The sequence below is a fragment of the Sturnus vulgaris genome, chromosome 12 (assembly GCF_052056855.1).
Source record: "Sturnus vulgaris isolate bStuVul1 chromosome 12, bStuVul1.hap1, whole genome shotgun sequence".
Lineage (NCBI taxonomy): Eukaryota > Metazoa > Chordata > Aves > Passeriformes > Sturnidae > Sturnus > Sturnus vulgaris.
This window is the reverse complement of record NC_142254.1, coordinates 2119101-2189172: the sequence shown is the minus strand read 5'-3', so window position 1 is coordinate 2189172 and position 70072 is coordinate 2119101. Positions and strand designations below refer to the sequence as shown.

At 48.7% G+C, this 70072-nt stretch overlaps 3 protein-coding genes across 3 annotated transcripts in view; all 3 read right to left on the bottom strand.

Moving 5' to 3' along the window:
• The window catches only part of LOC148222326 (axonemal central pair apparatus protein HYDIN-like), an 8442-nt gene extending 1871 nt beyond the window's left edge, over positions 1 to 6571 (bottom strand). Inside the window, exons 1-4 of the mRNA XM_088172242.1 lie at positions 6497 to 6571; positions 6235 to 6354; positions 5013 to 5147; positions 3009 to 3208 (exon numbers count right to left, since the gene is read on the bottom strand). Coding sequence (XP_088028368.1) covers positions 3009 to 3208; positions 5013 to 5147; positions 6235 to 6354; positions 6497 to 6571 — 530 coding nt within the window. The remainder of the gene's footprint in view (positions 1 to 3008; positions 3209 to 5012; positions 5148 to 6234; positions 6355 to 6496) is intronic.
• A 26833-nt stretch (positions 6572 to 33404) lies between these two features.
• Positions 33405 to 52575, bottom strand: LOC148222325 (axonemal central pair apparatus protein HYDIN-like). Its single transcript, XM_088172240.1, has 12 exons — positions 52487 to 52575; positions 48785 to 48977; positions 47591 to 47690; positions 46248 to 46366; positions 44869 to 45092; positions 41769 to 41842; positions 40014 to 40246; positions 39106 to 39206; positions 37741 to 37876; positions 37133 to 37297; positions 36112 to 36264; positions 33405 to 33647 (listed from the first exon to the last, which is right to left on the bottom strand). Exons 1-12 carry the CDS (start codon positions 52573 to 52575, stop codon positions 33405 to 33407), a joined length of 1830 nt encoding a protein of 609 aa, XP_088028366.1.
• A 398-nt stretch (positions 52576 to 52973) lies between these two features.
• Positions 52974 to 60868, bottom strand: LOC148222324 (axonemal central pair apparatus protein HYDIN-like). Its single transcript, XM_088172239.1, has 6 exons — positions 60794 to 60868; positions 60532 to 60651; positions 58558 to 58692; positions 56554 to 56753; positions 54032 to 54156; positions 52974 to 53125 (listed from the first exon to the last, which is right to left on the bottom strand). Exons 1-6 carry the CDS (start codon positions 60866 to 60868, stop codon positions 52974 to 52976), a joined length of 807 nt encoding a protein of 268 aa, XP_088028365.1.
• Positions 60869 to 70072: the final 9204 nt, after the last annotated feature.

Here is a 70072-nt window from a genome sequence, read left to right as displayed (position 1 = left end):
GATAAAACGACCTCATCTCCCCCATACTCTGTATCCAGCCCTCTGCAAGGAGACTCAAGGGTCTGACTGGCAGCAATCCCATCAGAGAATGGTTTGTGAAAAGCACAGAGAGCTATCTTTATGCACAACTCGACACTGACTGTCTCAGGAATTTCCCTTTTCTTCTGCCTATAAACCCCATCTCAAGAGATGCAAATGTTAGGGCACTACCTGTCCTGTGAGATTATAGCCTAGGAATCAGGCAGGGAAGGAACTTCTCCTTGAAGACCAAGGAATAATTACTGTTGAATTTACAGTGTGGGTCTTTGGTTTCATTTACCTTGAAAACATCCTGATTTAGCGTAAAAAGGGCAAATTTTATCAGCATTTCAATTAAAGCTGGTCTAAGAAAAGGAGCAATCAAAACTCTGAAAGAGTGCAAATGCAAATAATACAGTGGCATGGGAACAACACCCAAAAGGAGGATGCCATTTACAGTCTGAAGGATCTCATCCCAGCTAAATGAAGCATCATTAGCAGGAGCACATCAAAGAAGCAGAACAGGAGGTTTCTGTGTATTTACCAGCAATGCAGTCTGGGACTCTGGGTTGCCATCCAGGCTGGTAACAGTTCGCTTGGCCCACCAGAGAAACTGTGCAATGTGTTGGAAATAATTATGTAAATGTGTTGGTGCACTTCGGATTTAGCAGGAGCAATTAGGATTGGTCACCAGGTAAAGAGCTCTTGAGCCTGACAAACACAAGACTCTGTGCTTTGATGCTCAGGGACAGCTCAGGTGAAATGTGCTTCTGCCCAGCAGCTGCTGGGTTTAGTGCTCTTCTACAGCCCCACTGAGGAAACAGAAGTTCCTGGCCTTGGTGATTTGCTGGTGATCAATCTGTCACTTAAGAGTGTGTTCTGGGAGTTTGGTGATGAATGCATCACATGCAAAAATAAAGAGAACATCTGGCAAGCTGAACTTTACTCATGCCAATAGTGACAGCTGATGAACTTGCTTCAGGTTCTGCTCATTAAGGACCTATGGCTGCAGTTATGGGCCTGACCTGTTCCCATTACCACTAGTGAGAACATTGCTATTGGCTGATGGAGAGGCCTTGGGCCAGCAATGTTTATGTGCTGGACGAGAGACTTTGGAGAGAGGGCAGGAAAGACAAAGCCCCAGCAGCCCCAGAGCCAGATTACTGTACATGCTCCTGCATTGCCCCCAGGGGTGATGCCAGGACTGCTGCAGGTCTCTGCTGGGGCTTGGTGTGGGCAAGGCACAGGATTTTTTTCTTATTCTTTTGCCAGAAATTTCACCAGAACAGACAAGCTGCCAGTTAAGGGAATCCCTGGTCACACTTTAGCACTACATGCCATGCCATGCCATGCCATGCCATGCCATGCCATGCCATGCCATGCCATGCCATGCCATGCCATGCCATGCCATGCCATGCCATGCCATCCCATCCCATCCCATCCCATCTCATCCCATTCCCACTCCTGTCCCATGTTACATACTCCTGCCCTTAAATGGCAGGATGGGAATAACAATCCTGGAGGTGACTTCAGGGGTTGTCTCAGAAAGAAAGTATCTTCTTACTTTCAAATTATCAGGAGAAGAGGATCCAGCCAAATTCAGGACTCAGTTGTCAGGACTGAAAAACTGAGTGCAAATCAGCCCCTGCAACTTCTACATCCCACCCCGGGCTGTACCCACCAGACTCCTCTATTACTGCTGTAGCAGCCATCTCTCACATAGACCTGTCTCCCCAAGACCCAAGCACACAAGCTCTACAGTTAAACTTCACTCCTCTGATTTTCAGCCGACATCACTAAGCTGTTCCCTGAGCCCACACATAGAAGGGCTGTGAAGGAGACATCCCTGACACTGTAATAACTAAATGAAAACCATTTGGTTGGGGCTGGCAGGCTAAATTTTGGCCTTTTATCTGTTAGTTGTGAGCTGTTCTTTAAGATAGTTCTCATCCTGTTAGATCTACCCTATGAATGAATCACTACTGCACCTGACAGTCAGAAAAGATAAGGTATGGAGATATGGAGGGAGTTTCAATAGGTTGAATGGGTTTTCTTCTCTTTTTAACTAGGACCATTTGCATGCTTGTTTTCTTGTATGGCATCTAAAGACAGGTCCAGATCTCCCAATGGCACCTTGCAATCCCCAGACACTGGTCTTGCTTTGAGCAGTATGTCTGCTCAGATGATTTCCAGAGGCTCCCCTCCAGACAAAGTTATTCTATACTTCTATCTTCTAAATCAGCCCAATTGCTTTTCACATATTCACTAAATGTCTCCTATTTCCTATACACCTGTGCATGTACCTATGGGCATGTGGTATATTGACAGGCATTAGAGGAGCTCGCCCTTTATGAAAGTTGCCAATGAAGAATTCAGGATCTCTTGGCAAACATTTAACACAAACCAAAATGAAAAAGCAGCAGAAACACAGGAACTTCGGAGTATTTAAAAAGAAATCTCAAAGAAAGGGGGAAAGACCTTATTCAGAGATTTAAATCATCCCTTTGAAATTTTCAACTGGCTTTCAAAGGTTTGTCATAGAACAGAAGAGGTGACTGATGCCCTCAGCTGACAAGGGAAATCAGATCAGCTTTAAGTACCAGGACCTGCACCGGCTGCCCAAACATAGCTCATGTTGGGCATGTGATGCAGGGACCACTGGAAAGCCACGTGCCTGTGGCCTCCCAGAGAATGGGTCCATTTGGCTGACAGTGGGGAGTAACCATTTCAGAAGCTGCTTGTGCCCAGGAAGGTGCAAGCCAGCTACTAACATGTTCCAGCAGCCTGCAGGAAATCTGGGACAGAGAAAGCTCAAAGGCTGCATCCTGCATAAAACACGGGAAGCAAGAGCAAATTGCCCCACATGTCCTGCCCATTTCCAGCCAGGGCTGCAGGGCAGCAGCTCCGATGCTCCGGTTCCTTTTGTTGCTCTTGACCAGCTCTGTTGTCTCCCAAAGGGGTTTTGCACAAGGACAGATGAGCTGCCTCACCTCTGGGTGCTTAGTTGGTAATCAGCTGCCAGGTTCCCGATGTTGTGAACCAGCAGAGTCTTCCGGGTGCTATACTTGACTGGGCACTCCGAGAAGTCCAGCTGGTCGGGGAAGTCCAGGATAGCTCGGGCACCAATGGCCCGAATTGGCACAACTATCCGTTCCCTTGCAGTGAGGCAGACGAGCTCATGGCAATAATTCTGCAGGAAAAGAAACTAGCTCAGCACAGGGCATTTAGTGCATCCCCATGGCAGAAAAAAAACCATTTCCTATAACCCTTCAAGGGCATCAATTCACCTATTCCACCCCAAAATGAAGACTAAGTTCTACTAATATGTCACATTTGAAAGGCACCAGTGCACTTTGCAAAACCTGTCTCGGTGGCATTAAGCTCTTGTGTCACTTGGGTCATACAAAGAACTGCCCTAGGCCACCACAATTTTTGCTCTAAATTTTAATGATGTTAAATAATTCCTAAGTCCCTTCTAAGGAACATGGAGCTAGGGAACACAGGACGTTCCTCTTTGGGCTTCTATTCCTGCTGTTTGAGAATAGGACAAAGTGTTAAACTGACTCTAAGCAGCAAAAGGAAGATGAGAAAACAGCTGCACCCAAAGCACCTCTGACCTGGTGTAAAAACATCACTTGGCTCAGAACTCCACTCTAACTTTGCCTCTCCAACCAAGTCAGGAGAAGAACAGTGCTAAGAGGTAGTGGGATGCTGTTGGAAAGAGCCTCTCTTTGTTTCCCTGCAAGGCTTCCTGCCTTCCATGATGCCAAGTCCTAAAGCCTTCTGCATGAAAAAGCCTCCAGATCACAGCACTGAGATCTGACTTGCCAGGGCCTCAGCACTGGTATTCAAACCTCCACATAAAAGCTCCTTTGGCACAGAATGGGTGCCAGTTGACAGAGGAACCACAGTGACAGACATGAACACAGAGCCACAGCAGTGTCACTGCCACAGGCTCTGGGCTCACAGGTCTGCCTGCAGGTTGTACCTGCCCTACACGAGCTCTTTCAAGCAGGTGGCCAAGTCCCCTGCAGCTCACCAACCTCCTGCTGGCTAAGGGCCCCTAGAGCTCAGTGTGCCTGTGCCAGGCTGGGCTCACGGGCACAGCACATCCTCTGCCCTGGCCTTGCAGCTGTGTCGTGGTCAGTTGGGCTCTGGGACAGCACAACTGCAAGGCTGGAGAACAGAGGCTGTGCAAAAGCACCGTCTTTGCTCCAGCCCAGGGTGAGGCAGGCAAGCAGTTGCCAGTCAGGAAGGAGGAAAGCTCTCTGACCTCTTTGTTCCTCTAGTGTTTTCCATAATAATTAAACCCTTTCCACTGTACCTAGAGATGGCCGAACATCCATCAACACCCCTTGTGGGACACATATTGAGAAAGTAAGAAAATTACAGCCTGAAAAATATTCCAGGCTGGAGCTTTTCAGCTCTGTTCTCAGCCAATGAGCTGGTCCAGCTCAAGGCTAGGGAGAATTTCTCCCAGGGTGATAATTTGGTCAAAATAAAAAGGAATTAAGAACAAGATAGAACACCTGTTGGGGTACGTGACCAGGCCCTAAGCATGGGGTGTCTTCTCTCTGAACCAATCACCTTTTCTCTACTCTTGGGGTTGCGAGTCATGCTATAAAACCAAGTGTGTTTCTGAATAAACTTGTCTCTTTCTTCCTGTCATGACAGACCACCATGTAGCTGTGCATCTTATTTGCGCCGCACTTAAAGGGTTAAAACCCCTTTCCACGGCTACACACCCCTCTGTCATTTTCATACTGTTCCCCGTCCATCTTCCCTCGGGAATGCTGAGCAATGTGCAAGGAGAGGAGGCAGAGCCTGTCAGGCCTGCGTGCAGTGCCTGACACCACATGCCAAGGTGTGAGTGGCTGCAGGCTGCCTGCCCACAGCCTGGAGCCAAGCCCACAGCATGGAATGGGCCGTTGCCAGAGTGCAGGGAAAACAATGGCTTTGGAGATAATTCTGAGGTTTGGCTCCTCCAGTCTCACCTTCATCTCGTCGGGGGTGAAGCGGATGCGCAAAGGGGAAGATGTGCCTGGTGGCACGATGTGGAACACATCATTGGGGCACATCAGCTCAAAATGAGGTGATCTCTCCATGGAGACCTTCACCAGCCGAGGAAACTGCAGGAAAGACATGAAACAATGATCATGCAACTTGTGGAAACAGGACGAGAGGAGAAATGTCCATGCCCTGGTGACCCCTTTTCCAAAGCTGTGGCGGTAAAGGCACATAATTCACAGGGGTCAACTTGAATCCCTTCTGTCTGCGCCCAGCATTTTGGCCAGGGGTAGTAGGGCAATGCCAGGTGGGAAGGAAGGGCCAAGCAGGTCAGCATCAGCAGGATGGAGACAGAGCACCTGAACCAAGTCATCTGCATATTCAACAAGGCCAAAAAAACCCGCTGGCATGTGCCCGCACACAGCCATACAGTCGAGGAACACAACTGGTGACATTGTTCAAGTTTTTTGCTCTCAACCCTCTTGGGAAACTGCAAAACAATCACCATTTCTTCAAGTGAAGCTGAAAACCTCCAGGCGCACATGGCTTTGGATGTGCTGTGGTTCTCCAAAGGGAAAGCAGAGCACCACATTGCGTTTGGAAAACCTGAGCAGAGCCAGATGAAGCTTAGCAAGGACCTAAAGTGGCACCTAAAGGCCTCCTGCTGCTTCTGCTGCATCAATCTGATTCCAGGGCTGTTTCAGAACACTTTTCCTGCACTGCCAATGCCATTAATGATAAGTGATTGCAGCATCAAGTGGAGAAGACTCAGCCTCTGAGCCTTGACGGTGAGCTGCACAAAGAGAGCCAAACAGGCTGAGAGAGACAGAGATTCCTACCAGGAGCCAAGATTAGCCATGGAGACACAGGATGTGGTATACACTCAAGGCAAAGCATGAGAGCAGGTACGAGCTGTACAGCCCTCAACATTCCTATCAGTCCAGAGCTTTCATGAGAAGGAAACTCCTTTGGGATAGATACCATCAATGCATTGCCAAAATCAGGCGAGAATTCCCTGCACAGGAAGATTTCCACCATCTTGCAGGACAAAGGCGCTGAGACATTTTCTTCTGGATGTGCTGCAGCAGATAACTTGCTTTACTGTACACTACGTGTACTGTACACTACTGTACACTATGTGTACTCCACTATGTGTTCACCACTCTCCTCTCTCAGCACAGTCTTAAAGCTCCATGTCCCAGCACTTACCTTGTCCTTATTTACGAGAGACAATACCATTTCAGAGACCTCATGAGTGACGAAGTTCTCAAATACCAGCTCTGGTGGGGAAACCTGGAACAAGCTCTGTTTCTGGAGAACTGATGGCAACTGGAGAGGCAAGAGAGAGCAGGGAGAGGTTCAGCTGCTGGGAAGAAGGTTGATGAAGGAGACTTTTACACTGAGCCCCAGTGAAGTACAGATTCTGGGCGAGCACGTCTGCCCAGGCCACACTGGGGAAACAGTAGCTCACCCACCTCAGCTCTGAGCTGATCATGAGCTGCTGGGCCACACAGAGCAGGCTCAAGCCAAGCTGCTCTTTTGGCATGTATTTCTGCAGGTTTCCTCTCCAGAATGGCAGGCAACACTTACCTTAAGCACATCTCTGTGCCCACGGAGTCACAGAGCTCTGGGACACTGACTGAGCACTCATGGAGTAAGTAAAACCCATGAATTTACATTCAGACTCCATGGGAAACAATTTTGGGATGTCCCTTACTCTAAGAAACTGAGGCCCACATAACTACAGATATCTTTTTTGATCTAGAACTTAGACATCAGTAAAAAGAGAACAGTACCAGAGGAGGTGTGGGAGATGAGGTGATATTTTGCTGAAGCCAAATGTTACTAAGTGAAGGAGTGAAAGTTGTTGGTTCTATGTGTTTGGATTTGTTCTGGTTGTTTTGTTGCATGTTGCTGAGCTGGGAGAGGGATGGGGTTGAAGACCTGACTAAAAAGATGCAGGATGAGAGGGGAGGGGGCAGGAAAGTTGGCGGTCGGGAGAGAATTTGAGTTCCCGAGTACCCATCCAATAGCAAAGGGGACAGGGACCACTCTAGCCAGGTATAAAGGGGATAGAAAGATTGGAGGGTGTGTTTGTTTGTCTGGGGTGGGAGCAAGAGATGCCTGGCTCAGCTGAATCATTACTAATAAACAGTTTTCTTTTGCTTCGATGATTTTGTCCCCTATACTTGTATTTAAACGTTAGTGCGTTTCTAACAGAGTTAAAGGCAAACATAAAGTAACACAGAAGTTGGGAAAAAGACAAATGAGGTGAATGCTGAATGAGGATAAGGTTCAGTTCTTTTAGCAGCAACTTGAGTAAGAGTAGAGTTGGTATCTCCTTTTTCCATGAGCTTTAAATGGGTGCTTTCTTGTAACCTAGTATTGCTGTCTTATTTGATACGATTGTAGAGGCACGTCTGGAAGGACACAACAGCAAATGCTTCTGGAGCAGACATTGCTTTGAGAAAACTCCCCTGCTTTGTCTGCTTTCTCCAGCCACACTGCTGTCAGTCCAGAGACACAAGCAGGTCTCCTGTGTGACCTCACGGGAGACTCAGTCTGCTGAAGGGAGTGGCTGCAGCACGCTTGTCCCTTAGTTGTGCCCCTCTCTGAGGTGTTCCTAAGGCCCCTCTCCAGGGCAATCCTTAACCAGTTTGTTACATGTCTCTTACTGCCAATTTCCTGCTCAACAGCCCACCTCGGTCACCTACCCATTTCGTCTGTGCTTTATACTGAGCCAGTCCTGCAAGAAAAGCAGCTTTAGACACACCTCTAAGTAGGCTCTGATCCAGATAAAGCACATCCATTCCCCTCTGCCCAGGGCAAATCCCCTGTACATCTGGCAGCCTGCAAAATCTAACATCCCATCAGAGTCCCTACACATTGTTCCAACCCAAGGCGTTAATGCAATTAGTTTTGTTAAATCTGAAGGAATTACTGCAGGTCCTCGGCCTTCAAAGGCCAATGCTGCCACTCTGGAGGGAATCCTATGACCCCAAGCTCTTGATGGTGACCACACCAAAGCAAGAGGTGGCTATTTCAGCAGGAGAATGGCAAATGGTAATTTTGTGCCTTTGTGTCCCCAGCCTTCCCCCTGTTGTTTTAGCAATGGCAGCTACACTCCAACAAATCCCAGCAGCTTCAGCAGAGGTTATTTGTGTTGGCTTAGTGCAGATCAGGACTCCAAGTCCACCACCACCAGCAGTTTGCAATGACAACAGGACCTAGACACTGAGGTATTTTGCTGGAGGCAAGCCTGTCAAAAGCACACGCCCTCTTCAAACTTCACATCAAACAGAAAAGAAAAGAACAGGAAAAGGCTACCTTTTGACTAGTTCCACTCATGGGTAGAAATGGGCCAATTCTGGGCAGAAAACTCGCCCCATTGCTGGCCTTCTTCTTCACATTGAGAAACTTCTCCCTCAGGAATCTGGAGGGAAGCAGCTGAAAGGCAAAAAAACCCAGCTAGAGCCTCAGAGATGCGCTTGTTCAGAAAGGCTTTACTGGAACAAGTGGCACTGGTGAATAATTTGTGATCACATCGTCTAGGACAGTTCCAGAAGCCCTGGAAGTTACCTGCTGAAATACTTAGCATCAGTAAACTAATAATACAGGGTGCAACACACATACTCCAACCACATGGCTCTGTGCCATTAGCTTCTGCGTGATTTGATGTGACATATTTGGGGATTTCTGCTCTTTGGGCATTTGTTTCCTCTTTAGTTTCATTGGATTGAGGCAGTGACCTTTTCAGAGAGTGGGGAGGAGCTAGCTCTCAGAACTCCCCTAACTCCATCCCTGCACAACACTCAAAACTCACAGCGAGGAGAGAGCACTGCTGAGAGAGTCCAAGAGATGCATGAAAGCAAAGTTGGCCCAAGAGTGAGGTGCACAGGAAGGTGTCCAAGTTTTAGTTCTCTCTGTTAATTAGCATTTGTGTTCTCCTTCTTGGCTCACAGACCCCTCCACAGAAGAAACCAAAGGGATCTCCTTGACAGAGCCTCAGCAGTGGGGCATCTTCAGTCAAGTGAGCTGCAGCCAGCCAGGGAACCTTTGTGGCCCTGACTCCACTGCTGTCTGCAGGGCTGGATCTGTGCCCCACACAGGAGATGAGAGAGAGCAGCTGGTTTGGAACCTCTTCTAGCTGGGACCAGCCTTGTCTCTCAAGTCTTTGGGCAGAGTTTGAGCTTCCCCCCCACGTCACACGCCCAAGGGCAGGTTGGTCAGAGCAGCACAGGTGAGTGTCCAGCCTGACAGGAGGAATTACTGTGACAAAGGGAAAGGGAGAGAAGCACATGCTGAGGGCTTCAGCTGTACATTGGTTTAACTTGGCTCCGGTGGCACAGCCAGGCAAGATGCTGGAGTGTCCCTGAAGCAGCACACGGTGTTCCCTAGTGCACCAGGACAGCCCCCACCCACAGGAGAACGGCACAAAGAGGTGGGGAGGGGTCTGCAGCTTCACAGTGCTGCTGGACAACAGGCAGGGCAGGGAGAGGAGGGACACGAGGGGAGTTTCCAGCCTTAACATGGCCCCAGTGGGTACTTACAGTAATAGATTTCAGTCTTTCCCTGGACAAAAGACGAGGTGTCGATGACTTCTCTGGGAATGCAGAAGCCATTTTGGTGGGAGGATGTCATAGATGAGTGACAATTCCTCAACAAAACTGGAAGGAGCAACAATGGAACTCTGAAAATCCAGGACCCAGTTCATGGCAGGGATTCATTCAAGGGATATACTGGTGCTAAAAATTTTATATTTGAAAGTAGCTAAGTGCTTGTTTGGCGTAAGCAGCCAGTGTCCTAAGGCGTCTAGTTGGACTTTCTTTGAACTATATGGCTACGTTTTGCAATTCCAAGATGGATCATACTGAAACCCGGAGCTAAAAATCTGAACATTAATAATAGTTATGTGATAATTGATAAAAGATTCGTGTTAATCACAAAAGCATTGGGGTTTGTATAAACCAGAATACTAAGCTCTGAAGTGAAGCATAGACAGTAGATAAAGGAAATTATATGATAAAATCATTCTGTTTAAAATCACCTTGTTATGGTGTATTATGTTATTTTATGTTACATTTTATTATGTTATATTATGTTTTCCAAATAAGTTGTATCGGCTACCAGGTTGCAAATTCAGACTTCCCAATAGACCTTCCTACCTTTGTCTGATCTATACAGCCTATCTACAAAGACCAGACTTCCAGAACTTCTCTGGTGGTTATCTACAAAGACCAGATGGCTATCTGTGACTGATTATCATCCAAAAGCTTTGTGAATTTGTGTAAGGATGTTTATTCAACCACCACTGCTTATGACAACAAAAATCCAAAAATTACTGATTACAATGAGAAACCCCAGTATAAAAAGAGGCTGCAAACCAAGGTTCAGTGGAGCATGGAGTGGGCGGTGACCCCTCACGTTACCCAGCGCTGCTTGCTCTTTCTATATCAAATAAAACAATCTAAATTTTGCTGAATATCGAGACTTTTCTCTCTCATTTATAACAGAACAGACAAAGCTGTAGTTTAAATATTACTTTAAAATAGCTCAAGTCGACCTCCTCTTCTTTAGGCTAAACAACCTCTACTCTCTCAGCTGCTCCTCACAAGACTTGAGAGACTGGAATGTTACAGCTAATGGCTTAAATATTGTTAGAAAGGACTTTCTGCCCATTGTGAAAAAACTGTATAATGAAGCTGTGACCACCAAAGCCCACCCCTCCCTGAAAATGCCTCCTGACTGGAAGTTTGGACTGTGAGTTAAGCCACCTAAGGGAACTTGAGACAAGATAAAGGGGACTCCGTTGTCCTATTCTCTCAGGTCTGGGGAGAAGTAAACAAGGCTGAGGGAGAAAAATGTATCCACAACAAAGCCAAACCCAGCAGCTGTCCTGAAAATCAGCCCTGTCTGGGTTCAGGCTGAGCAAATCATAGGCACAGACTCATCTGCTGAGGCCAGCTTTGCACACAAACCTCCCATCAACAGAGGGAGAAGGAGGAAATTTTGGGGGTATGGCATAACCTCTGGTAATAGGCAGTGGACACCCATCCTCCCTCCCACAAACTGGCTCAGCTCTAAAACTGCCCAGCCCAGAAGGCCCCATCCAGGGGATTCCCATGAGGGGCAGCTGAGGAGGTGTCATAACCCATCAAAGTGCCCCCAGACCCATGCCTGAGGCCTTGAACCAGATGACTGCATGGGATGCAAAGTAACACAACAGATCTGAAAATACAGAACCCAATTCATGGCAGACTCAAAGGATGTACTGGTGCTAAAGATTTTCTATTATTTGAAAGTAACAAGAGACAATCTTGTCCCACTGCAGGGAGGCAATGGTGATAATTTCTATTTAATCATCTCTGTCACTCTCTTTCTCCCTCCCCTTCCCAACCCCCCTTCTCCCACTCCTCCTTTTTCTATTTATTTTTCTCTCTCTCTTCCTCACATTTACTGTTACATAAAATCCTGGCTTTTGACTTTGGCAAATGGTCTCGTTTGCACCTTAATTCAGAGGCATCTCCCTAATAATTTTGGTAACCAGATCATAACAACCCGCTGAAACTTGAACAGAACTCATTCATCTTTAAGCAGGTAAGTAATCACTAGAGGGAAAAACGTATAGACGAATATATTTAGGAAATGTTGCTTTTCTTCAGTGAAAAAAAAGCCCCATCAGTAGACCATCTATTGTACATCCACTCAGCTGTACATGCCTCTGAACTGCTGCACCCGAAGACTGGCATTATTCACATCCTGTATTTCCCTCTGGCATTCTCTTTCAGAGCACAGATGTGACAAAACCAAAAAGTACAACGTTAGTCAACCTTTACCTTCAAACCTAATTCGGGATTTGCTTGCAGAGACCAATGCTCTGCGAGATCAGGATTCGCTCACAGAGAGCAATGCTCTGAGAACAATTCGCTTGGCGACTGGCGCAGTGTAGCCGTCCGCACACGCTCAGGCTGCCAACAGCGGGCCAGGAGCGCGTTCTGCGGGAGCTGAGGCCGCAAAGCCGTCACAGACGGTGGGGCCGCGTTCGCGGTTACCGGGCAACCACGGCACCCGACAGGCGGGCCGGGGCCGGGCCGGGGCCCGAGGGCGGTGGAGCTGGGCGGGCCTCGGTCCCTTCTTCGGTCCCGCCTCCGTCCGCTCCCGATCCTGCCTCGTTCCCCACTTCGGTCGCGCCTTGTTCTTCCTTCTATCCCTCCTCCTTCTCCCCTCAGTCCCCCCTCGATCCCTCCTCCTTCCCCCCTCAAGTCCCCCCTTCGATCTTACCACGTTCCCCCTCGATCCCCCCTCAGTCCCTCTCGATCCCTCTTTCTTCCCCCCTCAGTGCCCCCTCGATCCCGCCTCGTTCCCCCTTCAGTCCCCCCTCGATCGCTCCTCTTTCCCCCCTCAGTCCCCCTTCGATCCTGCCTCGTTCCCCCCTCGATCCCGCCTCAGTCCCCTCTCGATCCCTCTTCCTTCCCCCCTCAGTGCCCCCTCGATCCCACCTCGTTTCCCCCTTCAGTGCCCCCTCGATCGTGAAAGTGGGAATCAGCGAACTGCAGATCCTGAACTCCCTTAGACCTAATAAAATTTCCTTCAGATTTCCATACAAAGACTCGTCCTTTGTCTCTTTCGTCAGACAGTTTTTGTTTTTAGCAAGCGTGCTCCGGGCTCCGAAAGCACAGGTCGCTCCCAGAGAGACCCATTGAAGTGCACCGCTTCAAGGGGTGCCCAGACAAGTACAGGAAGAGTCTCTGTGAGCGACTCCTGGGACAAATTGGCTGCACCATTGTCCCAGGAAAGAAGACGCCTTTGGCTCAGCCACAACCCTAAAGCGAGACCGGACTTATATCAGGGCTCGCTGAAGGGAGAGTTGGCACCCTCCAAGCGGCATGAGGAACAGTTTTGGCTGACGACGCCCACGGGACATTTTTCAAGACCTGTACCCGGACCCGCCGGAGAGGGAGTTGGTGGGCAGGCGCCTGGGGTTCAGGATTGTTGGGATTGTTTTGTCCTGTGAGTGGGAATCCCTTTTGATCAGGGGCAGCCATGGGAAGTGCTCTGACCAGGGCTGACAAGGATGTATATGTTCGTGTTAGGCAAGTTCTGATGGGAAATACATTCGAAAGGGGAGAATAAAATTTTTTTTTCATTGGTTATTTAAAGAGTAGAGGAGGGGGAAATACAGGTAATATAAGCTCTGCTGTTGCCTGATACTGTAGCTTAAATTTAGGGAAATTAAGCCTTTGCGATTTTTATCCTCCCCTCTTTAGTCTTTCCTTTTCTTATATACCACAAGACACTAGGCTGTATGGTTTCCATCCTACATGCATATGATGCTTGTCTTACAGGCTTGCAAACCCCACTGCTATGTCATTGAAACAAGAAAAGGAGTGATTCCCGCTAGGGGCAAGACTCCTGTGACTATCACAGCAACCCTGGATGACACTGGGCTTCTTGCTGACACTGTCCAGCTGTTCACTGGGAACAGCCTTTGGACCACATTTGTGTTGGTGGCTGTGGGCACTGGCACCACAATTGTCATAGACAAACCATTCGTCCCAGAGCTCAGCTTGGGAAACCAATTCAGGCAGGAGATCGCCCCAGCTCTCCTCCTGTCTCAACAAGGAGCAGTTTTGCTGTAGTTCTTCAAGAAAAAATCTTCTTCAGTGTTCAAAGCCCTGACTCCTTCCCTGAAGGCAGAGATTCCTTTAGAAACCTGTGATGGCCACTTGAGAGTTGTTAGATACCCTCAAAAGCCACTGAAAGGGAAACCAGTTGCTAAATGGCCACTGAATTGTCTTGATTCCTAACACATTTATGTCCTGACTTGATCAAGGAATGCTCTCGCAGGCTTCCTCAGAACATGAGGTTCCCAAAATGGCGCCCGGATGAGGCGGTCCCTCGGTGTGGCTGAGGGACTGAGGGAAGATGGCATCACACCCTTCCCTTCCAAAATGGTGCCTCCCAGGCAAGCAGGGGCCCCGGGAGCAAAGAGACAGGAGGGTGACAACCCCCACCAGGAAGGCAGGAGCCCACAGAGCACTTCCAGAGGCAGATGGAAACTTGCTGGTTTGTGTGGGCTCAGCAGCGCCGCTGCCGCCACTTGCTCCTGCTGTTCGTGGGCTCTGCTGCTGCCCTGCTCTGCCCAGCACCTCGCTCGGCACAGTTTGCAAAGTTCACTTTGAAACAGTTTCTAATTGCAAATGGCTACAAGTGCAAAAGTTTCTACAAATGGCTACCAGTCAAAACCAAAGGTGCTGCGAACAGGAGAGGCCCTGCTCCCCTGCTTTCCTGTCCTGGAGCTGGCAGACGATTTTTACCAGCTTGCTGGGATCATCCAGAAAGTGCCTCCGAGCTGGCTTTTAGAAATGCCTGCAATCATACCCCCACACACAAGGTCCCAAAGTGCAGGATCTCAAAGATTGAGCAAAACTTTTGGGCACAGATAGATACAAAATACTGGAACAGTATGAATCACCCCAGAACAAACAGTTTGCAGGAAAACACCAAGTCCTGTTAGCCCGGGCAGGAAAATGCTGCATTACCATTATAAACATGTTTCTCTTTGCAATAATGACATCAGAAGGGCAGCTTATCAGACACTGTTTCTGATCCACATTAAGAGTTGGAAATTAAGACATTGTCCAAGCTATTACCACCTCAGATTGCTCATTGGGAGCAAGCTGATGACCAGGGAAATAGCTACTCCCATACTATTCTCCATCGTCTATTCTAGGCTCCTTCCCTGTATTCGTTGGTTCAAAGTAACAAACAGGGGCCACCATTTCCAACGGCTCTCCTGGAGTGTGGGACGTCACAGCCCATCTGAGGAGGAGGGCCAGAGAGTCTCAGCCCTCAGTAGCCCCAAGGCCGAAGATGATTGCCAGAGCCCCAAAAGTACCAACACCGTGTTTGGGCTGGAGCCACCGTCGATGGAGCTGCAGCCAGGCGAGTCTGTGGACATGGTGCTGCGAGGCTTCTCCCGCATCACACAGGTGAGGTTCCCACCAAGGGCTGAGCCTGGGGAACCATCAGATCCCCTCCCCTGCGCTTGTTCCACAGTGCCTTGACATTTGCCTGGGAAAATGACATGGGGCCTTCCAGAAACTGGTTTAAGGTCACACGTTTCTGTGGCAGCACCAATTGCTTTCCTTGCTGGCCACCATCAGACCAGCTAAGGCTTTATTGTGATTCCACAGCTACCAAAACCCAGTGCTGTTCCCAAAGTAGGGGCGGAAGGAAATACTGCTCTTTAGGGGCAAAAAGTGTTCCATGCTTAGGCAGCAAAGAAGGGCAGAGAAATGAGTTACACTTAGACTAGGAGCCCAAAAAGAAAGTGAATTAAACAAGTGCCAAGTGATTTATCTGGGGTAAGCACGGAGTAAAACACAAGCCATGTGAAGGGAGGGAGTTTCTCACAAGTGCCTTTTGTGGTTATTGGGGTGCTGTGTTACAGACAACTGAGTGTAGAATAAATAAGCTGCATCACAGGAAGAAAAGGGGGCAGTGACGGTAACTCTGAGGCAAGAATAGGGCTTGTGGTGGGAGGTGGGTGCTGAGCCAATGCAGGGAATTTGCTGGATGCCCTGCCACCACCCACCGGTGACAAGTGGCTCTTGCATGCAGGAGGTGCACGATTATGCGATGTGTGAAGCTGCCATTGGATCAGCCAGCAGGAGAGAGAAGATAATAGAAACAACTATTACCTGCAAGTTTGTTGACCCTTCTATAGAATTATCAGCCAGACAATTCTCTTTCCGGGTGGAGAAGGTAAGTCTCTGGATTGCATCCTGATATTTCACAGCATGGCTGAGGGTGGTGTGTGCTTGTGTTAAAGCCCCTCTTTAGCCTTCCTGAGGCACTTTGTGAAGTGAGTGAAGGTGCTTGTAGAGATGAGAATGGTATTTAACATCCCCAACATAAAATTGCAGTTACAGCTGCACTGCCAAGGGGGATCGTGGCCACTTCCAGAGAAAGGCCAGTTTCTCTGCTCACTGTAAAGGGAGGTTTATGAGGATCCTCCAGGGCACGATGATGTCTGTACACCGATGCTGTAGGGAAGTTGGAAAAAATGGAGATTCCTGTGAATTCCTCAGGCTGACAAGGAAAAAAACCCATCATCTCCTGTGTCTCTTTGCCTTTCTTTGCTGTTGGCATAGGTGCTTTATAGTATAGCTATATGGTATAGATCTGTGCATTTCCTGAAGCCTCACCTGTTTCAAAGGACCCCCAGACATCCTGCAGCTGCAGTGATGATAACACTGAGGCAGAGCAGGTGCCCTTTGGCTGCCTCCTCTCAGGGGCCTGTTCCCTCATGTGTACATGGGAGTGTTTCTCTGTCCCCCAGAGCATCCTGTGGGTTTCTAAACATGAAAAGCATCTGCTATAAAGAAAAATATCCTGGAAGGGTAGAAACAAATAGAAAGGGTAAATAGTGATGTATGCACTTCCGGGGGTGAAAAATGTGAGATTCAGCAGAAGCAGAAGGAGGTCTGTTGCTAGTTGAGGTTGTTTTTCCTTGTCTCCTGTTCCCATAGAAACCCAGTGATGTCCTGGCTCTGCAGTACAAGCCTTTGGCTTTAAAAAACACCTGCTCCCTGCCACTTGACCTTACACTGGACTTGAAGCAGCCCTTTCTGGTCTGTGATGTGGACCAGCAGCCCCTCCCAGATGGCCAGGTGAGCAGCCCTGGACTCCTCCAGTGGGGTCTGAAGAGGAGCAATGTGGTGGAGCCTTTCTGTGGGAAGGTTCTTGAGTCAAGAAATTTATTCTGTAGCATCAGTAGTGGCCTGGCCTGAGCTGCAGCAGCAAAGCTGCTGAAGGAATCAAAATCTTATCTGAATTGAGAAGATCCATCCTGGCTTTAAGGCACAAGGAAAAGGAGCAGGCAACTAGGTCTGGGCCAGCCGTGCAGTAAAGGTGTCTCCCGGAAAGCATCCCAGCTCTCCAGCAGCCACCCCCTTGTATTGCTGCTGAGCACAGGAACAAGGGCCTGAGGGAATCCTGGACTAGACTGTGGTGCCTGCAGTCAGACCCTTGCAGTGGAGAAATGATTGATGAACCGAGGAGCCCATGCTGGGGTCACACTTCAAGCATTTACTGTTTCAAGCTGTCAGACCTTGGGACATCATCCCACAGGTGATTAATTACTGTTCATCTCCTTGCAGCCTGTGACACTCGATGTAGGGCAGACCTGTCATCTCTACATCACATTTGACCCAGCTAATGAACTGGATTTTAATAGCTGGAGGGACAAGAAGGTTCTGAAGATAAACATGGCCAACGGCCATCCTTATGTGGAGCATATCAGCCTTCAGGGAGAAGTCCACTTCCCCAATCTCCAAATCCAGCAGCCTGGAGTTTGGCTGCATCCTGGCTGGCACTGAAGAAGTGCGTTCTCTGCAGATGACCAACTGCAGCTCACTGCCTGTCCAGTACCACTGGTCATTCCCTTTGCACAGCCAGGTGAACAGGTTGAGGTATGTGCACCTTTGCCCTCTCCTTGAAACTCTCCTTCCTGTTGTCCTGTTTGTACTTTGCAAAGAACAAAGCTGATTGTGCACTGTACTGTAACAGTGGATAACAACTGGACATAGCCAGTAGGATAACTGGCTTTTCAAACTTATTCTTAGTATTTATTGAGTTCTCATCCTTCTGTACACTTCAGCTTTGCTATAAACTTCTGATACATGTTTTCACAAGCTTCTAACAAGTTAGTCTGAATCTATAATTACTGAGACCAGATGAGTCAAAATGCCAAGAGGGATGACTCTTTCTCAAAGCCTGCAGTCACAGAATTGAGCAGTACATAAATCATTGTGTGCATCCCCATACACATAACAGTCCAGTTACTGACAATACTACTTACAAAGGGAGATTCAACATGTGCAATAAGTTTTAAAATTTTGCTACAATGTGCCTAAAAAAATAAGCTACAAATAACATCTTGAATGTGTTTAAATTCATGGATGGCATTACAATACCCTAACAACTTTTAAGGGTACCCAGTTGTCTTGGTTTGAAAGACAGGTGTCTGCCAAGAAAGGCAGGAGCCTCTTTCTAAAATGGAGAATGTAAATCCCCTCCCTCCAAATCATTATAATTTTGAAATTGAGGGGCTGTCAGGCAAAGATATGGGAATAACAGTTCTGTACTAGGAAACTTAAAATAGAAATACAGTATTACAAAGAACAAACCCAAAACCACTGACACAGGCAGAATACAACCTGACACCCCATCAGTCAGGTGTTGGTAGCAGTGCCATTAAATGGTGGCTGCAGTCCTCCTGCAGTGACAGATGTGGTTCAGTTGAAGCAGTGCTCCTGTAGAAGGGTGCAGTTTTCCTCCAAAGGTCCAGTGATGATGTGGAAAGGTCCGATTTTCCTCTGGAATCCAGTGGAAAAAGGCTGCCTTGGTGTTTCAGATCTCAGTTTTTATCTAGGTAGGAAAGGGGTGGCTCCTCTCCCTGGCTGGAGCATCTCCCATTGAGATGATGTAATTTTATCAGTCATTAAGTGGGAGTCAATAGGATGATGTAATTTTATCAGTCATTCAGAGGGACTCAATGGCCCATTAACAGACCATATCGTCCTGGAGGAAGGATGGGTTGTGGAGAAGATAAGGATGACTGCCCCACCTGGTTTTAACAGATGGCCCATTAGCAGAGAATATCTCCCACAGAGCTAAGAATCACTGCCCCACCTGCTTTCAACAGATGGTGATAGAATACATACTTTTGGTCACTTCCTGTATTGCAACCCTAGACACTGGTGCTGGTGCAGTAGTACAAGAGAGCTGTAAGTGTGTATTACTAGTTGGTATTCATATTAGGTAAAAATGGCTCAACTCAGCTCTACAAAGCAGGAAACAAGTCCTGGAGAGTTGAAATGAAGGAGTTGGGACATTGTAACCAGTCTGTTTTTTGTGAGAGATGCTCTTAAGTAGTAGTGGTAGTAATGTACTCATATCATGTAACTTTGCTCCTTGTGATCTATTATCCACCTCTGACCTTTTCTTTTCTTCATTTCTTCAGTTGAGTGCCAAAAGGATACACAGAAGTTCAATGCTACTACCAAAATAATATGTATTTTTTTCAAAGTAAAAAATACTCAGAGCTTTTATAAAACACAACAGAAGTGTTGGAATGGTGAAACAATAGAAGATATTGACCAATATTTTTACATTATACTACATCAGCCAAACAAATGGATAGTAGGGCTTGAGGAAAAAGGATGTAAATGACCTTTTGTTAAAAAGGCTTGTTTTGGTCTCTAAGTGATAACTGTCGTCATCATGATGTAAATACTTCACAATCTATTTCAATTTTCCTAAGTTGTAGTATTTCGTGACCAGCTACGATTTATTTCATTTCTGTTGTACCCATCACTGAATTATCTGAGCACAATCTCCGGACAAGACAAGTGGTAAAGTAGCAAAGGGCTGTATAACTGAGCAGCCAACAGGATAAGTCATATTGGCATATATTGGCTTTGCAAAATCCTCTGTGAGCGCTTTCGTTTCTTCTCCTCTTTGGTGTAAAATGCAACACATTTTCATTTCTTCTGATGACTCACCTCTGGAAGAAAAAGGCAGTAGCTGTTTTCGGCAGGGTAAGTTGCATTTACAAGTTGGCTGACGTCGTTGGCAGCAGAACTGCATTTTTTCTTATAAAAGCTGCTCATCAGCTTGAGTGGGGAGAAGGTGCAAAAAGGTGAGAGAGGCTGATGGAGCTCTGATGGTCTGAGGATCCAATGGTGCAAAGAGCTGGAAGGTGAAATACCATCTCTTGAGTTCAGGGTCATTAGGGAAAAGGAATGTGTGCCTGAGAGCTGGGGTCTGTCAGCCACATTCACCTAGTAAAAGGGTTTTCTCCTGCACCCGTGTGTGTGGCCAATGCCACGGGATGGCAGCTCTTCCTGCTGTGGGGACATTGCAGCCTCCAGCTGCAGAGTATGCAAGCTGAGCTGTGTTGAAATGTGTTCCCCAGGGCTCCGTTTTGGGGCTGCTCCTGGTTAACGTCTTAATCGATGATGCGGATGTGGAGTTTGAGAGCAGCCTCAGTAAATTTGCAGACTCCCCAGTTGGGGGGGAGTGTGGATCTGCTGGAGGACGGGAAGGTTCTGCAGTGGGACTTGGATAGACTCGATCCATGGGCCAAGGACAGCGGTGTGAGGTTCCACAAGGCCAAGTGCCACAGCCTGCAGGTGAGCAGTCACCTCAGCGTGAGCCCAGGTGTGCCCAGGTGGGCAAGAGGCCAATGGCACCTGGGCTGTATCAGCAGCAGTGTGGGCAGCAGGAGCAGGGCAGTGCCTGCCCCTCTGTGCTGGGCACTGCTGAGGCCACACCTCGAGTGCTGTGTCCAGCTCTGGGCCCCTCATTTGAAAAAGGACATGGAGGGGCTGGAGTGTGTCCAGAGAAGGGCAACAAGGCTCATGAGGGTTGGGAAAATGTCCCGTAAGGAGTAGCTGAGGGAGCTGGGTTTGTTCATTCTGGAGCAGAGGCTCAGGAGGGGCCTCAGGGCTCTCTCCAGCTCCCTGACAGGAGTGTGCAGTGAGGTGGGGTCGGTCTCTTCTGCTGGGCCTGCCGTGAGAACCAGAGGAACTGGCCTCACGCTGAGAGAGGAAAGTCAGGTTAGATTTTAGAAAAAAATTGTCCCAGTTCAGGCCTAGGAACAGGTTGGCCAGGGAGGTGGTGGAGTTGCCATCCCTGGAGGTGTTAAAGAGGCCTCTGGATCTGACACTGGGAAATGGTTTCTTGGTTTAGGGTTTGCAGTGGCAATGCTGGGCTGACGTTGAACTGGATGGTGTTAAAGATCGTTTCCAGCCCTGATGGTTCTACAATTGCAAGCGCTTCCCGTCGGGCTGAGGGGAAGGCTCAGCGCTGTCCCGAGTCCGAGGGCGGCCGCGCCCTGAGGGGTCGGGCCGGGCGCCGCCCTCAGCTCCGCGGGGCCGCCGCTGCCCCTCATCGCGGCGTTCCCGTCCCTGTCAGCCCGGCCATCCCATCGCTGTCAACCCGGCCATCCCGTCCCCCTCAGCCCGGCCATCCCGTCCCTCAGCAGTGCGGACCCGCCTCGCTTCGGGGTCTGCCCGGAGCCATCCGCACCGCCGGGTCAGCGGTACCTGAGCCGTGACCCATTTTCTCCCTCGGGAGTCGCCAGCCCTCCCACCGAAGAACGCAGCTGCTGTTTCATCTTTAGACGGTTGCCTTCCTCACACCCCTCCACCCCGCCTTTTCATTTTAAAATTTTGATATGTTCTTTCCTTTTTATATTTGGGCTGATGTGGAGTGCTTGCTAAGACTTCAAAGCGGAGCTCTGATAATGAGCTGTAAATCACACACGGCTGATCTGAGGGAGGAGGGTGGGGAGGAGCTGAAATAGGCCAGGACGCCCCCAAGTCCTCACGGCCTCAGCTGCTGCTGTGGGCTTTGGTTTCCACAGGACACCAACAATCCGCACTTGTCCCCTGTGGCCTTTGGTCCCTGCATTTCAAAGGATAAGTGCCGCCGAGGCTGCCTGGTCTACTGACCGTGCCAGCCATGTGCTGCAGTGCTGCTGTGACAATTGATAAAAGATTCGTGTTAATCACAAAAGCATTAGGGTTTGTATAAACCAGAATACTAAGCTCTAAAGTGAAGCATGGACACTAGATAAAGGAAATTATATGAATAAATAATTCTGTTTAAAATCACCTTGTTATGTTATATTATGTTGTATTATGTTACATTATATTATGTTATGTTATGTTTTTCAAATAAGTTGCATCAGCTACCAGCTTGCAAAATCGGTCTTCCCAAAATGCCCTCCCTGCCTTTGTCTGATCAATACTGCCTATCCCAAAAACCAGACTCCCAGAACTTCTCAGGTGGTTATCTACAAAGACCAGACTTCCAGAACTTCCCTGGTGGTCATCTACAAGGACCGGATGGCTATCTGTGACTGATTATCACCCAAAGGCTTTGTGAATTTGTGAACAACGAGAAACCCCAGTATAAGAAGAGGCTGCAAACCAAGGTTCGGTGGAGCGTGGAGTGGGCGGTGACCCCTCACGTTACCCAGCGCTGCTTGCTCTTTCTATATCAAATAAAACAATCTAAATTTTGCTGAAAATCGAGACATTCGTCTCTCATTTATAACACTGCTGAACACACACATTGACAGTCTGCACTTCTCCGGGAGTGGCTTTTGAGGTTTGAGGGCATGTGACTGGGTTCTTTTCCATAGCTGATGGAGAAGAGGTAATCTGTTTTATGCGCAACCTTTGCCAGGTGCTTGTTGAAGCAAATCTAGTTGCTTGTCTTTCCACCTTACCTTGTGATGCAACAACAGAGGTGAGCTATTTGCATCTAAGGAATGTAGGCTGGCTTATAAATACTATTTCATGTGCCTTCTGTAGGTTGCAAAAGTAAAAGACCCAGGTAAGGTCAAGATGTATCCTTGTATACATACAGTTTTAAACCCCTTGTGCTTCCTATATTGTATAATTGTCTAAAGATGTATTAAATGAAACTCTTCTGAAATGCAATTAGGTCCAGAGTGAAGCCATTTTTACAGCCTTCCTTTTTTGGGGGTGGTTTTTGTTGTTCCTTAGGCTGGTGGGGTGGTAGCAGTAGGACAAAGGGCTGAGGAAGGCTCGCAAGCTTCTGCCTGTTGTGGCAGGGTTGGATTGCAGGAAAATGAAATGCATGTCTGTTATCACTTCTGAAAGGCTAAAGGGAGATGAACTCTCTAAATTCTCCCTGTCTGATGGAAGCAGCAAAGGAAAGGGGACGATCAGTAACACTAAACAGAAAGTAGGGCTGGCTGTCTTTATTAAGATGACAATGATACTGCTTTGAGCCTTTGCTCCACTTTGAGAAGGAAAACGAATCCATTATTAAGCTGGATTCACCACCGACTCAAAGTTTCTACCTGGAGCCAAGTAATTTTTTGAGAAAATGTAATAGGTTGCTGTGATGCAGGACTCAGCACTTGGACTTGTTAAACTTTGTTGTTGGACTCAGTCTCTCCATCCAGCCTGTCCAGGTCCTCTGCAGAGCCCTCCTACCCTGCAACAGATTGATACATGCTCCCAGTTTGATGTCATCTGCAAATTTACAGTCCCCTCCCCTCTCATCCCACTTCTTTTTTAGTTACTTCTTCAACCCCACCCCTCTCCCAGCTCACGGCAACACTCAACAAACCAACCAGAACAAATCCAACCCATCTCAACAACACCACATAGAATCCACAATTTTCATTCTTTAACCTAATAGCCTTTTGGCTTCAGCAAAATACCACCTCATCTCTCACAATCCTTTCCAGTCACAGCCGGGCAGGGAAGGGAGGCAAATAATGAATAAAGGCAAATAATGAGTTGGAGGAGGACTATGGACAGCAACGTGAGCTGACAAATCAGGAACTTTTAAATAGAATGAATTTAACACTGACCAGACAGGATAATTAAATCAAGGGCTTCAGCAAAAAAGGAGAATAAAAGGAACTACACCCAAGGGAAAGTGCCTGCAGCCGAGAGAAGGCTGTGGTTAGGTAGCCGGTTCTGTTTGTTGTTGCTGCTGTTGTTGTATGTTTGCCTTGTTATACATACTAGTAAAGAACTGTTCCTCCTTTTCCCCTCTCTTTGCCTGAAAGCCCCTTAATTTCAAAGTTATAATAATTTGGAGGGAAGGGGGTCATATTCTCCATTCCAGAGAGGTCCCGCAGGCACCTGTCTTTCCAAACAAGACAAGCTGACAATTAACGATTTCTTGCCAATGGTTTAATTAACAATTAGTTAATTAACGTAGGTAATTAAGAGCAAGGTGTTCAGCGGAGCTTGCAAGGGTAGCTGCAGGGGTCATCAAAATCCAGTGAGTAAAGCTCAGCAGGGAAATTGCGTGGGTTCTTCATCGCCACTGTGGCGTCCACCCCATCTTCAGTGCTGGGGGGCTGAACTCCAACCGTGCCTCCAGACCTTGCCCTGAGCGGTGCAGCGACAGTTCCAACACAGTGGCACGGAGGCGGATGTTATACGTGGGGCCTTTTGCCACCTGCAGAAGGACAGAGAAGTCAGTGGAGGGTGCAGGTGACATCTGCTGCTGTGCCCAGCCTGCTGCCTGCCCCAAGAGCTGTGGTACCTCTATGGGCAGCAGCACATCCACGTCACCCCGTGACCGGTGGGCACTTTCAAAGCACACTTCAAACATTATGGTGTGTCTGTGAGGCAGGCTCTGTATCTGGTCCAGATTCACTCTGAAACCTTGAACAGATGAAAACAAAGCAGCTGAGATACACAAGAAACATGAAATGCATCATAAGCACGTTAAGGCCTTACAGGTGTACTGGCTGAAAGGAAAAACCCTATGCCATGCTGTGACCTGGACAAAAACTTAAAGAGTGCACCTGAACACGCCTCAAACACAGTGAGCCACTGTGTGATGGAAGCACAGCCTTACCTCAAGGCCTCTTTTGGAAACCTCTTTTGATCCATCAGAGGATATCACAGGCTGTTTCCTCAATAAGGGCTGACTACAAGTGCTGTGACAGTGTCAACTCCAACCAAAGCACTTCCAAAACACAGCAGACCCCGCTGCTTTGCAAAACAAGCCCACAGAGCGCCCAGAGAGACTTGATGCTCGTGGGAGCCAAGGGCAGAAGATGCTGAGAGGTGACATAGGTGATGAGCCCATCTGGCCCCTGCACTGAAGCGTTAGGGCAGTCACAGACAGCCCAGGTGCCCTGGGCATGGCTGCCCAGGAGAATTCTGCCTCGAAAGCTCCCAGCAGGGGCGCTGAGAAGAAAAAGCTCAAAAACCTCCCCAAGTTCAGTGGCTTAAGCTAATCTGTCTGAGACACTTCTCTCAAGCCCACAGCAAGTGTCTCCTGCACTGCTTACCTGTGCCCCGCAGGGCAGATACATCGACCTGGAAGGACACCGGCATCCGCCCAGGGTTGGTGATCATCAGAGTGCGCCTCTCAGTGTAACCCTTTCTTACAGTGCCCATGTCCAGGACATACTCGGGCAGCTCAACTCTGCAAGGAGGAGTAAGGACAGTCCTTAAACCACAGCCTGGCTACATGTCCAGGTGGATGGAGGATACAAATCAAGTGGCTAGTTCTTGATTCGCTGCTGTAAAAACTCAGCTCAAGCCCATGAAACCCATGGCCTGACCACCTGGCAATGACTTTGGGAAGTCAGGAGTATAGGTCCTAGGTTTTATCAGCTACTAATGGTACCTGAAAATGAAATTAGTTTTAAATGGACACTGGCCACAGCTCCTCTGCCGTGAAAAGCCAGTATAGGTGAGGACACTGGACCTCCACTGGTCTCAATGAAACTGCTTAGCCTGGTGTATGGCCTGAGCCTGAAATTGCTTTGGGGCCTAGGAATAAGATTTGCCTGCACAGGAAATCTTCATTGCTCTGCAACCCAGATCACACGATCTGTTCTGCAGAGCATCTTCTTCCTGAATTGAAGCACCCTGTACTTGTGTTGCATCACGATGGTGTAAAGGGACAGACCAAATGACCTAGATAAGCCCTGCCAACCCACCAGGATTCACGCCATCTGATTTTGGGTTTTAAAGGGTTTGCTGGCATGTGCAGTTCCCTTCTCCTTTTATTTAGCGTGCTCTGTTAGTTGGAACCAGGACATCAGCTGGGAATTGTCTCTTTCAGAGCTAGCCAGCAGGGACAGAATTTATGCTGTCTGGAAGGACTTGAAGGTCTGCACTGTCCTCAGCTCTAGGAACAGAACCCCACACCTCTGGGGAGCTGAGCAGCCCAAAGCTCAGCGTGGTGCTGGGGAAGGGAGGACACTCCACTGCTCACATGAGTGTCACAGCCGCCAGGACCACACCCTTTCTGAAGTCCAGGTTATTCCCAGCTCAGCAGACACAAGGAGCTCTCAGGACAGGGAGACATTGCTGGGTGTACCCCACGGGGCACCTGGAGATGGGGATGGCAGTTCCTACTCACTTGACAAGACTCTGGCACAGCTCTTTGTCAGGGAAACTGTTTGGGAGATGGGATATGAGCATTTCCTGCAGCTCCAGAGCAGCCTCCTCTATTAGCATTGTCACCATCTTTATCTGCAGCTGAGTGTCTGGCTGAAGAAAGGGAAGAGAGTGCCTGGTTAGCAAAGGTCTTTCCCAAGGTTTGCATCTGAGAAAGGATCCCACTCTGCTCTTGTTGAGAGGGGATGTGGGGTCCTCCTGTCTGCCTGCTCAGTGTCTGTGACACCTCCTGCTTTCTCAGCCAGGACCTCATCTCCATGCAAGTAACTCCAGCATCTTTGCCTGCCCAGCCACTGTTAGCCAAGTCTGCCTGATCTGGCCAGGCAGACAGACAAGCCAGGAACCTTCCAGAGCTCCTGATACTTGCCTGCCCCCAGCCACTACCAAGGCACCTTGGACAAAAGCTGTCTTGAAAGGGAACTGGGACCAAGCTGGTGCCTCTTGGAGATGAGCACCACCAGCACAGTCCCAGGGCACAATCAAGCAGCTGCTGCTCAGCTCTGCAAATCTAGCAGGGCTTGGACTGGGACCAACCAACTCCCCAGCAATGACCTGAATCTCCTTCAACGCACCATCAGCTCCATCCCTTGAGCATGGCCTTCAGGATCTCTCCCTGGGGTAGCCAGGAAGCTGGTGCAACCCCAGAGGAGAGCATGACCAGAGTGGAAGTCCTAGGGGCAATGCTGAGGTGACACATGGTTGCAAGTGGGCAGGGAGATCCCCGGTGCCATCAGGGCACCAGGACGCTGCTGTGGGCTGCAAGGGGCTCAGGTGCCATAGAGAGGGTGGCATGTGCCAAACGGGGCTGCAGCTGCTCTTACTACAATGCCAGAGTCAGGCACGCGGGGCTTCACGTTCTCCATCTTCAAGATCTGCTTCCTTGGGGTCTGAGTCTTCTTTTGCTCAACTGATTTATTCCCCTGACTGTACTGTTGCAGGTGTTTTATGAGCTGCTCATATTTTTCATTTCCTGAAGGAAGAAAACGTCCACAAAGAGAAGTGTGAGGAAAGTGCCAATCTCATTGAAGCTGGGAAGTCCCTGCCTCCCAACACTGGATTCTTCCAGAAAGAAATCCCTCAAGACATCGATGCAAAGTGGATGCTGCTGCTGCTCTCTGAATCCTCACTGCTTTTGCTCCCACCCATCACGTTTGTCCCTCCCCACAGAGGAGCATCTCATTGCCTGCAATGTCACACAAATCCAACCCTGTCAGAAGCCCTGCCAGCCTCTCTTACAGCTTTCCCAAGCCTTTCAGTCTAGCCATCATCCTTCAGGAGCCTGCCAAATGTGCTGGCAAGCTCTGCAGGACAGTTCCTGGGGCAAAGCCCACATGGGATCCTCTGCTCAAGACCCATGAAGCAACCAGAGGGCTTGAGTTGGTCTGGGAGTCCTGCAAACCTCAGGCTTGGTGGAGGTGGGCATAAGCTACCCTATGGCATATGGCAGGGAACAAAACCAGAGGGGCCCTTCCTAGGGGCAGACAGGCAGTGCCCACCTTCGATGTTCCAGGGCAGACTGACACTGATCATGGGAAAGAATGTTTCTCCTTTCAGGCAGATATTTTCCGGGTCCAGGTCACCCACTTTAAGCTGGAAAGTCCTGCTGAAGGCTCCTGGTACTCCTGGCATGTAAAAGAATTTCAGCACTTGCTTCCCACCAGGTGCAATGGAACCCTGCAGGGATGGGAGAAGAGGGAGGGAATGCGTCAGAGAGTCTGATGGGGGATGGCTCAGGGGACAGACAGGCTGAAAGGACAGGTTCTCATCTAGAAGAAACCATCAGACCACATCACTTTGTGATAAATCTATTACAGTGTTGGCTTTGGCAATTATTAGAGTAAATACTATGTGTTTTATAAATGTTGGCTTTCGTAAAAGAAGCTTTGCTAAAGTTTAGAGTTCTTCTAATGCAAAGGTTGCGTTGGGATAGCAATGTTGGTGTAGAGTTAATGCAATATTAACATTTAACCAATGAAGGAATGGAAACGTGTTGAATGTGCTGAAAAGTGACAAATGACCAGGACTAGGACAACTGCACATGCTCCAAAAAGGCGGGATGGAGGAAGAACTCCGTTAAAATATTTCAATACTAATAACCATTTGTAAATACCTATGAGGCTGATGCAATACCCAGGGTTTATCAGGGGTGTTGATGTGTTGACTGGTGTGCCTCTGGCTGCAGCTAAGCACCCAAGCCAAGCACCCAGTGCTGTTAATTTTGCTTTATTGACTCTGTCCTCTGCTGTCTCTTACTAAATTTTCTTTAAATTTTAACTGAGGAGTGGGCTTTGCTTCTCACATCTTCTACATTCCTTGTGCCCAAAAGGTCGAGACTCTGACCCCAGGGTGCAGTGCTGAGCCCCTCCAAGGGCTCCTAAGGCTGCAGCCCCAGCACAGCCTGATGTGAGCACAGCTGTGCTGCTAACGGGGTTTGTCCTCTGCCAGCAAGAGCCTCAACAAAAAATTTTCTTTTGCTACTGGCGTGGAAGAGAAGTCCCTGCACTCAGCAGGGCCAGCAGCTCCTCGCATCCCTTATAGGAGACAGGCATGAAGAAATGGGAAAGCCAATCGGCTTCCTCTTCCCACTGCAAGGAGGGACAAAGGCAGGATTGCTGCTTTGGCTCAAAGACATCCAGGCAGGACTGAGCAGCTTGGTCAGTGGTGGGATGCTGTTAATTTTTCTCCTTGCTCTCCCAGGCCTGCTGCTCCCTGGCCCCCTCACTGCCCCACAAAGCTGCAGTACAGCATGAAAGCTGGAGGAGGCAGGGAGCAGCAAGCCTAGTAAGGGATATGGAAGTGGTGCTTAGCACTGGCAGGGAGGAGGCAGGGCCAAGGACTATGTCCTGTGTGATCACACAGCCTGGCTAAGGTGACCCTCAGAAACACTCCGGTGCCAGCACAACCTGAGATCCAAGCTGTCAGGGTCCCCAGAGGAACTGTGAGGAACCAAGTAAATTTTTATTTATGCCACAACATATGTTATAGATCCACTTCCTGATATGGGGTGAAAAATTACTACAGGGGCTGTACACATGCTGGGACCCTTAACACACCCCATGCGTAAAGGAGGTTGTGAGGAGAAAATGCAGGCAGGCTCCGTCTCTGGGGGGCTGCAAGAGACTTCCCCCTTGGAGGTGGGCAGATCTCAAAGCCCAGGAAAATGTTACCCATCTGACCAATAGTCTTCCTAAAAGGGCTGGGTTATGGGAGGAATCTTAGCATACAAAAGCAGTCAAGCACTGCCAATTTTTCCCTGCCGTTTTTGGTTTGATTGGGACCACCCCCTTTCTTTCTTTCTTAAGAAAGACTTTTCAGATACAATACTTGCTCTGTTTGCAATTTACTTTCATCTGAGAAATCTAGCAATTAGAATTCTCCTCTTACAGCAGCACAAGACACTAACTGTGAAGGACAACCACTCTGCTACTGGGACTGTAACACTTCAGACCAGGAGAAGCAGAAGCAGGCAAGGAGAAACGCCCCTCAAGGTTGGGCTGGAAAGTGCCTCCCTCCCATTGGCCTTTGCAGGCACATGTTAATGTCTTCAGTTCTATTGGTTGGTACAGTTGTTCCATCCCTGTTCTGCCCTTGTTCACCTTGTATGTACCCTTTCTGGAATGTTCTTCATTTCCTTGATGCCCATTGGCTATGTTTTGCCATATTGCTCCACCCCTCTTATCCTATTGTTTCCCCTGGTTGGCTGCCCCTCCTCTGCACCACTTCTGCCTGTTCTTATTGGACCTTGACCCTCAGACCCACCTCTTTCATCCCATATTTAACCCTGTGCCCTCAACCCAGTTTTGTCTTTGTCCTTGGACTGCCTTCAAGACCCAAGAAACCTTCCCTCAGATTTCCATGCCAAGACCCATCCTTTGCCTGTTTTCTCAGCTACTTTTTGTTTTTAGCAAGCATGCTCTGGGCTCCAAAAGCACAGGCCGTTCTCAGAGGAACCCAGTGAAGCGCACTGCTTCAAGTGACCAGCACACTTGTGCCTCCCACTGGTGTCTGCCCTGTGACAGCAGAGCCACCCACCCACCCACCAGCCAAGGCCACGAGGGAGTCTATCAGGAGAACACTTGCTTCTCTGCCCCCAGCAGAAATTACTTACAGCCCTCTCTCTCTAATGGCTGGGTTTGGGGTTTTCCCCTCTGACTTTTCCCCCCGCTTCCCTCCCTCCTTTTTTTTTTTCCCTTTAAAATTCTCCTGGGCCACCTGACACAGGGCTGGGGTCAGTCGCTTGTGCTACTTACAATGGTGGGGTTGACCACAAACACGCCAGGCAGATGTTGCTCTGCAATGCTAAGGTTTAGCACCCAGTTGAATTCAATCTTGCCAGTGTTCGCCAGGGTGACTGTGCTGTGATGAAGGTTATTAAACATCTGGAGAGAAGGCATAGGAGCGGGAAGTTACAGACCCAGGCCTGCTGCTGGGAGTCTCCTTCCTCTCTCCCGGGGTTGAAAGCACACCCATCATGGGAGCAGAGACCAGGGAGCAGATACGGGCACCTGGGAACCTAAGGAACCCCCAGGCACAGGGCACCTGCACAGGACCAAGGAGCTCTGGCAGCACACAGAGGTGTGCTAACAACCATGTGAGGGCCAGTAATAAATGAACCAGGGGACACAGGCCCTCTGCACTCTGAGGGGTCACCAACAGCCAGGAGAAGTAGAGACAACACTGAGGCGTCTCAGAAGAAAAGGCACCTGCATTTAAGTATTGGCAAGCAACATACACACAACAAGGGCGTCACAGGGCAACACAGACAGAGCCAGCAGCTGGAAATATCTGGGGGTTTTCAACTGAAAAAGAGTGAAGTGAGGATTATTCTGAGACAGTCTCTCCAACTATAGTGACTGAAAGCATAACTTCTTCCCTTAATTAATGTGTGGATCAAGCAAGAGCTTTAGACAAGAGCATTTCCTTGGAGGTCAGGCTTTAGGAGTGGATCAGTAAAGGGATGTCGCAGGGACATGCCCCTCAGAGGATCCCCACTGGGACCCTGCTTGCTGCAAGAGGCAGTGTTAGGTACCCTGAAAAAGAGGCATTCCCAACATCTTAGAGAGGCTTGGAGATGGCCATATTAAACCAGCTTGGGTGCCGGATGTGTCCCTCAAAGGTTGTACTTCCAAGCCCCAGAGCCAACAAAGGGGCTGGAAGGGAAGAAAGCCCTGGACTGAGGTGGGCAGGAACCCGCTGGCCGTGGTTCCAAGGCAGGGAGCTGTGCCAGGGCACATGTGTGGTACCTGAAAGCCGCAGTTGATCTCCCGCTGGCTCAGGGAGTAGCTGAGGTGTGAGGCCTCCCCAGTCAGCCCCACCTCGTAGGTGGGGCCTCCCTCCACGTGGCACAGTGCTGTGACACTAGCAGTGGTGTTGGGGTGGCCAGAGAAGGTGAAGGAGACTTGCTGTCTCTCTCCTGGCTGCAGCACGCCCGACTGTGGCAGGATACTGAAAGCCTGGAGGACAGGAGAGATTGAGATGTTGAGTGTGGAAATGGATGCAGAAGAGCATCTTGGAGCAAACTGCAGCTATAGCCAGAGGGGCCTATTCCTCAAACACAGCCAGAATCACCCTGATGTCATCCTGCATCCATGCCACTGACCAATGGAGGGACCATGGGGAAAATCTTCTTCCACACTCACAGATCAATGCATTCATTAATCCAGTACATTCAAGTGAACTTGGATGTCTCCTGGCAGTAGAAACTCTCTCGGATGCCCAGCTTGCCTTTAGAAAGCATTTCTTACTGCTTTTAGAAAAGGAAGAGACTCAAAGTGAGAGCTCTTGGAGCTCAGGGATGTCAGCGAAGGACTCCAGCCCAGATCATCTGACTCCTGAGGCTTTTCCCCTCGCTCTCTGACATATATGCTGCATTCTCAAGGTGCTACAGCAAAAGCTCCTGCAAAAATTTCCTATGGACCACCTGATGAGGTCCAGGGGGAGCAATGCCCTCCATAGGTGCTGCACAGCATCCTTGGGCAGCCCTACATGTCCTGCACAGCCTTTCCAACAACCAGTTGTTTCAGCAGCGCTTTGTGATGGGTCTGGAGGGATGTGAGGCCCCTCTGTGTGCAATGCTGAGGGCCACCAATGGGACTGGGAGCTACAGCCCTGCTTGCCACACTGAAAATGTGGAAGAGAGAGATTCCCTCTTACTCTCTCCACTTCGAGGGCACTCTGTGGTACATCCGCGGATAACCTGAATCCCCCCAAACCTAGTGGGACGTAATACTTTTCACAAGTATGTGGCGGCACCTGAAAAACAAGCCATTTTCTATGCTAGGAGGAAGAGACAGCCACTTTTGCAAAGTCTCCGTTTGTAAGACAGCTTCAGGGCCACCACTGCAATACCAGCTGTCAGGTGAAAGCAGACACCTGGAAACAGGTGGTCTGGCTGGGTTGGGAAGAGGCTACATGGAGATCAGGACTCATCACAGCTTGCTCTGGGAAGGAAGCTGGAGGTCTTGTCATCATGATGCAGATAAAAGCCTCATCTTACATTGTGAAGAAAACATGGCAAAAAAATCCCACACTCAACACAGGTCTGCAGGATCTCAGCAGTCTTCTCCAAGGAAAACTCTCCTATTTCTCCCTCCCACACACCTCATGTCCAACCACTGGCTCTGCTGCCCAGCCCATTCTCAAGGCACAGGACAGCAGGGCAGCAAAAAGGGAGGTCAGCAAGAGCATTACTTGTTGGTGGTAAGGTGGGGAGGCAACACAAGCAGTAGTGTACAAGAAAATCTACCTCTGCTCCTAAAGACTGGGCAGGATCCCACGATTCTCTCAGGGGTGTGGCTGGGTCCTCCCCATTTCTAATCTTGAAGCGTCTCATTTGAAACGAGTAATCCAAACTCGTTCTCTTCTCCTTTGGTGGCTGGGGTTTGAACTTAGGTGGGTAATGCTCATACCTGGAAAATAACATAGCTATGAACAGGGACCTGCTGTGGGAGGAAGGGACACCTGCACGAGTAGCTCCTGGTCAGGATGCAGCTGCTGGGTGGGTGCTGGTGCCTTGAACTGAGAAATGGTTTGATCCAGCCCTTCTTAATCCAGGCTGGAGCAGGTCTGTTCTAAAGGCAGCCCAGCGATGATGGCACTGAAGTAGCACTGGTGCAGGCAGCTGCAACTGCTTGCATCGAGGGACTACAGAGGACAGGGATTAAAACCTTGTGGGGATGCAAAAAGCACAGTGGGAGAGGAAAAGACAGAGAAGGCAAGCAAAAAGGTGAGATTTGAGTCACCAAGGGGCACACCCGGCCAGTGATGAGCCAGCACAGTGCCCAACGCTAGAAACTCTGCAGCTCTACCAGGTATTTATCAGGAATGTTTCCTTGAGAGCAGTGGAACTGCTCCTTGTTGAGACAGGAGGAGAGGTGGGAGTGGAGAGATCTCCTACCTGAATTGGCATCCCAAGCTGAGCTCTGGGACGAATGGTTTGTCTGTGACAATTTTGGTGCCAGTGCCCACAGCCACCAACATAAATGTGGTCCAAAGGCTGTTCCCAATGAACAGCTGGACAGTGTCAGCAACAAGCCCAGCGTCATCCAGGGTTGCTGTGATAGTCACAGGAATCTTGCCCCTAGTGGGGATCACTCCTTGTCTGGGTTCAATAATGTAGCAGTGGGGTTTGCAAACCTGTAAGACAAGCATAATATGCATGTAGGATGGAAACCATACAGCCTGCTGTCTTGTGCTATATAAGAAAAGGAAAGACTAAAGAGGGGAGGATAAAAATCGTAAAGGCTCAATTTCCCTAAATTTAAGCAGCAGTATCAGGCAACAGCAGAGCTTATACCACCTGTATTTTCCTCTCCTTTAATGGACTCACCTAATTAAGCCAGTTTTACCCGACCCAAAGGACACCTATCCTCAGGAGAGTGTTCCTTTCCCAGTCTTTCTCTGGAGTATGTGTCAAGGAAAGCTGCTTTCTCTCTCCTGGCTTCTTACAAAGGCTTAAGGCCCGAGGAAGCCAGGACTGCTCAAATGCCATTCCAGAAACCACACAGCTGGAGGACACTGCTGAGAGCCTGAAGAATAAGCCTGCAAAGCCAGCTGAGCAATACCCCAACACCAGACTATTCTTTCCCGAGGGGCCATCAGTGCTTCTCAACATCCCCTAAAGGACTGAAGCCCTCACTTCCCACTGATCATCAGCTGTAGAGAGGTGCCCCAGTGCCCTCTGCTTTGGAAAAGTCACCTCTGAATGGTTACAGCCGAGCAGGAAAGCAGGAAGCAGAAGAAAACTGAATGACATGTCATGGGTGGGCATGGCCCACTCTTCCCAAGAACTCTTGTCATCTGCTTTCTCATGGACTTCATGGATTGGGCAAGAGAGCCCCGGGGAGGGGGAAAGGCCTTGCAGCAGCACAGCTGCACAAACACAGCTCTGCAGGTCCAGCCCTGGTACGAGCATGTGAAACCCATCCTTTACATGCCAGGCCCAGCCAGCCAAGGTGCATTGCTCCCTGCAGAGGCTGAAAGCAGAATTTCATTGTGGAGTTAGAGAAAGCTGTCCTGGAAAAATCCCTCACTTTAAGGTTGCATTTATCCCCCAAACAGCTGGAAAAGCAGCAAGAGGAAAAGTTCACGCCCCTCTTCCTTGGCTCAGGAGGCTGAGCCTGGACTCTCCCACACGCTCTGATGCTTTATCCACGGACTGAAGTCCACAGTATCAGGTTGTATCCAGCTCCACAAGTTCAACGCACCCAGCATGAAGAAGAACAAACCTCCAGCTCCTCAAAGGTCTCCCCCTCCAAGCAGACATCCCAACCCAGCCCCAGCCCCCATCTACAAGCCCTTCCTGGCTGCACCAGCCCTGCTCCCCATGCCAGGGGAGCAACACCAGCTCCTTCTGCCCTATGCAGCCTCCACATATTAAGCAGCCTTTCTCAGCAGCTGCTCCCCAAAGGTGTGTTTTTTCTTAAATGGTTTGCTCCTGTTCCCCCTAGGTTGTAGGTTTAGCCTAAGTTGTACCCTCTTACCCAGGTGTCAATCTTCCCTAAGACCTACCCTTTCTTATAGAATGTTCTCTGTGCCTCCTGCTCCTGAATTGTCAATCCCACATTGTACCTGCCTCTTGTGGAATATTCTTTGCCCCTTTCCCCTGCCAAGCTGTCAATCTCTGCTTGTGCCAACCCCCTGCTTGGAAATCCCCTGCAGAAATCCCCTAATCTTGGAAGCCCCATTGGTTTGTTTAAATTGCTCCCTCCCGCTATGTTTCCTCACTGCTTAAAGTACTGGAAACCCTGCCTCGTGCTCCTCCCCAGTCTTCCCCCTCTTGGTTGAGAGTTTGTACCCTCCCCTAGAACCTCCCCTGTAGAAAAGTCCCCCGCACAGGCAGTGTGTGTCTTTTGTCCCTGAGCCCTGCTTGGAATGGATCGCCTGGGATTCCACGCAAAAGTTCCCTCTCTGGTCTTTGCCTCTGTCCTCGGTGCTTCAATGTATCTGTGTGCTGTAGAGAGCAAGCCCTGCTCTACTGCTGTGCAGACCATTGTTGGTCAGGGAGCAGCCACTCTCGGCGTGGGCTCAGGAGCTAGCTGGGGAACTCGGGCACCACGTCAGGCACAGAGGTCACAGGCTGTGGGGTGTCTACCCCCACACGGGGCTTTGTGTGGACAGCCCAACTGGCATGACCCACAGGAGATGTGAAAATTGCCTCCTCACGAGCAGCCTGAGGACACACCTCGCACTCGGCTCTCTAGTATTAACAGCAGTTTGGCACAAAGCAAACGTAGATGGAACAGGGAAACCACAGGGAAATCCATGCTCTCTGGGGAGCACAGGACCACAGCTTTCTCCTGATCTCAGAGCTCCAAAAATGTGACACGCACAGCTAAAGACCTTGCCTAAAATTAAGGGAGAACTTGTCAACACAATCCAGACTAATTTCTGCTCCAACATCTCTGCACCTGATTTCACTGAGGGGTGCCCCTCAGATAAAACCTCCAGAGCCAGGCTCTTCCTGCCTCGCTCAGATGGAATATTGGAGTATCTTGCCTCCTCTCACACAGGGTGATACGGAAATGTTGCATATAAAAACCAAGTCATGGCTGCTTCTGACCAGTCCATTTCCCTGGAAAACAGCCCCCCAGATACTTACTGTCTCTATCCTGAAGTCTCTAGGGACAAGACCTTCATTGAAGAGGCTAAAAGTTTGTGATTTAGGCTGTAGCGCTGGGATCCTGCCAAACTCTATCAGCCTTGGAACTGGGTAGATGTCTGCCAGCCGTCCAGTGCTCTGTAATACTACACTCTGTTCCAGGAAGCAGGTGAGAAAGATGTTTTTAACAACCAAAACAAACCACAACACGGAAACCTAAAAAAAGCTTAAACAGCTCAACCCCTCTCAAGTTATTTCTTTAGGGACAGCTACCACTCTCCAGCTGAAATGCTGGGCTTTTGGGGAAAAAAAAATGACATACTCATCTCTAAATTAAAAAGGATTAAGGTAAGAGAAACTTTCAAGCTACAAATTATTGATCCCAAGGTAAAAGCTTTGCAAGAAATCTCTGGTTAAGAGCAGGCTACAGTTAAACAACTGGTTATTCTGATGGGGAGAAACCCTCCTCTTTAAGGTAAGCAGCCTGAAAGCAACTGTTTTGTCAAACTTCAGATTCCCTGGCACAGCCGGCACTGCCTGTCCTTCCTGTTGACTGATTTACATGCAGTGCCACAATGGCCCAGGTTCAGATGTTTGGTGTCATCCAGGGAATTTGGCATCATCATTTCCATATGTTGTAATACACGTTTAAATCCTTGCAACTACTCTTCAACTGCCAGCTTTCCCTTCTTTTACAGGAAGCTCAAGGTTCCCAGAAGTCTTTCACATCCTCTTTTGTGCTCAGAGAGAGGAGAAGACATTTTAAAACCGATGTTTCCAAAGTTAATAGCATTTTAAAGGTTAGTCAATTAAAATGACCCTCAATTCCAGCTTAGATGAACTACATTCTGTGTCAGACACTGAGATTACCAGCTGTAATGTAAGGCATGAGCTATTTACACCACCAATCCCTTCTGGCCTCCACAGCAGCCTGTGCCTGTTTTCCCCAGAAGAATCCCTGTACACTTTGCACCCTGGCAGGACGAGTTGCACAAAGGCACACATCTCCCCTCGCACTCACCCGTGGGTTTCTCTCATCCCCGAACACGCCGATAACAACACTGGTGCGATGCTCGCCCAATGTTTGGACTTCGAGTACAACTGGAATCTCTGCAATGCTGTGAGGCTGGACAATCCCACAGGGCTGGGGGCTGGAGTAGAACACAGGAGTGTCCTCCATGCGTTTCTAGAAGGGACAGAATCAAATGCAATTTCAGAGAGACCTCTGAAGAAACTTTATAAACTCCTTAACATCCACCATAACAGCAACTGACACACATTTTTAAAAATCCCCAGGACAAAGGTAAAAGGCACAAAGAAGATGCAAGAATTGTAGGCTTAGCATTCTCAGGGCTCCTGCAAGGAGGCTGCCAGCACAGGCATTGGTGTCTGGGCTGGCAGCAGCTTTTCACAACCCTCTAAGATCTCCCACAAGAAAACTCCCTGCAGACTAGAACATAAACTGTTTCTTCAGGAGGTTAAACTTCATCCTAAAGTTTGCATTCATGTAGGATCCTGTTCTCAGCAGATCTTTAAGACTGAAACCAGCAAGGTCTTATCCAAACCCTTTTTCCCCCTAATAATCTCCTCAGTCATCTTTGCGACGAGGAGGTGGATGCGATGCCAAACCTGGGGAACAAGCCCGTAGCAGCCAGGAAGGTCGGTGTCATTCACAACGAGGAACTTCCTCTCATATGGCACCTTCGGGCGGCACTCATCGTACAGCAGCATGTGGGGGTACACTCGCAGCTCAGGAACGAGACATCTGGGCAGAGATGAACCCAAGAGAATCAGAGATACTGAGGGAACGGAGAACGTTTACCCCCGAAGATTGTGAAATGGAGCATAATACATTTGTCACTGTCAAACAGACATTTAACAGCCCTACAGTGATCAATTGCCTTCAAAGTCTTCCCACTCAAACATGTCTTGTCAAGGAGGGGCAAACCCTGAGAGGCAGCAGCCAGAGGCTGCCAAGTGCCCTAGGCAGAGCACTTTGTCCCACAGCTGCCTCAGCCCCTCCTTTACCCAAGAAGGCTTGCAAGGACTCCTGTAACAGTCCCAGTGATCCATGAGCTCTGAGGGAGCCTTCCCAAAAAGGATCAGTGCTCACTAAGGCTCAAGGAACACACAACTAGTGTGTCAGTAGAAATGACTCCCTTCTCTCCCATGGCACTGTTGCCCTGCCTGAGAACTCAGCTGTTTGCCCCAGCCTTGGAGGGCTCGGCACACCACCTGCCCTACAGAGTGGGTGATCACCCCCTCCCAGTTCCTACAGCTCTCTCAGTCCCTCACAGGTCCATGCACTGCCTGTCCCCAATTTTACACCTGCTTAACGAAACTGCAGCCCAGGCACTGACTGGATGGCTCTGCCTGGGAGAGGGAAGAGCACCAGGGAACTGCATCCCTCTTGTCATAAACTGATGCTCACAGTGGCATAGCAAGATAGAATTTGGCTGCAGCAAGAACAAGTTTTGGTTTAAGTCTGAGAACATTAAAGCTTCAACATGGGAAGCAGAGGGAAGGAGAAAAACGAGAGCTGGCCTGCCACATCAAGGGCTGTTTATCCCTCGTAAGATCTTGCCCTCACCACTCTTGCTGTGAGCCACTTCCCCGCTGTCACGTGCCCTCATGAACAGAAGCAGACCCTGACTCTCAGCAGCTGCTTGGTGTGTCCCAAAGCAATGCAGGGTGGTTGCAAGCCAGCACAACTCCACCTCTTGCAGGAAGAAGGAGAGGAGGCCCTCGGGAAATTTGTTGCACCTCAAGCACCAAAAACCAGGCCAAGAAATTATATCATTCCTGGTCCCTTTAGAAAAAGGCCCAGGACCGTGCTGGGCTGTGAGCAGCGGTGCTTTTCACCACAGGCTGCTTTCCAAGCACTGCTGTTCTCACATGCAGCTGGGCAGAACATGAGGCCATTAAACATGGGAGCTGAGCCAGCAAACCCTGGTCAAGGCAGTGTGCTGGGGGAGGCCAGGGAAGTGCTGGTACCTGGCCGTGATGCTCAGTGATGCCACTCCACTGCCAAAACCCTCCAGGTCCACCAGCATTCTCCGGTAGAATTCCATCACGGTGTTGGAACACAGGGTCACCTGGTGGAAGAGAAGAGCAGTGAATTCTTCCTTTAAAAAGCTCATTACCCACATGTGATATTCTCCAGTTCTTGTTGCGTGATAAGGAAAGGGAGGATTTGGCCTTAATTCTTCTGCTGGTCCATGTGTAGAGCACAGTCTGTGAGAGTAACAAAAGCTTTCTGGCAATACCAGATTTGATCAACACACCTTGCTATCAGGGTCAGCTAAATGAAAACATTAGACTAAAGCTTTCCACACCACTGTATTCAAATTAAGGCGCCAATTTTTCATCTAACTACAATGACGTAAATGCAGAGGAAATCTGCTGACTTGCACAGAATGAGCTTTACAGCAGGAAGCTGAGGGCAAAGGGTGGCCAAGCAAGTGCTGGGCAGTTCGTAGCTGCAGAATGTTTTGTCTCTTCTGGAGATCCCTGCAGGGAACACAAATCATTCTGCTCCCCAGGACAGCAGAAGCCAAACCAAGAACAAAAGGAAACTGCTTTATACAATGGCATCTCTCTAGCTGCCACCCTCTGTCCTCATCCTTCCTCTGCCCGTTTGCAATCAAAGAAATTACTCTCAAAACCCCAAGAATGGCTTCAGTACTTGACTATATGGTATGTGATCTCGGCATATGGTTTTGGAAACCAAACAGTGCTCCTTGAGGAATATCCCGAGTAAGGCAGCTAACAGAGGCCTCAGGCCAGTGCAGATCTCTTCCTCACACAATGCTCAAAGCTGGCAGCAGAGCTAAAGCCCTCCCACACTGCAGTGAAGCTTCAGCCCTGGTGCTGAAGCACGTATTGCTGGACTCTTCCCATACCTCGATATCCTGGTGTCCCTGGGGAGGGATGGTCCCTTGTTTGGGATTCATTGTAAACTCCCTTGGCTCCACATAAAAATGAATTCCTTCTGTCCAGGATGGGTCGCTGTCGTTGCGTATTTGGTCAAAGCTACTAACAGCAGGCTGCGTGCCGTCGTCAGACATGCGGAGCTTGAAGCTCAGGGGCACTGGGGAGGGGTTAGTGAGGCGGCAGGTCTTGGTGGAGGGAAAGCCTAGGAAAAGGACACAAATATCCATTTAGGCACCAGTTATGTCACGACTCTTGGTGGGAATATCCTGCTAGGATAAAAGTGTGATTGGGGTTTAGCTCCTTATTATCTGAACCACAGCTCACCAAAGAAGCTGCATGAGAAATTAATTGTCACTTAGCTCTCTTTGACACTGATTGCAGACTGCAGTCTTGAAAATGCCCAGTCTTAGCCCTGCTGAACACTGCAAGCTTCTCTCTTTCTGATGGAGAGGAGCTCCCTCACCTGCCCCAAATCAGCATGAGTTATTTGTCACTGATGAGTATGCACCCAGACCGAGCATTTACTCTGAAAATTCAAGCTGTAAAATTCCCTGTTAAGTCTGCCAACACTCCCACCATTTTCAAGAGATATAAACAGTGAGTTGTCATTGAGAGAAGCTACAGCAAAAGAACGAGGATGGAATCAGGAACTAGAACGTGATGCAAAGCACCCTACTGCAGTTTCTCTCTGCAGGATCCTTAAGGTATCTCTTGGTTTGGGCCAAACAGACAAAGCACGTGACGGCTCAGAGTTCACTCAGCTGGAGGCAAACGTGAGCCTTGTTTCGAGATTAGCAATCAGGAGCCATGTCCCATCTCACCCAACAAACAGGGACATCATACCCATGATGTTCACTGTGATTGCTGCCTGCAAGGTTTTATTCTGCTTTAGCACTGAGATTTGCTTTCCATACTGGAAAGCCAGAGATAGAGCCACGTATGGTGCGGTGTGGAGGCCCAGGGGCCTGCCAGGGAGATACCAATCTCCATGCCCTGGAAGGACAGCATGCCTAAAGGGCATTTAACTCAGGACAACAAAAAGGGTTTCTCCCCACAGTTCTTTGCTCCTCTATGTTAATGTACATATACATATATACATATGCACATATGTACACATGTACATATACAGTTATGTCATCCCTAACGCCCTCCCCAGTTCTGGGGAAATTCTCCATTCCCTGTTTAGCCATTGCCTCAAATTTTCCACAGTGTTCCACCCCCGTTTCCTTATTGGTTGTTGCCCTTTGCCCCACCTTTGTACCATCCCTGTGTTCTCAGCCCATTGGACCCTCGTGTTCTAGTCTGTCCCTTCTTGCCTTAAGCATTGAATCTCCTTTGTTCTGGCTCTACTGCTCCTGGACCCCTTTAGTGTGTGGCCACAATAAACCTCCATCAGAACTCCATGCAGAAGACCCCTCTCGTCTTTTCTCCATCAGCTCCTTTCTGCTAGCTGTGGCTGTGTGGGGGTCATCTTTCTATTCCGGGAAGATTCCCGCCTTCCTTGGCAGACAGCTGTCTTTTAAACCAGGACAGAGACACCAGAAAATACTCCCTTTCTATTCCTTGGTACTCTTTGATCTCACAATGGCACCAGCAGCCCTGGAGTTCACACCCTGAAGAGGCTGCTGTGGCAGAACATGAGTGATGGATGCTTTCATGTTCAAATGGTCCATTTTGGAATGCACAGATCCCTCACGCTGTGCCCAAGCCCAGGGAACACTCACCAAAGGAAATGTCACCGAAGTCGAGCTCATTGACATTGAAGTGTAAAGTTGGTTCAGGTTCAGAGACACATCCCCTGCGATGAGTAGGACAGAGGAGGAAATGAATTGGTTAAAGGGAATTGCAAAGTGTCTGGCTATCGTGGCTTGGGGCATAAAACCTGGTCAGGGGCACTGTGGGTTTCAAATCAACACACCACCACGTGCTCAGCACAGTGTCCACGTGGACAGGAGGCAGATAAAGCCCAGTGGCATGCAACCAACAGCCACTGATGGGGCTTTGGCCACAGGGCAGGCAGGAAAAGTCCCCGAGTTGTTGGTAGTCCCATGAAGGACCCTGAAAACACACTCAGACATGGCTCCATGCCTTAGTTTCCCCATCTGTAATGTGATGCACATAAAGGTGTGTAAGAGTTGGTCTGGAATTTTTCCCTCATACGCCTCACGACTGTCGCAAGGGCAGAGGCTAAGGCCCCGAGGACTCCCACCCGCTTCTGGACAGGAGTTCTGGCCTGGTCGAGGTGGATGCTTGCCAAGTGATTGTTTGTGTGTGTGCTGTCCACGGTACAATGCTTTTGAGCAGGCTCTAACTGAAAACTGCATGTTCTGTATGCCTGCACCTGCTTCTCAGAGCACCTCACAATGGCCCACAAATCTCCCCACCTCTTGGCCGGACACCACTCCCTTTGGAAAAAGACTATAAAAAGTGACTGTCTGAAGAAGATTTTTGAGAAGTCCCTGCAGAAGACACGTCTATTGGCCGGACCACGAGGATGCGTCTCATCTGTTGGTAGCTGTTCCCCCATTCCCCTCTTTCTCTCTCTCTCCCTTTACTTTGTTTCCTTTTATATTTCCCCCCTCTATTGCAAACACTGAGTAGTTGGCACTCAATAAAAGTGCACTGTTTTGAGTAAACTGATTGTTGTCCCCTGTTGTGTCTTCTTCACCCCTGAGATCACATGAAGCAGCAGGACTCCCGCCTGTATTAACAGTGGATTGTGACAAAGTGTCCCTACAAACTTCTGTAACCAGCCTTTCCTGCTTTGCTACTTCTTAGCTGCAACTGCTGTTCCATGGAGGAGCTTTCTCAGGAGATTTTGACCCACACAATCATTACAGAGTTTTGAGACATGAAAACCCAAGCATTCTCTGAAAACAGCAGCAACAGTTCTACACAGTCAACAGGTGAATTCTAGAGGAAAGTATGGAGGCTCAAGAGTCTGCCCCTGGGGCTGGAACACCAGCTCTGGAGGGGCAGAAGAAGGCAAGGAGAAACAGCACTCTAAGCTTATGGTGAGAAGTTCCTCCCTCCCATAGGCCTTTGCAGGCACATGTTAATGTCTTAAGTTCTATCGGTTTGTACAGTTGTTCCACCCCTATTCAGCCCCTGTTCACCTTATTTGTATTCCTCCTAGAATGTTCTCCCCTTTCCTGATCTCTGTTGGCTCTGATTTGCTGCAGTGCTCCACCCCTGTTATTCTTTTGGTTCCCCTGCTTGGCTGTCGCTCCTCTGCACCACTTTTCCCTGTCCCCATTGGACCTTGACCCTCAGACCTGCCTCTTTCATCCCATATTTAACCCTGTGCCCTCAACCCAGTTTTGTCTTTGTCCTTGGACTGCCTTCAAGACCCAAGAAACCTTCCCTCAGATTTCCATGCCAAGACCCATCCTTTGCCTGTTTTCTCAGCTACTTTTTGTTTTTAGCAAGCGTGCTCTGGGCTCCAAAAGCACAGGCCGTTCTCAGAGGAACCCAGTGAGGTGCACCAGTTCAGGACAGGACCAGCTTGTCACCAGTGCACCAGCTGGCACAGCCAAGAGCAATAGGACATGCATGTCCTGAATCTACCACACCACCTCACTGTCCTTGATCTCAGCAGACTCCAAAAGTCACCAACATCCGCTGAAATGAGCACTTGAAGCTGCACAACACTCACGAGTTTATTTCATGCTTGATGCCAATCAATGCCTACTCTGCCTTTTGGTTAAAAATCAAGGACCAGTGAACTGTGCCTTCTGTTGTGTTTACAGGACTGCCACTGGCTCTGCTCTACACATCTCAACAAGAGACACCTGCCCTTGCTCAAGGACAAAGCTGCTTATGCAATAACATCCCATGACCAGTTTGGGGGAGGGACAGAGGAGAATCAATTATTTGATGGTGAAAGGTTCCCTCTCGATTCCCAAAATAGAAAAGCAGTACTTCTCCTCCAAAAACAAAGCCAGCATAATTGTTTCTCTACTATGGACAGACCTACTCACCGCTTTTCTCTTGCTAAGCAATAACTTTCTTGTTCTTTTTTATCCATCTCCCTTATATTATTGGTATAATCGACTGCAGATTGCTTTCATTTCTTTACTGCCTTGAGTCAGGGCCTCCCAACTGCAGCAGATAGCTCCAAAGCTCCAGAGCAGCCAGCATCAGCTTTCCTGCTTACACTACATCATGCTACCAGCACATGGCTCAGGCTAGCAGGGACAAGCCCCTCATGCTGCTGTGGTCCTGAGACTGAGCTCTGCCTCCCCTGTTATCACCCCTTCTCCCTTTTGCTGGGCCAGGATTATCTCTTGCAATGGTACCAGCCTACAGGATAATGCCCATGGGATCAGCCCTTTCCTGGCTGTAGAAAGGAGGCACCAGAGCACTCTCTGCACAGGAGTTGGGAGCACAGCCTGCCCCCCACAGCATGGCCATGACAGGTGAGGTGAGGCTGCTGCTGCCCGTTTGGGATGGATTCTTAAGGGAAGTTTTAAAAATCACTGCTGCTGGTGCCGAATCACCCAGGCTGGCCCATCTCCAACGCCCTCGGGGCCTTGCTGGGTGTTCAGGTGGGACATCCCAGAGCAGCTACTGCCCAAAGCTGATCCATCCCACTGCCTGCCACGGCCCAAGGCAGAGGGAGATTCCTGCAGGGAGGAGTCATTCCAGCTCCCAGGTACGACACATGGCAGCAGGCACCCCCACATGAAGGCAATGCCAGGATCAGAGCAGAGATTAAGGCCTCAGGCAAGACCTTTTTTTTTCTGCTCAACCCCAAAATGAGGCAGGTGGGGGATGTCGCAGAGACAGCTGCAGATGTGCCCACCAAGTTCCCAGAGCCCTTACTTGATTGTCAGGATTGCAGACGTAGGAGATCCAGCCACGGAGAACTGGAATTCTTCCTCAAACCTCCCTGCTACGGTGGCATTGAAGGAGATCTGGATGGTCTGGATCCCACCTGGTGCAATGATGCCCTCCTCAGGTGCAAATTTGAAGCAGTAGCCCACGTTTGCGGTTGTCTGGATATAGGTGAAGGGAGCATCAATAGCTCCATGGTTCATCAGTGTCACCTGCAGCAGCAAGAAAATAAAATGGAAATACATGTGGAATCTTCCCTTGGTGTGAGTTACTGTCTAATGATGCAACTAACACCCAGGAAAGGCAGAAGATGCTTTGTGCTGCTGAATGGCAGAAGTCAAAAAAATACAACAGGACAAGTTCTGCCTTTGGGTTTTCATGCAAAGCAGTGGTAACTCCACATAACTGGAATCACCCTGGGGTTATCCCATGGACACAGAGCAGTCCACCTCTGGTCAGCATCACCAAGCTCATTCAGACCTGGCCCTGAGAGCAATGTGGGGTGATTGCAGCTGCACAGTGAATCACCACAGAGCTGCTGCTGCCCCAGCTAGCACAGCTCCAGCAGTACCATCAACTTATTCACCTTTTCCCATATCATGAAAACAATACATTGATAATGAGGCATGAGCATCCATATGTATAGACAGCACCATCTTTTGGTAAGAAAACTCAGCATGTCTTTCCACATCCAGGCTCTTGAAAGTGTCTGGCATGATGTAGTGCCTCATTTTTAAGCTCTTTCAGTTGCTGTTTTTTTTTCTCTTGCAAACTTGACACTATTGAGGGGGAGGCAAATAGGTAGAAAAATCCTTTGCTTTATTCCCAGGGACAGTCTTCTCTTTCTACAGTCAGAGATGCACCAAGGCTGAAGTGAGGGACTGGTCAGCAAGGGGAAGAACTCCCAAGGCCTTTGTAAGGGCCAGCACTGAGCCAGGAGGCTGGATGGCTTTCCTGTGACTTCCAGGAATAAGCAGGAGACACTTGACTGAAAATTGTTTGCCATGGACTGAAGATCAAACGTGGCCAGTTTGTTCCAGCTGCTTCTGAAGAGCTCAGTACAAAGGTGCCTTGTGTCTGGAGCTGCCACAAAAGCCTCTGAACAAGCAGCTTTTTGACCCAGTGTTGCTTTCATGTGTCAAGCGCTTTTGCAGGAAGCCTCCCAGCTGATCCCTAAGGAAGGCTGCCCAAAAGCAGGGATTGGCGTTTCATGAACAACAGACACACCTTTGTGACCCCCCAGATTTGACCAGAACGTCAAATATCCCCTGCTCACAACTGCCCAGGTTGGCAGGAATTCCACAGGTCCACCAGGCTTGCTGCTGCCTCAGGAGCCATCAGGATCCATCCCAAGCCCTGCTGCTCACCTCACAGACGTAGGTGGTGTTGACAAAAATGTTCCCAAGGTTCAGTGCACGACAGCTGAGTTCAACCAAGGGTCCTTGGCCTTGCCCTCTGAGGCGCAGGGGCAGCCTGCTCTCACGGCCTGCGGAGAGATGTCCATTTCAGTACAAAAATTCCCTCTGTTATACTGTATTTTCAAGGCTGCCTCAATGCCAGTCCCTGACTCTGAGACGGATGCAACCAACTCCTGATGCTGCAGGAGAAGATATGGACCCTTCTCGTCTCTCAGGAGATATCCCTTGGGGCTGACTTCCAATTTCTAACCCATTCCTTGGGCTGCTTTCCAATTTTAGCCACCAGTTTGCTGAGTTTGAAACATCTCTGATGTCTTGTAGTGACAGGCCAAGAAGTCATGAGTAAAATGGAAAGAAAGAAAATTTAGGTTAGATAATAGGAACACATTTTTTTACTGTGTGGTTGGTGAGACACTGGAGCAGGTTCCCAGGGGAGTTGTGGAGGTTCCAGCCCTGAAGTGTTCAAAGCCAGGCTGGATGGGGCTTGGAGCTACCTGGTCTAGTGGGAGGTGTCCCTGCCCATGGCAGGCCTTGGCACTAGACGATCTTTAAGGTCCATTCCACCTTTAACATACTATGATTCTATGGTTTCCTTCCCATGCACTTAGAGGAGATTTGAAATCCATTCGCCGAAGGCACAAAGCTCATAAAGAGTTTGGCAATTGCCAAACTACCTGGCCCAGTAGCACAGGATTTTGTTGCCAAAGTCCTCAACTTCTGACACTCAGCACTGTGTTCTATTTCCACAGCCAGAGCTGCCAGGGGACAATTCCCACACAGGGACAGAAGGAGCTGCTGGCCAAGGGTGGTCCTTCTACAAACACCCTGGGCTCAGTGGGGCTCAGCCACCTCTGGTCTGGTGGTGTCTGGGCAGTGGGATGTGATCCAGGGTCAGGGAGCACATTTCTAACTCAGCTCCTTCCCTCTGATGATGGATCCATGTCACATGGAGCCATCCTGGAGGTCAGTGGTCTAGAGGGACTTAGTGCTGGTTCACTAAAGCTGTTCTGCTCTCTAGCTCTTTGGCCTTTGTGGAAATGCTGGCAAAGTCACAGCATGAAAACTTTTCCCTGCACTGCCTGCGTTGTTGTGGGATCAGTAACCCAGACACAGGTGTTCTGAGCCCTGGCCTTGCACGAGAGACTCCATGGAAGCTGCAGGGACAGTGGGGATGTGCCAGCACTGCCCTGCTGACCAGGGACTCTTCCCAGCAGCTACAGGGGAGCCCAGCGGGCTCGGCCTTGCACCATGGCTTCACTGTGGGTGAGAGAAGCAGGGGAAAGGAGCTGTACCTGAGATGCTGCAGTAAGCCACACTTAGATACCCTAGTGCTTCTAGGGGTTTAAAGGTCACCTTGATTTCGGCCGAACAATTCGGCTTGATCTCTCCCTCCTAAATCAGAAAGAGACAGCAAAGCATTAATCTTCAAACTTCGCATTTCTTGTTTTCAACCACAGTCCCGTAAGCCTTTATTTAGAGCATCAATGATGAGTGAACAACACAAGGAGCCCTAGGAAACACTTCAAACCCCAGCTCAACACACTGCTGGAAGCTCTTAATGCTCAGCTGATCAGCTCCCACTCTCCACAACATTCCTACTGCTCTGACACAGGCTCTTGGTCACATCATGCTGCTGTTACCTACAGTGGTATGCAACTGCCATTGTGCACTGGTGGCTCTTCTCAAGAAGAGAACCCTTCCTTGGAAATAAAAATATTAGTTTAACCTGTTTTGAAAGAAAGCAGACGTTAGGATTTTTCTAGGTTTTACTCCAAGATGAGAAGGGATTTTGCACTGTGCAGCCACCAGGCATTCCTCATCTCTCACAATACCAATACTCAGAATCAAGGCTCTGGTTGATGGGAGGACTTGGGGGGTTTGCTTGCCTAAACAGAAAAGAAAAAGTTTTCTGTCCCTGTGTGCAAGAGAATTCAAGAGGCCCATTTCAACCTTCCACCTTTGTGTCCAGGCTTACAGATGACACTGGAAGGGAGACTCAGAAATAGTGCAAGTCATGGTTACAGGAAGGGATTGGCATTTCTGTGATGAACCTTGGGCTGAATTTGGCCTCCTTTTCCCAGTGACCCAACGCATGCTTCAGGTCAATATGTGAACTGGCAGTGCTCCAACAGCCTGTGCTAAACCCCACGCACCACGTGCCGGGGAAGCCCCTGCCTACAATAACTGCTCCCTGTGGACACTGCAAGGACACGCACCGAGTGCCCTTGAGCTCGAGCCCTGGCAGCAGAGCTCGGCTTTGTCAGGCTCCCAGTCTTGCCTTGAGCCTGCAGGGCAGAAATGCTTTTAGCAGCGAGCTCTGCAGCCACACCAGAAACTCCATGTCTTCCCTCTCAGCACATGGAGCCAGCTGAGGATCTGCCGAGTGACCGCAGCCGGCAGGATGGGGCCGGGGGAGGATGGGTGGGAGGAGGAAGAGGAGGAGAAGGAGGAAGAGGAGGAAGATTCGGTTCTCAGCGATCACTTACCATTGGCTCAATGGAAAAAATGTCATCAAAGAAGAGCATGGGGTCTTCTTGCACCTTTTCCATCTCCTCCTGGACCATGTAGCTCAGGAGGGCAGTGTGATCTTCACTAGAGCCTTCCTCCTGCTCTGTATCTTCCTCCTCGATGAAGTTGTCCGGTGGCACCTCTTTCAGTGGCTGCAGCAAATAGCACTGCCTGCAGCCACAGGGAGAGACAAAGCCAGCAGGTTGTTTAATAAGCCACATACTTGCAGAGAGAAGTGTGAGTGCAGGAGAGCACCTGGGGAGGAGGAGCAGCAGCAGCTCCCCAGCAAGGGCTGACCCCAAGCCATGGGGATCCCAAATGGATCAGAGGATAACTTGTCCACTGGCACAGCAGGTAGATTTACTCCACATCTGCTAGCTCAGGAGAGTTTTGGAAAGCCAGCATCCCTCAGGAGAACCTCCTGGCTCAAAGCCTCTGCCAAAACTGAGGGAGAATCCACCAGTCACCTCAACTGGCTTTTCCCACCACTGAGCTGCTCGGGGGAGGCAGATAAAGATCACGGAGCACCCACTGCAGGACTTTCCTGGGAAGGGGAGACGATGCTGGGTTGCAGCTATGTGTTACCAGCATCATCACTCTTTGTTTCTTCCATTTTGGACCTGCCCCGTTCCCTGCTCTGTCTTTCACAAGAGCATCCCAGAGCACTTCCAAAGGAAATGGATGAATTCAGGCACTGCATCCCTTCAGTGACATTCAGGGTTTTATATGCATGAAAAGAGAGGCTCTGAGAGGGGGTGAGACTTGGTTGTGCAGGAGGGAGACAGCAAACTCCTGGAGAGACCTTTTCATGATCCAGAGCTTTTTGAGTCCCATCCCAGTACATGGTAGTAGAATGTCCTGAGAGGGAAAGGATCCTGCACTATCTCCTCTCATAAACAAGTCCTCTCTGCTCTGCGATCCCAAAAGCTTCTGTGACAGCAGGACAGTGGCTTTGGAGCTAAAACCATCCCTAAGACTGGAAGTCAGGAAGAACAAAATGTCCTCGTGACAGTCTAACTGGCATGAAGACAGATGTAATTGGGAAAAAACCCACAAAACCAAAAGCAATTGGAAGTTGACCTTGAGGAAACCTAGTTGCTTCTGAGGGGAAAATAGATCACCTGGGGTCCAGGCAAGTGGGAAAAATGGAAATAAACAGCCGAGGGAAGTAGCCAGAGAAGGTAATGGGATTTTCTTTTAACACAGAGAGCTTGTATGGAAGTCAGACACTGTGTAAGTAGATAGAGAACAGTGCAGAACCAAGAAACCCAGGGCACTAAAGGACCCTCTCTCCAGCCATTCGATCTCCCAGTCCTTTGCAGGCAATTTAAAATGGCTCTGGGGAGTGCGAGAGACCTGGCCCGAAGGAAACAGAGGCTTGCCACGGCAATTTGGGCACGGTAGTTTTGCACAGAAGTTTTCACACGGGAGTTTTGGCACAGCAGTTTGCTCGGTGTTGTTTCAGTTTCTGCACAGCAGCTCACACAAACAGGCTGAGCAGAAAGGGAGCAGCCACCCACCCTCCTTGTGTAGTGAGTTGTGTCTTTTGGCTTGTTGTGAGGTGATTGCATGTTTTTTTTCTTTCTTTCCTCTTTCTGCCTTTTTTTTTTTTTTTCCCAGCAATGGTTTACAAATTGACGTTTCTTCCACCCACTGCCCACCTCACCTGGGCTACCGGCTAGCTCCGGGAAGCCTACGTCGGTGAGTGGCCCCTCCCCGGCACCACTCCGGGAGCCGAAGAAGGGGTGTAGCAACAGCTACGCCTGGGCGAGTCGTCAGGGAGGGATAAAGAGTCGCAGGAGAGACCTTTTACGGTTCTGGGGGAAGGGATTTATTGAAGGAAAAGATAACAAGGCCAGAGGTGGGGAGGGGGAACCGCAAAAGGCAGTTAGAATGGGTTCTACACCGGCTTAAGTACGGGGGAGGAGCAAGGTGAAGGCACAAAACTCTGGCCAATAACGGGTAACGGGGGGAGGTACAGAAGGCGGGGAAAGGGGTACCTTGAGCCAATAAGGCAAACCGAGGGTGGGGATACATACAATACAACCAATCATGAATGCAAGAGGGAATGATTGACACAGAAACTTCTAGAACAAAGGGAGGGGCTACAAAGGACTGACATGCCGTGGGGCAGGGTTTAGGGTGAGGGACAGGGAAGGTTCCAGATAAAGGGGAGGGGTTTAGGATGACTGACTAGGACAAGGGCGGGAAAGGGAAAAACCATTATGCACTTAACTTAGGGGAAAGAAACTGAGATGAACCATCAACACAGAAGGAAAATTAACATTAAACAACATAACACAACAACAAATGATTAAAAGCCATTGCTGCTGCCAGCAAGAGTGTACTAACTCAAACAGAACCCCCCAGGAAGGACACAGCTGTCCAGGGCCCTGGCTGCAGGGAGGGTCTGAGCCTGGTGTTAGTATCAGAGGATAGTGCAAGAGACACCTGCGTGCAGTGTGAGCAGGTGAATGATCTGCTCTGTCTGGTGGCAGAGCTCAAGGAAGAAGTGCAAAGGCTGAGGAGCATTAGGGAGAGTGAAACAGAAATTAACTGGTGGAGTTACACCCTTCCAACCCTGAGAGAAGCTCACTGGAGTCTGAGGAGCTCTGCCCTTCTTGCGATCAGGCAGAAAGAGGACACCTAGGAGACGGTGGGGAATGGAAATGTGTCTCTGCTAGGGAGATAAGAAAATTCCATCCTGACCCCCATCACCTCCCCAGGTGCCCTGACAGGATTGGTATGAGGCCCTGGATCCAGAGGGTCAGGCAGATGGCACTAAGGAAAAAATTCTGTCTGGAAAGTCTCCCAGTTGCTCTTCATCTGCCAGACAGATCACAGCCTCAAGTATTAAGAAGAAAAGAAGGGTAGTGGTAGTAGGTGACTCCCCTGTAAGGGGAACTGAGAGCCCTGTGTATCAACTGGATTCATTCCACAGGGGAGTCTGCTGCCTCCCTGGGGTCTAGGAACTAGATAGCACCAGGAAATTCCCTAATAACTAATGAACTTCATCTGCTCACCACTGTCTCTGGGGTGCAGTGACCATGAAATAATAGAGTTCTCAATATTTGGTGAAACAAGGAAGGGGCATCAACAAAACTTCCACTCTGGACTTCTGGAGGGCAGACTTCAGCCTGTTCAAAAGACTGGTTTGGAGAGTATCTTGGGAAACAGCCCTTAAAAACAAAGGGGTCCAGGAAGGATGGACATACTTCAAGAAAGAAGTCTTGAAGGCACAGGAGCAGACTGTCCCTGTGTGCTGAAAGACGAGCTGACAGGCAAGACAGCCAGCCTGGATGAGCAAGCAGCTTTTGAAGGAACTAAGGGGAAAAAAAACAAAAAAAAGAAAGAGGACAGAGGGGCTGGCAAGTCATGAAATGTTTAAGGATGTTGCCAGGTCATGTAGAAGAAGATTAGAGAGGCAAAAGCCCAATTAGAACTTGCGGAAATCCAGTCATTGCAATCAACCTTTCCTTCCCAAAATGCCATCCTTGGTTGGAATAGACATGGAACTGCAATGCTAAGTGCTGAGCTCCTGAAGCCTAGGACACACACCCTAGTGCCAGAGATGGTTTACTTGGCCTAAACCATTCAAAAGCACCAACACCCCCCTGAGGCCATATGTTAGTTTTAGTCTTGGGCCATGTATCTGATTGAAATGCATTTTTCAAACCAACCTCCTCTTCTCTTCATTCTCATCTTCCTCAGTAGGAAAAGTCTTCCACTGGAAGTGGGCTGTGATGTTACTCCTGTTCTCAATGAACATGGTTGTATAGTTTGACGTGTTGATAAAAGTCTTCCCAATCTTCACGGAATATGTGCTCAACCCAATGTTGGCATCTACAGCTTCTCCGTGAAGGTTTGTCTGGATGCTTTTTTCACCTGGAACAAAGCAATGAGGAGTCTTTGCTCAGCTCACTTGCTGATGGAAGCACAAGGAGCAGAGCAAACAACAGGTTGCACTAGAAAGTGTCACAGCTTTTAGCTGTATTAGCAGTTCCATGGATCAGTACATTTGTCACATCCTGACAGCTCTGTATGTACGGCGTGAGGATGTCCTGGGCACCTCCCTAAACACCTTATTTCTGAGTGTGTTTGTAGAGATTTGGCCCCAAGCTGACAGTAGGTACAGTGAGATTGGTCAGATGTGCTCAGGTGACCCACTCAGATCACTGGGATTTCTGCATCAAAGTCCTTCAGGTGACGCTGAGGAGCCCTGTTCAGTCCTGCCTTGCCCAGGGTGTCCCTTGGGTACCCCACGAGTCTCCTGTCTCTCCAGATCCCTTGGATCCTTTGTTGCTGACAAGCAAATATGCCTGGGGGCATGTGGGCAGAAAAAAAGAGGCCCAGAGGAACAAGTGAAGTGACAGCCCACCGAAGGAGGGGACACGGGCAAGGAAACACAACCAGCCCGGCTCTGCAATGTGACAAACCACTTCAAAATGAACACCATGAAAATCATCATCATCTCCCTGTCCAAACCCACAGCCACATCAGTCTTGAAATACTTTATATTGTTCTGATCTCAAAACCCAACTGGAGCATTTAAAATGAAATAAAAAAGAGACAAAGGAAATATTAATAAGAACCGAGCAGCTTCTATATGAAGATTGAATGGGATTCCTCAGTCTAGAAATCAAATGGGAGATAGATCTGAGAGGTCTGCAACAGCATGAATGGCCTGGGAAATGGGGACGAGGAAAGATTTGTCCTGATTTGTCACCAAACAGGAACTTGAGGGCCTGAAAATGTTATTAGACAGAAACTAAATATATGTGTAGAGGGCAACATAGAAAAAGGGTCTGTGACAAGCCAATGGAGAAGCAGCATACGGGACAGAGGTGTGCAAGAAATACATTGCATTGGAGAGGGTCTGCTGGAGACCTCACACCTCACATACAGCACTGCTCAGCAATAAAATCAAACTTCTCCCAGGCATAGCCACACGATAGTAGAGAATCAGGGTTCCTCCTTCCTCCACTCAGCAACTGCCAGCAAAACAGGATTCCAAAAATCTTAGCCCTGTTAGAGGGGATCCACTTTATCAACCCCCTAAACACCAGTGAGTTCTTAGTTTTCTTTAGGGTAAAGCTGGAACAGGGGAGGGGATTGCTGGAAACATTGCTGGAAAGCTGGAACATCTAGAGGGAATTGAGGAAGATGTGACAACAGGGAGTGATGTGGAGAACTGTCCTGTGCCCTGTGCAGGGCCCAGCACTCACCTGTGTTGCAGCACACTGCCAGGGACGCGGAATGGTCACCAATAGTCAGCGGGTGAAATTCCACTGTCACCTGCATGGTGTCACCGGCGCCCAGAGTTCCCCTGGCTGGAACCACGGAGAAAGGACTGCAACACAAAGACAGGGATCAGGACTCAGGGGGACATCTGGGGATTGTACTCCTTCTGCAGTGCAGGTCACTTCAGCTCACTTGGGAGCTGCTCAGCGGGGAGCAAACAGATGACAGTCAACAGAAGACAGACAGAACAGACGGGATCAGAAACAGCTACTGACCCACTTGTGAGGAGATCCAGCCCTCAGAAGATCCTGTGGGATAAAACGACCTCATCTCCCCCATACTCTGGCAGGAGCACATCAAAGAAGCAGAACAGGAGGTTTCTGTGTATTTACCAGCAATGCAGTCTGGGACTCTGGGTTGCCATCCAGGCTGGTAACAGTTCGCTTGGCCCACCAGAGAAACTGTGCAATGTGTTGGAAATAATTATGTAAATGTGTTGGTGCACTTTGGATTTAGCAGGAGCAATTAGGATTGGTCACCAGGTAAAGAGCTCTTGAGCCTGACAAACACAAGACTCTGTGCTTTGATGCTCAGGGACAGCTCAGGTGAAATGTGCTTCTGCCCAGCAGCTGCTGGGCTTGGTGCTCTTCTACAGCCCCACTGAGGAAACAGAAGTTCCTGGCCTTGGTGATTTGCTGGTGATCAATCTGTCACTTAAGAGTGTGTTCTGGGAGTTTGGTGATGAATGCATCACATGCAAAAATAAAGAGAACATCTGGCAAGCTGAACTTTACTCATGCCAATAGTGACAGCTGATGAAGTTGCTTCAGGTTCTGCTCATTAAGGACCTATGGCTGCAGTTATGGGCCTGACCTGTTCCCATTACCACTAGTGAGAACATTGCTACTGGCTGATGGAGAGGCCTTGGGCCAGCAATGTTTATGTGCTGGACGAGAGACTTTGGAGAGAGGGCAAGAAAGACAAAGCCCCAGCAGCCCCAGAGCCAGATTGAGCCTGCCCTCAAATGGCAGAATGGGAATAACAATCCTGGAGGTGACTTCAGGGGTTGTCTCAGAAAGAAAGTATCTTCTTACTTTCAAATTATCAGGAGAAGAGGATCCAGCCAAATTCAGGACTCAGTTGTCAGGACTGAAAAACTGAGTGCAAATCAGCCCCTGCAACTTCTACATCCCACCCCGGGCTGTACCCACCAGACTCCTCTATTACTGCTGTAGCAGCCATCTCTCACATAGACCTGGCTCCCCAAGACCCAAGCACACAAGCTCTACAGTTAAACTTCACTCCTCTGATTTTCAGCCAACATCACTAAGCTGTTCCCTGAGCCCACACATAGAAGGGCTGTGAAGGAGACATCCCTGACACTGTAATAACCAAATGAAAACCATTTGGTTGGGGCTGGCAGGCTAAATTTTGGCCTTTTATCTGTTAGTTGTGAGCTGTTCTTTAAGACAGTTCTCATCCTGTTAGATCTACCCTATCAATGAATCACTACTGCACCTGACGGTCAGAAAAGATAAGGTATGGAGATATGGAGGGGGTTTCAATAGGTTGAATGGGTTTTCTTCTCTTTTTAACTAGGACCATTTGCATGCTTGTTTTCTTGTATGGCATCTAAAGACAGGTCCAGATCTCCCAATGGCACCTTGCAATCCCCAGACACTGGTCTTGCTTTGAGCAGTATGTCTGCTCAGATGATTTCCAGAGGCTCCCCTCCAGACAAAGTTATTCTATACTTCTGTCTTCTAAATCAGCCCAATTGCTTTTCACATATTCACTAAATGTCTCCTATTTCCTATACACCTGTGCATGTACCTATGGGCATGTGGTATATTGACAGGCATTAGAGGAGCTCGCCCTTTATGAAAGTTGCCAATGAAGAATTCAGGATCTCTTGGCAAACATTTAACACAAACCAAAATGAAAAAGCGGCAGAAACACAGGAACTTCGGAGTATTTAAAAAGAAATCTCAAAGAAAGGGGGAAAGACCTTATTCAGAGATTTAAATCATCCCTTTGAAATTTTCAACTGGCTTTCAAAGGTTTGTCATAGAACAGAAGAGGTGACTGATGTCCTCAGCTGACAAGGGAAATCAGATCAGCTTTAAGTACCAGGACCTGCACCGGCTGCCCAAACATAGCTCATGTTGGGACCACTGGAAAGCCACGTGCCTGTGGCCTCCCAGAGAATGGGTCTATTTGGCTGACAGTGGGGAGTAACCATTTCAGAAGCTGCTTGTGCCCAGGAAGGTGCAAGCCAGCTACTAACATGTTCCAGCAGCCTGCAGGAAATCTGGGACAGAGAAAGCTCAAAGGCTGCATCCTGCATAAAACACGGGAAGCAAGAGCAAATTGCCCCACATGTCCTGCCCATTTCCAGCCAGGGCTGCAGGGCAGCAGCTCCGATGCTCCGGTTCCTTTTGTTGCTCTTGACCAGCTCTGTTGTCTCCCAAAGGGGTTTTGCACAAGGACAGATGAGCTGCCTCACCTCTGGGTGCTCAGCTGGTAATCAGCTGCCAGGTTCCCGATGTTGTGAACCAGCAGAGTCTTCCGGGTGCTGTACTTGACTGGGCACTCCGAGAAGTCCAGCTGGTCGGGGAAGTCCAGGATAGCTCGGGCACCAATGGCCCGAATTGGCACAACTATCCGTTCCCTTGCAGTGAGGCAGACGAGCTCGTGGCAATAATTCTGCAGGAAAAGAAACTAGCTCAGCACAGGGCATTTAGTGCATCCCCATGGCAGAAAAAAACCCATTTCCTATAACCCTTCAAGGGCATCAATTCACCTATTCCACCCCAAAATGAAGACTAAGTTCTACTAATATGTCACATTTGAAAGGCACCAGTGCACTTTGCAAAACCTGTCTCGGTGGCATTAAGCTCTTGTGTCACTTGGGTCATACAAAGAACTGCCCTAGGCCACCACAATTTTTGCTCTAAATTTTAATGATATTAAATAATTCCTAAGTCCCTTCTAAGGAACATGGAGCTAGGGAACACAGGACGTTCCTCTTTGGGCTTCTATTCCTGCTGTTTGAGAATAGGACAAAGTGTTAAACTGACTCTAAGCAGCAAAAGGAAGATGAGAAAACAGCTGCACCCAAAGCACCTCTGACCTGGTGTAAAAACATCACTTGGCTCAGAACTCCACTCTAACTTTGCCTCTCCAACCAAGTCAGGAGAAGAACAGTGCTAAGAGGTAGCGGGATGCTGTTGGAAAGAGCCTCTCTTTGTTTCCCTGCAAGGCTTCTTGCCTTCCATGATGCCAAGTCCTAAAGCCTTCTGCATGAAAAAGCCTCCAGATCACAGCACTGAGATCTGACTTGCCAGGGCCTCAGCACTGGTATTCAAACCTCCACATAAAAGCTCCTTTGGCACAGAATGGGTGCCAGTTGACAGAGGAACCACAGTGACAGGCATGAACACAGAGCCACAGCAGTGTCACTGCCACAGGCTCTGGGCTCACAGATCTGCCTGCAGGTTGTACCTGCCCTACACGAGCTCTTTCAAGCAGGCGGCCAAGTCCCCTGCAGCTCACCAACCTCCTGCTGGCTAAGGGCCCCTAGAGCTCAGTGTGCCTGTGCCAGGCTGGGCTCACGGGCACAGCACATCCTCTGCCCTGGCCTTGCAGCTGTGTCGTGGTCAGTTGGGCTCTGGGACAGCACAACTGCAAGGCTGGAGAACAGAGGCTGTGCAAAAGCACCGTCTTTGCTCCAGCCCAGGGTGAGGCAGGCAAGCAGTTGCCAGTCAGGAAGGAGGAAAGCTCTCTGACCTCTTTGTTCCTCTAGTGTTTTCCATAATAATTAAACCCTTTCCACTGTACCTAGAGATGGCCGAACATCCATCAACACCCCTTGTGGGACACATATTGAGAAAGTAAGAAAATTACAGCCTGAAAAATACTCCAGGCTGGAGCTTTTCAGCTCTGTTCTCAGCCAATGAGCTGGTCCAGCTCAAGGCTAGGGAGAATTTCTCCCAGGGTGATAATTTGGTCAAAATAAAAAGGAATTAAGAACAAGATAGAACAGCTGTTGGGGTACGTGACCAGGCCCTAAGCATGGGGTGTCTTCTCTCTGAACCAATCACCTTTTCTCTACTCTTGGGGTTGCGAGTCATGCTATAAAACCAAGTGTGTTTCTGAATAAACTTGTCTCTTTCTTTCTGTCATGACAGACCACCATGTAGCTGTGCATCTTATTTGCGCCGCACTTAAAGGGTTAAAACCCCTTTCCATGGCTACACACCCCTCTGTCATTTTCATACTGTTCCCCATTCATCTTCCCTCGGGAATGCTGAGCAATGTGCAAGGAGAGGAGGCAGAGCCTGTCAGGCCTGCGTGCAATGCCTGACACCACATGCCAAGGTGTGAGTGGCTGCAGGAAGCCTGCCCACAGCCTGGAGCCAAGCCCACAGCATGGAATGGGCCGTTGCCAGAGTGCAGGGAAAACAATGGCTTTGGAGATAATTCTGAGGTTTGGCTCCTCCAGTCTCACCTTCATCTCGTCGGGGGTGAAGCGGATGCGCAAAGGGGAAGATGTGCCTGGTGGCACGATGTGGAACACATCATTGGGGCACATCAGCTCAAAATGAGGTGATCTCTCCATGGAGACCTTCACCGGCCGAGGAAACTGCAGGAAAGACATGAAACAATGATCATGCAACTGGTGGAAACAGGACGAGAGGAGAACTGTCCATGCCCTGGTGACCCCTTTTCCAAAGCTGTGGTGGTAAAGGCACATAATTCACAGGGGTCAACTTGAATCCCTTCTGTCTGCGCCCAGCATTTTGGCCAGGGGCAGTAGGGCAATGCCTGGTGGGAAGGAAGGGCCAAGCAGGTCAGCACCAGCAGGATGGAGACAGAGCACCTGAACCAAGTCATCTGCATATTCAACAAGGCCAAAAAAACCTGGTGGGAAGGAAGGGCCAAGCAGGTCAGCACCAGCAGGATGGAGACAGAGCACCTGAACCAAGTCATCTTCATATTCAACAAGGCCAAAAAAACCTGCTGGCATGTGCCCACACACAGCCATACAGTCGTGTTCCAAAGGGGGAATGTGCTGCCTGAAAGCAAAACAGCACATTATCCTGGGGGAAGGAAGAAATTCCCTGCTAGCAGATCAGGTTTGGGCAGGGCACTTCTGGGGATACAGTCATGTGGGCAGATCAGCAAGAGAGGAGACCAAACTCTGTGGCCTTACTGGGAATAAAAGCAAACCTGAAAAGCAAAAGAAGGAACACAGCAAGACAACCCCTAAACCAAGGAGATGACAAAGAGAATTTAAATGGGCAGTAAAGCAGCAAGGAAGAATCACAAAACGATGAGAGCAGTCAGCTTGCCAAAGGTGACAGAAACACAGGCTGTGCCTATCGACTATGGGCTTCCAAGGCATTTTCTGCCTGGAGGGAACATGACCAGCACTGACTCACAGTGTGGTTCCAGTATCAAAAGCCAGTCTTGGCTCTCCAGGGGTTCTTGCTGCCTATGCAGGCAAGCTGGGCTGCTGGGCATTCCTGACAGGTTCTGCCCTCTGGAATACACAGACACAGCAAACATGCGTTTTCTAGCACATAGATATCGAGCCTGAGCACCAAAATGCTCTCAAAAAGTCTAAACCAGATGATTTTGAGACCCTCCTGTCTCTTCCCACAAGCCCACTCTTGGCACAAGCCTCATTTGAGAAAATGTTTCCCTGACTGAAATTCAAATGGTCTCAGTTTTCCTCTTTACAGTGGAACACAACTGCTGACATTGTTCAAGTTTTTTGCTCTCAACTCTCTTGGGAAACTGCAAAACAATCACCATTTCTTCAAGTGAAGCTGAAAACCTCCAGGCGCACATGGCTTTGCATGTGCTGTGGTTCTCCAAAGGGAAAGCAGAGCACCACATTGCATTTGGAAAATCTGAGCAGAGCCGGATGAAGCTTAGCAAGAACCTGAAGTGGCACCTAAAGGCCTCCTGCTGCTTCTGCTGCACAAATCTGATTCCAGGGCTGTTTCAGAACACTTTTCCTGCACTGCCAATGCCATTAATGATAAATGATTGCAGCATCAAGTGGAGAAGACTCAGCCTCTGAGCCTTGACGGTGAGCTGCACAAAGGGAGCCAAACAGGCTGAGAGAGACAGAGATTCCTACCAGGAGCCAAGATTAGCCAAGGAGACACAGGATGTGGTATACACTCAAGGCAAAGCATGAGAGCAGGTACGAGCTGTACAGCCCTCAACATTCCTATCAGTCCAGAGCTTTCAAGAGAAGGAAACTCCTTTGGGATAGATACCATCAATGCATTCCCAAAATCAGGCAAGAATTCCCTGCACAGGAAGATTTCCACCATCTTGCAGGACAAAGGCGCTGAGACATTTTCTTCTGGATGTGCTGCAGCAGATAACTTGCTTTGCTGTACACTATGGGAATGACACCACTCTCCTCTCTCAGCACAGTCTTAAAGCTCCATGTCCCAGCACTTACCTTGTCCTTATTTACGAGAGACAATACCATTTCAGAGACCTCCTGAGTGACGAAGTTCTCAAATACCAGCTCTGGTGGGGAAACCTGGAACAAGCTCTGTTTCTGGAGAACTGATGGCAACTGGAGAGGCAAGAGAGAGCAGGGAGAGGTTCAGCTGCTGGGAAGAAGGTTGATGAAGGAGACTTTTACACTGAGCCCCAGTGAAGTACAGACTCTGGGTGAGCACGTCTGCCCAGGCCACACTGGGGAAACAGTAGCTCACCCACCTCAGCTCTGAGCTGATCATGAGCTGCTGGGCCACACAGAGCAGGCTCAAGCCAAGCTGCTCTTTTGGCATGTATTTCTGCAGGTTTCCTCTCCAGAATGGCAGGCAGCACTTACCTTAAGCACATCTCTGTGCCCACGGAGTCACAGAGCTCTGGGGCACTGACTGAGCACTCATGGAGTAAGTAAAACCCATGAATTTACATCAGACTCCATGGGAAACAATTTTGGGATGTCCTTACTCTAAGAAACTGAGGCCCACATAACTACAAATATCTTTTTTGATCTAGAACTTAGACATCAGTAAAAAGAGAACAGTACCAGAGGAGGTGTGGGAGATGAGGTGATATTTTGCTGAAGCCAAATGTTACTAAGTGAAGGAGTGAAAGTTGTTGGTTCTATGTGTTTGGGTTTGTTCTGGTTGTTTTGTTGCATGTTGCTGAGCTGGGAGAGGGATGGGGTTGAAGACCTGACTAAAAAGATGCAGGATGAGAGGGGAGGGGGCAGGAAAGTTGGCGGTCGGGAGAGAATTTGAGTTCCCGAGTACCCATCCAATGGCAAAGGGGACAGGGACCACTCTAGCCAGGTATAAAGGGGTAGAAAGATTGGAGGGTGTGTTTGTTTGTCTGGGGTGGGAGCAAGAGATGCCTGGCTCAGCTGAATCGTTACTAATAAACAGTTTTCTTTTGCTTCGATGATTTTGTCCCCTATACTTGTATTTAAACGTTAGTGCGTTTCTAACAGAGGTAAAGGCAAACATAAAGTAACACAGAAGTTGGGAAAAAGACAAATGAGGTGAATGCTGAATGAGGATAAGGTTCAGTTCTTTTAGCAGCAACTTGGGTAAGAGTAGAGTTGCTATCTCCTTTTTCCATGAGCTTTAAATGGGTGCTTTCTTGTAACCTAGTATTGCTATCTTATTTGATACGATTGTAGAGGCACGTGTGGAAGGACACAACAGCAAATGCTTCTGGAGCAGACATTGCTTTGAGAAAACTCTCCCCTGCTTTGTCTGCTTTCTCCAGCCACACTGCTGTCAGTCCAGAGACACAAGCAGGTCTCCTGTGTGACCTCACAGGAGACTCAGTCTGCTGAAGGGAGTGGCTGCAGCACGCTTGTCCCTTAGTTGTGCCCCTCTCTGAGGTGTTCCTAAGGCCCCTCTCCAGGGCAATCCTTAACCAGTTTGTTACATGTCTCTTACTGCCAATTTCCTGCTCAACAGCCCACCTCGGTCACCTACCCATTTCGTCTGTGCTTTATACTGAGCCAGTCCTGCAAGAAAAGCAGCTTTAGACACACCTCTAAGTAGGCTCTGATCCAGATAAAGCACAGCCATTCCCCTCTGCCCAGGGCAAATCCCCTGTACATCTGGCAGCCTGCAAAATCTAACATCCCATCAGAGTCCCTACACATTGTTCCAACCCAAGGCGTTAATGCAATTAGTTTTGTTAAATCTGAAGGAATTACTGCAGGTCCTCGGCCTTCAAAGGCCAATGCTGCCACTCTGGAGGGAATCCTATGACCCCAAGCTCTTGATGGTGACCACACCAAAGCAAGAGGTGGCTATTTCAGCAGGAGAATGGCAAATGGTAATTTTGTGCCTTTTGTGTCCCCAGCCTTCCCCCTGTTGTTTTAGCAATGGCAGCTACACTCCAACAAATCCCAGCAGCTTCAGCAGAGGTTATTTGTGTTGGCTTAGTGCAGATCAGGACTCCAAGTCCACCACCACCAGCAGTTTGCAATGACAACAGGACCTAGACACTGAGGTATTTTGCTGGAGGCAAGCCTGTCAAAAGCACACGCCCTCTTCAAACTTCACATCAAACAGAAAAGAAAAGAACAGGAAAAGGCTACCTTTTGACTAGTTCCACTCATGGGTAGAAATGGGCCAATTCTGGGCAGAAAACTCGCCCCATTGCTGGCCTTCTTCTTCACATTGAGAAACTTCTCCCTCAGGAATCTGGAGGGAAGCAGCTGAAAGGCAAAAAAAACCCAGCTAGAGCCTCAGAGATGCGCTTGTTCAGAAAAGCTTTACTTGAACAAGTGGCACTGATAATTTGTGATCACATCGTCTAGGACAGTTCCAGAAGCCCTGGAAGTTACCTGCTGAAATACTTAGCATCAGTAAACTAATAATACAGGGTGCAACACACATACTCCAACCACATGGCTCTGTGCCATTAGCTTCTCCGTGATTTGATGTGACATATTTGGGGATTTCTGCTCTTTGGGTATTTGTTTCCTCTTTAGTTTCATTGGATTGAGGCAGTGACCTTTTCAGAGAGTGGGGAGGAGCTAGCTCTCAGAACTCCCCTAACTCCATCCCTGCACAACACTCAAAACTCACAGCGAGGAGAGAGCACTGCTGAGAGAGTCCAAGAGATGCATGAAAGCAAAGTTGGCCCAAGAGTGAGGTGCACAGGAATGTGTCCAAGTTTTAGTTCTCTCTGTTAATTAGCATTTGTGTTCTCCTTCTTGGCTCACAGACCCCTCCACAGAAGAAACCAAAGGGATCTCCTTGACAGAGCCTCAGCAGTGGGGCATCTTCAGTCAAGTGAGCTGCAGCCAGCCAGGGAACCTTTGTGGCCCTGACTCCACTGCTGTCTGCAGGGCTGGATCTGTGCCCCACACAGGAGATGAGAGAGAGCAGCTGGTTTGGAACCTCTTCTAGCTGGGACCAGCCTTGTCTCTCAAGTCTTTGGGCAGAGTTTGAGCTTCCCCCCCACGTCACACGCCCAAGGGCAGGTTGGTCAGAGCAGCACAGGTGAGTGTCCAGCCTGACAGGAGGAATTACTGTGACAAAGGGAAAGGGAGAGAAGCACATGCTGAGGGCTTCAGCTGTACATTGGTTTAACTTGGCTCCGGTGGCACAGCCAGGCAAGATGCTGGAGTGTCCCTGAAGCAGCACACGGTGTTCCCTAGTGCACCAGGACAGCCCCCACCCACAGGAGAACGGCACAAAGAGGTGGGGAGGGGTCTGCAGCTTCACAGTGCTGCTGGACAACAGGCAGGGCAGGGAGAGGAGGGACACGAGGGGAGTTTCCAGCCTTAACATGGCCCCAGTGGGTACTTACAGTAAAAGACTTCAGTCTTTCCCTGGACAAAAGACGAGGTGTCGATGACTTCTCCGGGAATGCAGAAGCCATTTTGGTGGGAGGATGTCACAGATGAGTGACAATTCCTCAACAAAACTGGAAGGAGCAACAATGGAACTCTGAAAATCCAGAACCCAATTCATGGCAGACTCAAGGGATATACTGGTGCTACAAATTTTAAATTCTTTGAAAGTAGCTAAGTGCTTGTTTGGCGTAAGCAGCCAGTGTCCTAAGGCGTCTAGTTGGACTTTCTTTGAACTATATGGCTACGTTTTGCAATTCCAAGATGGATCATACTGAAACCCGGAGCTAAAAATCTGAACATTAATAATAGTTAGAACAGACAAAGCTGTAGTTTAAATATTACTTTAAAATAGCTTGAGTTGACCTCCTCTTCTTTAGGCTAAACAACCTCTACTCTCTTAGCTGCTCCTCACAAGACTTGAGAAACTTGAATGTTACAGCTAATGGCTTAAATATTGTTAGAAAGGACTTTCTGCCCATTGTGAAAAAACTGTATAATGAAGCTGTGACCACCAAAGCCCACCCCTCCCTGAAAATGCCTCCTGACTGGAAGTTTGGACTGTGAGTTAAGCCACCTAAGGGAACTTGAGACAAGATAAAGGGGACTCCGTTGTCCTATTCTCTCAGGTCTGGGGAGAAGTAAACAAGGCTGAGGGAGAAAAATGTATCCACAACAAAGCCAAACCCAGCAGCTGTCCTGAAAATCAGCCCTGTCTGGGTTCAGGCTGAGCAAATCATAGGCACAGACTCATCTGCTGAGGCCAGCTTTGCACACAAACCTCCCATCAACAGAGGGAGAAGGAGGAAATTTTGGGGGTATGGCATAACCTCTGGTAATAGGCAGTGGACACCCATCCTCCCTCCCACAAACTGGCTCAGCTCTAAAACTGCCCAGCCCAGAAGGCCCCATCCAGGGGATTCCCATGAGGGGCAGCTGAGGAGGTGTCATAACCCATCAAAGTGCCCCCAGACCCATGCCTGAGGCCTTGAACCAGATGACTGCATGGGATGCAAAGTAACACAACAGATCTGAAAATACAGAACCCAATTCATGCCAGACTCAAAGGATGTACTGGTGCTAAAGATTTTCTATTATTTGAAAGTAACAAGAGACAGAGTCAATCTTGTCCCACTGCAGGGAGGTAAGGTGATAATTTCTATTTAATCATCTCTGTCACTCTCTTTCTCCCTCCCCTTCCCAACCCCCCTTCCCCCACTCCTCCTTTTTCTATTTATTTTTCTCTCTCTCTTCCTCACATTTACTGTTACATAAAATCCAGGCTTTTGACTTTGGCAAATGGTCTCGTTTGCACCTTAATTCAGAGGCATCTCCCTAATAATTTTGGTAACCAGATCATAATAACCCGCTGAAACTTGAACAGAAATCATTCATCTTTAAGCAGGTAAGTAATCACTAGAGGGAAAAACGTATAGACGAATATATTTAGGAAATGTTGCTTTTCTTCAGTGAAAAAAAAGCCCCATCAGTAGACCATCTATTGTACATCCACTCAGCTGTACATGCCACTGAACTGCTGTACCCGAAGACTGGCATTATTCACATCCTGTATTTCCCTCTGGCATTCTCTTCAGAGCACAGATGTGACAAAACCAAAAAGTACAACGTTAGTCAACCTTTACCTTCAAACCTAATTCGGGATTCGCTTGCAGAGACCAATGCTCTGCGAGATCAGGACCCGCTCGCAGAGCCCAATGCTCTGCGAGATCAGGACCCGCTCGCAGAGCCCAATGCTCTGCGAACTCAGGACAAGCCCGCAGAGACCAATGCTCTGCGAGCTCAGGACTCACAGAGACCAATGCTCTGAGAACAATTCGCTTGGCGACTGGCGCAGTGTAGCCGTCCGCACACGCTCAGGCTGCCAACAGCGGGCCAGGAGCGCGTTCTGCGGGAGCTGAGGCCGCAAAGCCGTCACAGACGGTGGGGCCGCGTTCGCGGTTACCGGGCAACCACGGCACCCGACAGGCGGGCCGGGGCCGGGCCGGGGCCCGAGGGCGGTGGAGCTGGGCGGGCCTTGGTCTCTCCTTCGGTCCCGCCTCCGTCCGCTCCCGATCCCGCCTCGTTCCCCCCTCGCTCTCGTCTTGTTCTCCCTTCGATCCTGCCTCGTTTCCGCCTCAGTCCACCCTCGATCCCTCCTCCTTCCCCCTTCAGTGCCCCCTCGATCGTGAAAGTGGGAATCAGCGAACTGCAGATCCTGGACTCCCTTCAAGACCCAATAAACTTTCCCTCAGATTTCCGTACAAAGACGGGTCCTTTGTCTCTTTCGTCAGACAGTTTTTGTTTTTAGCAAGCGTGCTCCGGGCTCCGAAAGCACAGGTCGCTCCCAGAGAGACCCATTGAAGTGCACCGCTTCAAGGGGTGCCCAGACAAGTACAGGAAGAGTCTCTGTGAGCGACTCCTGGGACAAATTGGCTGCACCATTGTCCCAGGAAAGAAGACGCCTTTGGCTCAGCCACAACCCTAAAGCGAGACCGGACTTATATCAGGGCTCGCTGAAGGGAGAGTTGGCACCCTCCAAGCGGCATGAGGACCAGTTTTGGCTGACGACGCCCACGGGACATTTTTCGAGACCTGTACCCGGACCCGCCGGAGAGGGAGTTGGTGGGCAGGCGCCTGGGGTTCAGGATTGTTGGGATTGTTTTGTCCTGTGAGTGGGAATCCCTTTTGATCAGGGACAGTCATGGGAGGTGCTCTTACTAGGGCTGACAAGGATGTATACGTTCGGGTTAGGCAAGTTCTAGGGGAAATACGTTCGTAAGGGGAGCTTAAAATGTTTTGTTCATTGGTTGTTTAAAGAGCAAAGAGGAAGGGGAAATACAGGTTGTATAAGCTCTGCTGTTGCCTGATACTGCTGCTTAAATTTAGGGATATTGAGCCTTTACGATTTTTATCCTCCCCTCTTTAGTCTTTCCTTTTCTTATATACCACAAGACACTAGGCTGTGTTATGAATGATGTTCTATTTTTCCAATTTATCAAGCAACAAGATTAAATTTAATAGTAAGTTTTTAATAGTAACAAAATGAATACAATTAATGTATTGGAGATTAAACAATCAAAGTGCATATCTTTAAGATTCTACTAAATTTGGCAGTAAGTAATTTAGTATAATTGAGGTTCGTATAAAGCATAAGCAAAAGCGACCGGGGAGGAGCCCCCCTCCGACCGGGGGTACAGGGAGTGGCTCGCCATTCCTCACGTACCAAAGCATCCAGGCTAACAATCCCACTTATATACTGTAGGCTACAGAAGTTTCTAGAAAACTCCTCCTAGTTTCTATTCCTAAAATCTACGCCACTATGTTGTATGGTGCATGCTCTACTAATAGGTTAGGGGTCTCTCATCCTTTTAAGGGTCTTATTTCCGGTGAAGGCTCATCATCATCATCAGTGACCGAGGTGTGACCTGCAGGTAGCGCAGGCGCCCTGTGTGACTGAGCAGATGTTTTCCATAACAAGACTTTAATTGAGTCCCATGCTTGTGATCATTCCATTTTTGACAGCTTCAAGGTCAAAACTTTCTAGATGCTGCTTGTCAGACCTACGTCCTTCTACTATTCTTGTTTGACTTTCTTCCAACATCCTTCTTCGACTTCCGACATCTGCAAGATGTCCTTTGCCCTGTCTCACCCATCTCCCCCCTCACTCTGTAATAATTGTCTTCTATTGATCTAAATACAATTTTGTTAATATAGTTACAACTTAATTAGCACGAATCACATTTATCACAATTCCCCCATTTCTCTTTTTGATCATATTGATTCGTGCTCTAAAAAGTTGCTACTTGGTATTGTCTATGTTTCTTCATTCTAGACTCCAATTTTTCTAACATTTCTTATGTGGCATCCAGCTTTTCATACTCCTTCTCAAATTTGGTTAACATTTCTCATGCCATGGTATTCTCTTTGCATTCAGTCACCATTTTCTCGATCTTTCTCCCTCGAGTGCGAGTGGATTGTGCTTTCAGTACCATCAAGGAATTTAATTTCCCTTTTGCTGTTGATTCTAGATCCATGGGCATGGCTGTAAGTTGCATTCCTTGAATTACTGAGTGGATTAGTCTGATTAGACAGGGTATCATGCAGGGTAGAAACAATAGTTTTAAAACAGAACACAACAGCATGAATCCCAGTTTTTTCCACCACACGCCCCCAGAAAGTTTATCCCACCAATCAGCTTTCAGGATAGAATTCCATTTTTGAAGTGGTCCATATGCCACTCTTAAGTTTATCAGCAAGCTTTGTGATGGCCTCCCCATGATCATCTATTTCCATACAGCACTCAGATTCATTAAACCTCCCACAAACTCATCCTTCTTCTGCTAATAGATAGTCTAGATCAATTTCTTGCATCAAATCTGCAAAAAGGTTTTTATTTGAAGTTGGCAAATCCCAGTCGCCATAGTGCTGTTTTCATTGTTTCTACACCTCATTCAGTTTTCTTAACTCTTTCCCTCTGATCTTTTTCTATCTTTTTTTGTTTCTCTTTATTCTTCAACTTCTATTCTCATATTTTTAAAAACAAAAGAAAATTTTATATCTAGGACAAAGTTGATCATGGTTAGGATAAGGAGTTCACCCATTGAATCCTAAATTTCTTCTTACTCAATAGAATTTTTGACTTCTCACACAGTTTTCTAAAAAGCTGCTACAATCGTAACAGGCAGCACTAACATTTGAATGTGCCACAAAAACTGATTTAACCTTATCCTTGACCCACAGGCATCAGGAATAGTTTGTTTCTTTACTGTTGGCTCTTGTGTTGCTTGTCGTCTTGGAATTTGTTCCTGCATGGTCTGTTCTTTTTTTGCTCCATGCTGTCTTATGGTTTTAGCCAGTTGCCAGGGGTATTATAGTAAGCACAATGAAAATAATCCTCAGGAATTTTAACTTTCTACCTGTCTCAAGGTCCCTTGGGTTGCAGCCAAGGGCCGAGATGTCCATCTTCTCAGTAGCAAAGTTTTTATCCTGGGATTTGTTTCTCTTTGATACCCTTGGCCTCATAAGGTTCGTATGAGCCATTTTAACTTTTTCTGTTCCAAAGATGGCACAAAGTATTTGTAGTTCTGCAGCACTGCCTTATCTCTCTCCCTAGATTGATCAGCCATTTTTCCTAATCCACTGAAGCTCCGGAGATATGCCAACTACAAGATTTGTTTTTACACAACTTGTCTCAGTGGTGTTCCAAAAAATCACTAAAAAATCTTTTTAAAGTTAGCTGTTTACATACACAACTTAAACAAACCAATTGTCTCTCTTTTTCTTTCACTCTAGTTACTCTTCACCACAAATTAAAACAACAGGTACAAATAACACAAATTTATGGACAACACTTTAAGCCATGGTTAGTACCTTCTCAGTGTGTTAATTGTTTTTTTGACCCTCTTAATAACAGGTGTTACCAGTCTCTTTTGCTGGAGTTGTAGTTCTTCAAATAAATCAGTTAATGTTGACTGTTGGAGGCTCTTGGAGAAATTTTTCCATCTTCCTGGGTTGTTCCCATTGATTAACGAGGTGTCTGATTCTTTCCCATCAGCGCTGTTTGGCCTTCAGGCTCAATGAGGTTGCAGTTGGCAGCCAATTCAGGATGTCCAGACTTCGATAATGCACCTCTCAAAACAACTTTAAACTGGTATGTTAAACAGCATTGCCATAAAATAACATTTTTTATCACACATACAAAAACCACATCTCCCCTTGGTCCCAAAGTACAGCGGTTCCATGCCAACTTGATGTAGACTGTGGCCTTTTGGCACCCAGTACCCTCCTTAGCTTCACCATGGATTCGTTACAATTTTCTTGAGTAATTTGTTTTCTAATTTCAAATATTCTTATACACCCATAAAATTTTAGAAAAAATGGTCACAAAGTGCTCTCGTGCCCCAGTGAATCCCCCCATGCGAGCTGCCTGGGATCTGTTGGGCCAAAGGTCCCGGCACCGCTCTTCTACCGTTGGGTAGAAGAATCCATTCTTCTTCCAGAGTTACCCCCAGCTTCTTCACAGCCTCCACTTCTGCCAAGGAAAAGCATGTTTCCCCACCCTGTGCTTTTGCTTCCCGAAAAGCCACACTCACACTGCTGTTTTCTCCCAGGGCTCCCCCCCGCTTCATTATCAGTCAAATTGTTTCTTCTTGTTTTATGA

Coding starts and splice junctions, on each gene's coding strand:
- LOC148222325 (XM_088172240.1), bottom strand. CDS start 52,575: ATGTTCATTGAGAACAGGAGTAACATCACAGCCCACTTCCAGTGGAAG. Junction 37,298..37,740: donor GCTACGGGCTTGTTCCCCAG/GTTTGGCATCGC, acceptor TGTCCCTTCTAG/AAACGCATGGAGGACACTCC. Junction 33,648..36,111: donor GAGACTTCAGGATAGAGACA/GTAAGTATCTGG, acceptor CTTGTCTTACAG/GTTTGCAAACCCCACTGCTA.
- LOC148222324 (XM_088172239.1), bottom strand. CDS start 60,868: ATGCCAAAAGAGCAGCTTGGCTTGAGCCTGCTCTGTGTGGCCCAGCAG. Junction 56,754..58,557: donor TCACCCCCGACGAGATGAAG/GTGAGACTGGAG, acceptor CTTTTCCTGCAG/AATTATTGCCACGAGCTCGT. Junction 53,126..54,031: donor GGCAGTGTGCTGCAACACAG/GTGAGTGCTGGG, acceptor ACATGCCCCCAG/GCATATTTGCTTGTCAGCAA.